The sequence below is a fragment of the Bufo bufo genome, chromosome 8, assembly GCF_905171765.1.
Source record: "Bufo bufo chromosome 8, aBufBuf1.1, whole genome shotgun sequence".
Taxonomy (NCBI): Eukaryota; Metazoa; Chordata; class Amphibia; order Anura; family Bufonidae; genus Bufo; species Bufo bufo.
Window position 1 is genome coordinate 6630718 of NC_053396.1, and position 72089 is coordinate 6702806.

General features: G+C 42.1%; 1 protein-coding gene across 1 annotated transcript; it reads right to left on the minus strand.

Moving 5' to 3' along the window:
• Positions 1-5898: 5898 nt before the first annotated feature.
• ENTPD2 (ectonucleoside triphosphate diphosphohydrolase 2) lies at positions 5899-40210 on the minus strand. The gene is made up of 9 exons (XM_040404855.1): positions 40052-40210; positions 21470-21587; positions 20245-20395; positions 17452-17611; positions 13726-13953; positions 8081-8350; positions 7474-7593; positions 7031-7168; positions 5899-6901 (listed from the first exon to the last, which is right to left on the minus strand). Exons 1-9 carry the CDS (start codon positions 40166-40168, stop codon positions 6698-6700), a joined length of 1506 nt encoding a protein of 501 aa, XP_040260789.1. The 5' UTR covers positions 40169-40210; the 3' UTR covers positions 5899-6697.
• Positions 40211-72089: the final 31879 nt, after the last annotated feature.

Sequence of the window (72089 nt, forward strand, 5' to 3'; positions counted from 1 at the left end):
CCTAAGGCCTCTTTCACACGACAGTTTTTTGTTTTTGCCGTTTACAGGCTATTTTTGGCGTTCCGTATACGGAACCATTAATTTTAATGGTTCCACAAAAAAACGGAATGTACTCCTTATGCATTCCGTTTCCGTATTTCCGTTGTTCCGTTGAAAGATAGAACATGTCCTATTTTTGCCCGCAAATCACGTTCTGTGGCTCCATTCAAGTCAATGGGTCCGGAAAAAAAAACGGAACACATACGGAATGTACTCCGTATGTCTTCCATATCCGTCCTGTTTTTACGGAACCATCTATTGAAAATGTTATGCCCAGCCCAATTTTATCTATGCAATTACTGTATACTGTATATGCCATACGGAAAAACCAAACAGAAACGGAAACAAAAAAAACCTGAAAAACGGATCCGGGAAAAATGGACCGCAAAACACTGAAAAAGCCATACGGTCATGTGAAAGAGGCCTAACCTCTATGTATCTTGCAGTGAGGTTCATAGGACTCTTTGCCAAAGGATAAATTAACACATTAAATGAATGTTGCCCCATCCCCTGGTATCTTCACATCTGGATTAAACATGAGGCTTTCTGCACATTCACATAAAATTTTAAGTAGCAGTCTGCTGTGGCAAGATGACCTCATTCAGAGAGGAAGCTCAAATCTGGAACAGCATGAGGCCTGCTGCACACAAACGTGTGCGCCCCATGGCCGTGCTGTGGCCCGCAAAATGCTAGAGAAGCGTGCCATCAGGGGATAAAGGAACGTTTTCTGAACTTAGCCGCATCAGCCTTCAGGAAGAAAATTATCGTCGGAAACACGCTGCTGGCTACTGTCAGGTACTGCTGGCGGCTTGGGATGGTTTTTGGAGGTGACGGGTTCCCTTTAACAGAGATGCACACCGGTCATACGCACACATCAATGTATATTATGCAGATTTTCAGAGTGCATTTGCATGCATATCTTGAGGCATTTCTGCAACCAATCTGCGCAAAATCTGTACGTGTTACATATGAAGATAGTTGAGCACTGTACCATCTCTTAGCAACCATCAGTAAAAAACGCATCGCATCCGCACTTGCTTGCGGGTGCGATGCGATTTTCACGCAGCCCCATTCACTTCTATGGGTCCAGCGTTGCGTGAAAATCGCAGAATATAGAACATGCTGCGATTTTCACGCAACGAACAAGTGATGCGTGAAAACCACCGCTCAGGTACACAGACCCATTGAAATGGATGGGTCCGGATTCCGTGCGGGCGCAATGCGTTCGCATCACACATTGCACCCGCGCGGAATACTCGCTTGTGTGAAAAGTCTCTTAAAGGGGTTGTTCGAGTAAGGCTCCATTCACACGTCCGCAAATGGGTCCGCATCCGTTCAGCAATTTTGCAGAACGGGTGCGGACCCATTCATTTTCTATGGGGACGGAATGGATGCGGACAGCACACAGTGTGCTGTCAGCATCCGCATTTGCGAAGCGCGGCCCCGATCTTCAGGTCCGCAGCTCCGCAAAAGATAGAACATGTCCTATTCTTGTCCGCAGCTTGCGGACAAGAATAGGCATTTCTATAGGGGTGCAGGTCGGGTGTGTTGCGGATCCGCAACACACCACGGACGTGTGAATGGAGCCTTAGGCCGAATGCACACGGCCGTGTTCCGCGGCCGAGAGCGGTCCGTGGTATGCCGGGCTGGATTCCTGTTCAGAGCAGGAGCGCATGGCGTCATTGGTTGCTATGACGCCCTGCGCTTTATGTCGCCGCTGCACTACAGTAATACACTATACGAGTGTATTACTGTAGTGCAGCGGCGGCATGAAGCGCACGGCATCATAGCAACCAATGACGCCGTGCGCTGTATTACTGTAGTGCAGCGGCGACATGAAGAGCACGATTTCATAGCAACCAATGACGCCGTGCGCTCCTGCTCTGAACAGGAATCCAGCCCGGCATACCACGGACCGCTATCGGCCGCAGAACACGGCCGTGTGCATTCGGCCTTATGGAAAAATAATAATATAGCACTGTAAATCTGATGGTCAGCAATATATAACTAAGCTAATCAAGTTTTAGGCAAAAAAATATCTATTTCCTCATTTCCCTGGTTCTCTTCTGGCCCTTTGTTTACTTGCAAAAACAACAATCTGTGCCCCTCCCCCTGCTCTGCTAACGGAGTGAAGAATACAAGTGCTGCCCTGAGTGACATGTCTGCCTGCTGGGAGACTCAGCAGCATGTTGTATGTGTAGGACTACAAGTCTTAGCTGTACAATGACACTGCTGATACACACAGGAACTTCCCCCTACCTGCAATGCTCTGCAGAACTTCTCCTTCAGCTCCTGTGCCCACCATTTGTCTCTTCACTGCCTGCAGCTACACAGTAAACACTTCAGCTCTGAGTCTGTGCAGCTGAAGGGGTTAAGAATCCTGGGGGAGAGCAATAAGCAGCAGCCGCAGTGCAGGGGGGCGTGGCCAGCCCAGTGACGTCTGGTGTACAGATCTCTCAGGCTTGTGCACCAACATTATCAGAGCAGGGAGAGAAGCTGACATCACAGGTCATGTGACCCTCAGTGAACTCTGAGAAACCAGCCACTGGAGATAACGTGAGTTAATTGGAAAGCTGTTACATTTCCCTAGTTAGAAAGAATAACTCGGACAACCCCTTTAAGCCTCATTCACACATCAGTGATTTCCATCAGTGATTGTGAACCAAAACCAGGACTGGAGCCTCAACAGACATAAGGGAAAGATCCTCACCTGGTTTTGGCTCAAAATCACTGATGGAAATCACTGACGTGTGAATGAGACATTATGCCTTAAGCCTCATGCACACGGCCGTTGTTTTGGTCTGCATCCGAGCCGCAGTTTTGGCGGCTCGTATGCGGACCCATTCACTTCAATGGGGGCCGCAAAAGATGCGGACAGCACTCCGTGTGCTGTCCGCATCCGTTGCTCCGTTCTGTGGTCCGCAAAAAAAATATAATCTGTCCTGTCCTATTCTTGTCTGCGTTTTGCGGACAAGAATCTAGGGTTGTGCCAGCGGCAAGCACATGGACTTCTGCAGGCAACATTCAGATAAATGCAAAAGTCAGTGCTATTTTTTCAACAAATCTGCCACATGTGAACCCTTTCACACTCCCTTGACAAGACCATCAGTGGGCCGCTGTTGGTCCACGTGGCGGTTTTTTGCCTGCAGTGGGTCATCCGTATACCAAGTGCCCTGCTCGGCTGAAAAGGAATTTCCAAAGCATTTCCTACTAACACCCCTTGCACACAATCAGAGTTTTATTCTGCATCCAATCTGCATTTTTTGTGGATCCGATTCAGAACCATTCATGTTCCGTCTGCATCCGGATGTCCATTCCGCTGGCCTGGAAAAGAGCTAGAACATATCCTATTCTTGTCTGCTTTGCGGACAAGGATAGGACGTTTCTATAGACGTGAAAAAAATGGCGGCATGCACATGGGGCCTTATGTGAAAACTACATGATGCCATCCGTGTTCTGTCAGCGGTTTCACATTCTTCGCAGAGCAAAGTAGTGCATGTCTCGCGGTCAGTGGATGAACAAGGATACGTGAATTAAAATCGATGGATACGTGTTCTGTCCGTGAAGAACACGGACAGTACACATCCGTGATCAACTGACGTGTGGAAGAGGCCTACAGAGCAGCCAATAGCCTGGGTGGGCGGTGTTTTGCCTGCATCCTACGCCATTAATAGCCATGCGGTTTTACGGATCAATTAGCAAGCTATCCGAATAACCGCCTGTTACATGTGGGCGGCTTTCGGTCGCATTCAGCAACTACTCCGTCTGTTCTTGCCCTCGTAATGAGCTGTGACGCAGTGCACAACTCAGCCTCAGGTACAGAAAGCAGAGATCTTGAGAACAGTAAAGAGTAGATACAAAGCTGGCAAAGTTTTCCTTTCTTTCCAATTGAAAGTGCAAATAAATAATCAGTCATTAGGATGCACTGTTTTATGAACTTTAATGACATTCATTAACAACCAGTAATTATAACACTGTTCATGCCCTTCTGTTATAAGACTAAGGCCTCATGCACATGACCGTTGTATTATTCCGTGTCCGTTGCGCCGTTTTTCGTGATTTTCTGCGGACCCATTGACTTTCAATGGGTCCGTTGAAAACTCGGCTAATGCACTGTTTGCCATCCGCATCCGTGGTTCCAGTCCGTCAAAAAAATATAACCTGTCCTATTATTTTCGCGGAAAACTGTTCGCGGACCCATTCCAGTCAATGGGACCGCTAAAAAACGCAGAGGCACACAAGATTGTCATCCGCGTCCGTTTTTTTCCTATCATTTGCATGGCAAACTTGACTTAGACTTTTTTTTACTTTCCTTTATGTCTGGTGGTCCTCCAAAAATAAAGGAAGACACACGGAAACAAAAACAGAAGCGGCTCACGGAACAACGGAACCCCGTTTTGCGGAACGGAACACAACAATGGTCGTGTGCATGAGGCCTCAGCTTGTAGGAAGACCTGAAATAAGTCCTTGTCAGCAACCCTGGTTATGTTAAGCCTCATTCACACGTCAGTGTTTGGCCAGTGATTTGTGAGCCAAAACCAGGATCGGAGCCTCCACAGACATAAGGTATAAGGGAAAGATCGGCACCGGTTCTGTGTTTGGCTCAGGATCACTGATGGAAATCACTGACCAAACACTGACGTGTGAATGAGGCATAACACTGCCCACCGCCAAAAGGAGAAGGAGTCTTGTGGGCTAAACGGAATCCACTGTTCGGCAGGTTGCGTCATTCAAAACCTATGCACAGATTGGGATGTAGTTCTGCTATATCACTGCAGGGGGCAGTGTTGCACCGGAGCGTAACTAAAACCTTCTGTGTGTATAAGTACAGCATATAATGTTATAATCCCTTAATAATAGGCAGTTAAAGGGGCTTTCCGACATTTTACTACTGATGGCCTATCCTCTGGTCATCAGCATCTGTTCGGTGGGGGTCTGAAAGCCGGGACCCCTTTGAGAAGGCTGCGGCCTTTCCTAGGCCGAGTGATGACACGTTCATTGATCTCATGGCCTAGGAGCGAATGGGGCTGAGTGCTATACCAGGCACAAAGACTAGACAATGTATGGCCGCATCCTTCTCAAACAGCTGATTGGTGGGGGTCCCGGGTGTCAGACCACCACCAATCACATACCCGAGGATAGGTCATCAGTAGTAAAATGTCGGCATACCCTTTTAACCTCTTGTTACATGAATTGCATTTATATTAAGTCCATATATAGCCTAGATTTCACAGTTACCTCCATAAATAGTCACTAAGTCTTGGGTCACTTTACATTAACTAGAATATCCATAGCTGAACAACCAGGACTGCAGAGGAGTCATCTGCCGGGGATTAGGTTCCAGGATTAACCCTTAGCATACCTCTCACCCACTTTTACGGTCAGATCCTTAATAATTATCCCTATGACTAGCTCAAGTGTACTTGACCAACAGTAAAACTATAACAGCACCTATAGACAATAAAAGGGATCGTAGACTGCTTTCACATCTGCGCCAGCGTGCACCGCTTTCTGTCCCCCCACCTTCTCTGCATGTTTCCTGGATCTCCGCCGGACCGGTGGAAATTCCGGTTGCATCCGTCAGGCTGTTCTGTCGAAATAGCTGCCGCAGGTGAGAAAGTAGCCTTAGGCCTCTTTCACACAAACGTATTTTCTTTTCGTGTCCGTTCCGTTTTTTTTTTTGAGGACCATTCATTTCAATGGGTCCGCAAAAAAAACTGAAGTTACTCCGTGTGCATTCCATTTCCGTATGTCCGTATTGCCGTTCCGCATCACGGATAAGGATAGGACTGTTCTACTAGGGGCCGGCTGTTCCGTTCCGCAAAATACGGAATGCACACGGACGTCATCCGTACGACATACGGTCGTGTGCAAGAGGCCTTAAAAAGATGTAGGGACTTGCTTTATCATCACGTCATGGCCACGGGGCGCAGGTGGTGGACTGAAGCAAGATAAGGAAAGAGTTTTTGTGTGAAGCATCTTAATTGTCCATTTACAGGTCTGTGATCGCAGCAGGTGGAAGTAGAAGCCCCCGGCTGCTGCTGCCGCCCATTCCTCCTTTTGTTTGATTCATAACCTTTTTTCTCATTTATTCCTTCCCATCCAGAGGGAACATGAACCGCAGATATAAAGAATCCCATATTGAACCTCTACATGGACAGCTATATCAGCCCTCACATGTAAGTAGCCATATAAAACACTATGGATTTATTGGTGCCACAAATTAAAAAATCACATTCCTAAGTGAATATTAGAGATTATAGGCTAGCATTTGACCAGTTGCCATCGCCAACCATATATCGGTTTTAACTTACATACATTATGGGGTACAGTGGTTTGACGCCATATAAATTTCACATTTAGCAGAGTAGAAAATGTGTGACCATTTGGGGGAAAAAAATATTTTAAAAAATAAAATATCAAGGTGTCATTTAAAAAATAAAACTTGTTTCCTTCATCAGGGATCTTCCATGTAGGCGCGGTATAGACATCCAGTCCATTGTTAGGTTTCATGCCCAAGCTTCAGCAACCATATATGAAGATGTCACAAACGTCCCCCGTCCCCCAATTAGGATTATGGGGGACCTAGATAAGTTGTACAATCCTCTCTATTGGGCAGAGGGACACTATGACTTGACCCATTCGCGGCCGTCTCGCATCATATGGTTTCAGCCTGTTTATTGGACCTAAAGGTGGTGAAGAAGATAATCAGACCCACAAGAATGATAACCACGAAGAGGAAGATGAGGGCGGCCCAGGAGCTGAAGTCAGTGGCTTTGAGAATGGAAGGTTGTTCTGCAGGTATCATGTTGGTGAGGTTCAGCATGTATCCAAGAGCCCAGCCAATGGAGGTGTCACCAGCCTGGTAGAAAAACAACATCAGTGTATGAAACTCTCCTATTAAAGGGGAACTCCAATAACATTACAGAGTAATATGGATAACGGTGCCAACCTCTGAGCCCCTGCTACCAATAACTAACAGAATACCCACCTTCTTCTGGAACACGATGTTGGGGAAGGTGTCATTGTCAAACTTGTACCCTTTGCTGGTCAGCAGGTAGATGAAGTTAGCAGTGGCGCAATAGCCGTTCAGATGTTTTTTCAGACCCGAGGGTGCTTTGCTGGAAAGCTGCAGAAAAAACAGAGGAAACCGCCAGTCATCATCAGGCAAAAATGTAGCAGAGGCACCAAAAATCTTGAATATTGGTAAGAACAGTGTGTGGCAGAGGTAGTGTGTAGTGTTCGGCATACAAGGTTTGGGTTATCTATGAATTCTATTATGGATTCCGCTACCACGGACTATAAGTTATGTTCCATGATAAGTGTAAGCAGAGAAAATAATTTCTGCAGTTACAGTGAATGCAACTTCTTGTATATCAGGATATTCCACAGGGGCATTGAATTACTGCGCTGAGCGGGTTTACAGTGACTCACCTCATCGAACCTGGAGGTGCAGATGGCATCGGTCGCCATCCGCAGATCGTCTAGTGAGTCAACTGGCATCTTCATCACAGATTTCATGAAGTCTACGGTGTAAAAATAAGCTGCAAAAGCCTGGAAAAAATAAAATAAAGACATTACCGGTTATTGCACCGACTAGTCAGTTCACAGAAAGGACTTTTAATCGTCATATTTGACATGCACCGTATTACACTCTACGGAGACCTGGACCCGGTGCCCGTGCGTTTCCATGACGACAGCAGGCAGCTCTGGCACTTGCTAATTAATAGCACGTGGGACGAGTATAAAGCATATGGTAAACTGCGGACGCAGTCTTGTAAATGCTAATTTTCTGAAACTGACATACAGTAAAAAACACATTTTGGCTTTTGCTGAATCCTGAATGGCAAAGCTGCCTCATAGAACTAATAACTAGATTTCCGTAATTTTGTACCACTGGCTTTACTTTGTACTCTGGGGCCTGGAAACGATGGGCAACGACCTCAGCGCGGTGGCACCGACATTGATTGTTACCCAGCTTTTCTATGAGCAGATATAACCAAACTGACAGAAGAGAGCGATGGCTTGTTATACAACTTACAATGAATTTTCCAGTCACTTTGGGTTGGAAGATTTTATCAAAAGAACACGAGGAGTATGGACAGTCGGTAAACTGGAAGATGCTATCTACAATTCCCCGGCACTGGACTCCGTCTCCGCTGCCACTCATCTGGATGGACTGTGAAGAGTCATAGTTAGGAGGCTTCTCACTCTGTGTGCACGGACTCTCATACACATCCCCAAGTGTTAGAGAACTGTCATAATTCTTGGGCCAGCATGGATTCTGAACATTCGAACTGTAACCTTGTTCCTGCAAGACAAAAAGGAAAAAAAACAAAAAACACAATACTGGTATTACATATTATAGTAAAGCAACCAATATAATGATATATCACTGTCCACAAGGCTATGTATAACCTATACCAGCTGTACATATATAATTATATACAGCAGATACCCAGGTTATACCAGCTGTACATATATAATTATATACAGGAGATGCCCAGGTTATACCAGCTGTACATATATAATTATATACAGGAGATGCCCAAGTTATACCAGCTGTACATATATAATTATATACAGGAGATGCCCAGGTTATACCAGCTGTACATATATAATTATATACAGGAGATGCCCAGGTTATACCAGCTGTACATATATATATATATATATATATATATATATATATATATATACATATATACATACAGGAGATGCCCAGGTTATACCAGCTGTACATATATATAATTATATATATATATATACACACACAGGAGATGCCCAGGTTATACCAGCTGTACATATATCATTTATATACAGGAGATGCCCAGGTTATACCAGCATGGTCCATATCACTATATACAAGAAGATGTATAACTTATACCAGCTGTACATATTGTGACACACTAAGGGGTTTTGTCTGGCAAGGCCGGTATTTTTCTCCCAGCATGTGTGGCTCGGCTGGTTTCCAGCCAGGTTAGGTCAAATACCGGACCGGAGTTTAAGTTCCCGCCCGGGTTTTGGCAGCACCTGGCTGTCCTTAAATAGGCAGCTGGGCTCAGCAGAGAGGTCTCTGTTTTTTTGGGTTCTGAGGCTTTGTGCCGTTCTGGAGGGCTGAGATCCGCACACTGGGGAAACAGGCCCCCTAAAGCCTGCTGGGGACTACTGGACGCAGAACTGCCAGCAAGGTGACTTGTGTTATATGAACTTCCCATTGTGTGTGATATCACTATATACAAGAGGATGTATAACTTATACCAACTGTACATATATAATTATATACAGGAGATGCCCAGGTTATACCAGCTGTACATATATAATTATATACAGGAGATACCCAGGTTATACCAGCATGGTCCATATCACTGTATACACTACTCATAAAAAGTTAGGGATATTTGGCTTTCGGGTGAAATTTATGGAAAACGTAAGAAGTTCCGGCTCCGGTGATATTATATCATGAAAAGCGGGCATTAAGTAGAAGCAGCAATGGTGATTATTGACACAAAAGCCGACCCCAGTGCTGGGTACACCGCCACAAAATGTCAGCTTCTCAGTAACTTGCCATGTGGCCTTGAGCATAAATTCCAGCTTGACAACGATGTCTCCTGCTGTTCACAAGTCGCTTTAGGCTCCATTCACACGTCCGCAATTTCGTTCCGCATTTTGCAGAACGGAATTGTGGCCCGCACTTCCGGATCCGCATTTCCGTTCCCGAAAAAAAATACACCATGTCCTATTCTTGTCCGCAATCGGACGTGTGAATGGACCCTTATTGTCTGCTGAGGCATGGCATCCCACTCTTCTTGAAGGGCGGCCTTCGGGCATCCCAATCTACTATCATTGTTTTCGGCGCACCCTATCAGAATGTTACTGAGGGGTATACAGAAAGGCTCTGCTGTCACCCGTCCTTCCCGGCAGCCATTTACGGGGAAGATGTTCAGGTCCTTATCTGATATGTTGCAAGGATATCCTTTTGGTCAATATACTAGCTTACTGATAAAGACAACCATGTATCTGGCTTTCTATGGCTTCCTCAGACCAGGCGAATTCACCTGCGCTTCAAGGTGTAAAAATTATCTGAGGAAGAGTCAGCTCTCTTGGGACGCGTCATGTTACATCCTTGCGCTAACCTCCACAAAGACGACACGCCCAGGTCAGCTGACTGAAGTTAAATACTTTCCTACGGGTAACAAATGGTGTCCAGTGAGAACCATTCGAGAGTGGTTACAGTTTATTAAGGAAACCCCGGGTGAGGCACCTCTGCTTAGGTTAGGTTCTGCTCCTTTGAGTTGCACAAACTTCCTCAAATTCATTCGTATTCTGTTGAGGAACATTGGTGTCGACCCCAGCTCGATTACTGGGCATTCTATGCGCATCGGAGCGGCCTCTGCCGCGTCTAAGCACAAGGTCCCGGTACATGTAATTAAGAAGTTAGGCAGGTGGAAGTCGGCTTGTTATGCCCGATATATACCAAACCCGCAGGTTGAAATATCTAGTTTTGTAATTGTAAATAAACATATAACATTTAAGCTATGATTGTGATTTTTGGCCCCTTTAGCCTACCCTCCGTACAGCAGTCTCGGCACACCTCTACTGCTTTAGAAGTAGGTAGGTCTCACACACATACACGACCCGAATACAAATCTTGAGTTTTGTTTGGCTGTTAACCCTTGCTTTGTTACTGGGAAAAATAGATTAAAATAGAAAATTTGCACAAAAATTTAAATTCTGAAATTTAATCTCCATTTGCCAATAACTCTTGTGGAACACCTAAAGGGTTAACGACGTTTGTAAAATCTGTTTTGAATACCTTGAGGGGTGTAGTTTATTAGATGGGGTCACTTTTTTGGAGTTTCTACTCTAGGGGTGCATCAGGGGGGCTTCAAATGGGACATGGTGTCAAAAAAAACAGTCCAGCAAAACCTGCCTTCCAAAAACCGCATGGCATTCCTTTCCTTCTGCGCCCTGCCGTGTGCCCGTACAGCGGTTTACGACCACATATGGGGTGTTTTGAAATGGTATCTCTATTTTCCATTAATTCTTGTGGAACACCTAAAGGGTTAACAAAGTTTGTAAAATCAGTTTTGAATACCTTGAGGGGTGTAGTTTCTAGAATGGGGTCATTTTTGGGTGGTTTCTATTATGTAAGCCTCGCAAAGTGACTTCAGACCTGAACAGGTCCCTAAAAATTGGGTTTTTGAAAATTTCAGAAAAATTTCAAGATTTGCTTCTAAACTTCTAAGCCTTGTAACATCCCCAAAAAATAAAATGGCATTCCCAAAATGATCCAAACATGAAGTAGACATATGGGGAATGTAAAGTAATAACTATTTTTGGAGGTATTACTATGTATTGTAGAAGCAGAGAAATTGAAACTTGAAAATTTGCAATTTTTACAAATTTTTGGTAAATTTGGTATTTTTTTATAAATAAAAATTATTTTTTTTTACTTCATTTTACCAGTGTCATGAAGTACAATATGTGACGAAAAAACAATCTCAGAATGGCCTGGATAAGTCAAAGCGTTTTAAAGTTATCAGCACTTAAAGTGACACTGGTCAGATTTGCAAAAAATGGCCAAGTCCGTAAGGTGAAATAGGGCCGAGTCCTTAAGGGGTTAAATATGCCAGTGTGGCATTCATCATCCGGTTCCTCAGGGCATTGTTCACAATAAAGCGGTCATCAGTGTGGGATGTGGCCAAAGGACGTCCACTTCTCTGCCTGTGACTCTTCCAGTCTCTGTATCTCTGATACAACCTGCTGATGACTCTCTGTGACACTCTAAGCTCAGGGGCCACTTCCGTCTGAGAACATCCTGCTTGAAGCCTCGCAATGGCGAGGTACTGTTCATCAATTTTTAGGTGTCGTCTTGGTCTCATGATGTCAGAATGTGAGCAGCATGATGAGGAGCACTGTTTAATACCAATTCTCATTGAACCTGGAAATTTATTGGGTGATTCATGGATCAAACTCCTGTTGTGAATTTTGCCGTTAAGCTCCTTGTTAGAGAACAGCAAGTTGTGCAAAAAACTCCTGAAATATTGAACAGTTGGACGTGTGCATTCAGAAGGTTAGAGAAGGTCACATTAAGTTCTCTTGTAAAGGTTAGAGGGCATTTTAGGTTTATCCTGAAATCTCACCCACAACTTAAATATCCCTGAGTAGTGTATATAATCATATACAGGAGATGCCCAGGTTATACCGGCCTGCTCTATATCACTTTATCTACAGTCTCCAGATATTTGCAGCTTGATTTGATGACATCTATGGGAAAGATTAGTGTGCTGTATTTACCACTAGTTACCACTAGATGGTGCTGTAATCTTAGAATGAGACATCATACTACTATGTGCCCTATAGGCATGCGAGCTTTATTTAGTTCTAATAATAACCCCTTTAAGGCTACTTTCACACTGGGGTTTTTGCTGGATCCAGCAGGGTTCAGCAAAAACACTTCCGTTACTGATAATACAACCATCTGCTTCCGTTTAGAACGGATCCGGTTGTATTATCTTTAACATACCCAAGACGGATCCGTCATAAACTCGGTTGAAAGTCAATGGGGGACAGATCTGTTTTATATTGTGTCAGAGAAAACGGATCCGTCCCCATTGACTTGCATTGTGGGTCATGACGCATCCCATGACGGAAAGCAAACCGCAGCACGCTGCTCTCCGGTATGAGAACGGAACGGAATGCATTTTGGAGCGTTCCGTTCTGTTCAGTTATGTTTTCTCCCTATTGACAATGAATGAAGACAAAACTGAAGCCTTTTTTTCCGGTATTGAGACCCTATGACATATCCTAATACCGGAAAATATTAACGCTAGTGTGAAAGTAGCCTTACTGGTACATGTTCGGAATCCCCCTCTGTAAGCTGAACCCCCAAAAAACGTATTTTAATTCTTAACTTTCAAGATGTTTGCTTGCTGTCAGTGAAAGGAAACATTCCTGACTGGGGCATAACTACCATAGCGGCAGACCATGCGACTGCTATGGGGCCCAGGGCAAGAGGGGGTCCATTCTTAGTTGGGATTATCCCCTCTTCTACTGGAGGTATAAACTTGGTCAGGACTCTACTCTCTAAAACTGCGACCCTCCAGCTGTTGTAAAACTACAACTCCCACAATGCTCTGCTGTAGTCTGATACCTGTAGGCTGTTCGGGCATGCTGGGAGTTGTAGTTTTGCAACAGCTGGAGGGCCGCAGTTTAAGGATGCCTGCTCTAAAGGAACAACTTTTAGCAAATGAGACCGTGGAAAATGGCCCAGGGGTCATTGAGAAGGGTTTAGGCGGAAACCCTTCTGTCCTCTGTGGGGGGCCTGGTTTGATCCTTGCTATGGGGCCCTTACTTCTCTACGTACGCCACCGATTCCTGATCATGTTCAGCTGGCACCGGTGCAGGGTTCATTATATCGTGTGAGATCGCTCTCTTTTGCAGCAAGTCCTACACCGGGGCTTTATTAGGATGGATGTTAGGGGTATATTTACAAGGGTAATTCTTTTGTGTCCCTTTTTTTTTTGTTGCAAAAAATATGAATCAGTGCTCATGTAGTGAGGCTTCTACCATGTTATCGTAAAACTGGTTGCTATATAAAACAATTGGATTGGTCTGAACCCCCCCATCCCCCGTATTATTTTGTACAGATACCCCCTTCTGTGGAGGATGCTGTCAGCTTACCTTCAGCACTTTGGACAGGACCCTCTTGAGGACCTGGTCTCGCCCGTAGCACAGGAAGCTGTGGGTGTATACCCGATAGGACTGGCCGTACAGCCGCAGGTTCATTTCATTCTCGGGGTTGTCAATCTTGTCCGAGGTTTCGAAAGTAATTTGTGTGGATGCTCCACCAAGATCCATGGCTCCCAGAGTCCCTTTCCTGGGCTGGAACCAGCGTCCCACCCAGCTGTACTGCAGGACAGAGAGGAGAAGAGACATGCATCACATTCACAGTACAGAGCCGATATAAACCAGGGGCCACACCATGATCACAGGGCCCCTTCCCTCCAGTCAACCTTCAGATTCCAAAGTCAGAATGTAGTGAAGAGGTCCGGATCTCTCAAAGATTTCTGGGGTTTGAAGGAATCGGAGATGGCTTTGGCCCACTACCAGATGGAGAAGGAGCCCAGTCTTAGGCCATTAAATTCCAGTATAAAACAGATATATGTTATGGCCAGATTACCTCTGCTGCGTCAGTGCTCACAAATCCATGCCCTATAAATCTTCTATATGGGCGTTGTGTGTGTATATATATATATGTATATACACACACACACCACCAACAGACTATCTACAGGTGTGCATAAGAGGAAACAGATAATGACAGTGTCCTGGAATCTCATTCATCGCCCATGGATCACATACACGACCTTATCCTCCGGCAGAACACCCCAGGGGTCAAACAGTCACATTCATCACCCAGAAAGGAAGCAAAACAGAGTCTGCCGTTTCAGGTCATCTTTAGTTTTTACACGCGGTTTATGTGCCAAGGGTAACATGCAGGTTCCAACTCATTGGCCAAGTTCCTTCAGTTTTTCACATTCCAGATTAGAAATTCTACACTGGCAAATAAATCGTATGAAAGAGCAGCTCAGAGGTTGCGTAAACGCCGAAAACATGTCACGTTTCCATCCACGTGCAGCATCAGTAAGGAGCCAAAATGGTAGAAAACTGCTTAAAGGGGTGGTGTTGAGTATTTAATACTGATGAGCTATTCACCGGATATGTCATCAGTATGTGATCGGTGGGGGTCCGACGCCTGGCACCCCCTCTAATCAGGTGTAATAAGAGGCTGCAGTGCACCGGTGATCCCTGCAGCCTCCTCACACCATACTCCTCCATGGCTTTGTATTATCGCTCAGTCCAATTCACTTAAATGGGACGGAACTGTGCCTAAGCCATGTGACCGATGAACGAGATGTCATTGGTCTAGAAAGTCTCTCAGACATGTGACCGATGAACGAGATGTCATTGGTCTAGAAAGTCTCTCAGACGTGTGACCGATGAACGAGATGTAATTGGTCTACTCTAGAAAGTCTCTCAGATGTTTGACCCATGAACGAGAAGTCATTGGTCTAGAAAGTCTCTCAGACGTGTGACCGATGAACGAGATGTCATTGGTCTAGAAAGTCTCTCAGACGTGTGACCCATGAACGAGATGTCATTGGTCTAGAAGTCTCTCAGACGTGTGACCCATGAACGAGATGTCATTGGTTTAGAAAGTCTCTCAGACGTGTGACCCATGAACGAGATGTCATTGGTCTAGAAAGTCTCTCAGACGTGTGACCCATGAACGAGATGTCATTGGTCTAGAAAGTCTCTCAGACGTGACCGATGAACGAGATGTCTTTGGTCTAGAAAGTCTCTCAGACATGTGACCAATGAATTTGATATCATTGGCTTAGGAAGCTGATCGGCGGGGGTGCTGGGAGTTGGATCCCGACCGATCAGATGCTGATCGCCTATCCTGAGGATAGATCATCAGTATTAAAGAAGCACTCCCCAAAAAATGTTTATTCTCTGACCTGTTAGAAAGGTACATGATGTAAACTGTAGTGTAGGTAATCTTCTTACCGGTGACTGTATTTGTCATAACCTCCCTTCTGATCCTCAGCCGTGTCATGTGACCAACACTCAGAAGTCAGTTACTTCTCTCTTCATTCCTATGAGACTGACATTGAGGCTCCCATAGGAATACATAGAGAAACTGGCTTCCTGTCCCCGCATAAGATGCTATGTTATTTGGAGAGTCACATGACACAGCTGAGGATAAGAAGGGAGGTTATAACTCACAAATACAGTCCCTGGTAAGAAGATTACCTTCACTGCATCAAGTACCTTTCTAACAGGTCAGAGAATAAACAATTTCTGTGGGAGTGCTTCTTTCAACATTTAAAGAACCCCTTTAACTAACAACTATGGGGGTGATCTGATCTGGTGGGGCTTGGAGAAATCCATCCGTTGCTCCCTTCCGTGGCAAAACATAAAATAGAACATGTCCTATTCTTGTCCGTTTTGCAGACAAGAATAGGCATATCTATCATATGGGCCGCCCTTTCTGTTCCGCAAATTGTGGTACGCACACGGACGGCATCCGTGTTTTGCGGATGTTCAGTTTGCAGACCGCAAAACACGGAGTGGTCGTGTGCATTAGCCCTGATACATATTTTGTGCTTGCAGTATTGTAATCATAATGTACCAAGTGTACCATAAGCCTTCAGCACCCACAGCTATGGAGCCACCGTTTAGTCACCCAGACTTTCATAGCACCTGCCTTACGGCTGGCCATACACTGTTCTCTCCCTGTCCTTCAGCCGAGCATGCATGTGTTGTGGAAGGAAGAAAGAAAGCCGCTGTCAGTCGCCTCTGGTGGTGGCTTAGCGTCTGTCCTCAGGGTAGAGTCAGTAGGTCCCCATACACATTAGAAGGCGAGTCAAAATTGTCTGGTTGACCAACATACAACTAATGTGTTTGGCCTACTGGTTGTCCACTGCTTTGGGCCTCATCAATATCTGATCGTCGGGGGTCCAACTCCCTGCACCCCTGACCATCAGCCGATCCGGCGCTGAAACGACACAGTTCCATCCATTGAGCAGTGCTGCACCCAGTGGACAACCCCTTTAAGGTTCATACAGTATATAGTTTTATGCCCAAGAGGAGAAAAATTGGGAGGCGGCGGTGCCTTCCTCTGGATCAGCATTGCAGGATAATAGGCAGAACTGGAAGTCACTATGTTGATAACCTACAGAAAAGTGCGCGTGTTGTATCAGAGTCCACCACTAGAGGGCACTTCTGAGTGCAGGGTTTCAGACAGAACACCGGGCTTGCCTCCTATAACCTTCCACCTGGCATTAACTCCTGACAGAACAATGAAACCCAGTGCAAACAAACCAGCTCAATGGAACGTGACCAACCCGAAGATCTTTTGGCTGGATCATCAAACCCCCCGTGGATAGACAGTTGTGCAGATGAATGGAGAGGGGGCATCTCACCCGCTCATGACTATTTACATCTTGGCGTCGCACACAAGGACTCTGCTCAGATGTCTCATCTCTTTTCATGCCCTGCTAATTCCTCCATAATGCCCAATCTTCTGTCCCACAGATCTGCACAAAGCAGAAGATCCCACATCTAGATGCCAAAAGCCCAAAGGCAACGAATTGTCAACCTTATCAAACTGGCACTGAGGCTCAGGGAAAGTTCAAAGCCACCTATGTGTAGGCGAGCTTTCAGACTAATATCCTACATCATGTGTACATCTAGATTCATGAACGGAATGCTAGTTGGACATTTAAGACTGACACATACTCAGGCACCGAGTTTGGGTTCGCACTTAAAGAAAAGCGTACCACCACTGGTGCCTCCAGAAGGTCAGATGGGCTACTATTCCGAGAGACTACCGTTTCATACCTTGATGAAGCTCTCCATGAGGTAGTTGGCCGTGACCCAGCCGAACACTCCCTCATCCTGACCGGACAGAATCTTGGCCCCTCGGAATTCAAAGGGATACGACTTCAGTGTGCTGCTCACAGCTTCGAGAACATTGTCCGAGGCTTTCTCATTAGTCCAGCTGCGGAGAGCAAAGAACAAGATGATGTACAGGGAAGTCACAGCGTTGGCTTCTGTCCACATGCGGATCCATTCATCTCAATGGGGCTGCGAAACATGTCCGTCCGCGGCACCGCAACAAAAACAGAACATGCCTTATTCTGGTCCGTTTTGCAGACAAGGATAGGACTTTTCTACAGAAGTTAAAAAATAAATGGTGGCAATGTCCTATCAGACAAAAATAGGACATGTTTTCTTTTTTTTTTTTTTTGCAGGACTGCGGAACAGACGTGCGGATGCGGAAATGAAATGGATGGGTCCGTATCTGATTCGTTAAAAAATGTGGATTGGATGCGGATGAAAACTATGGTCGTGCGCATGAGGCCTTACTCTGCTCTACATAGCCTCAAGTTATTAGGAGGCAATTAATGGATGAAGTGTGACTTATCTACAGAGGGCAGTATTATAGCAGTTATATTCCTGTACATAGGAGCAGTATTATAGTAGTTATATTCTTGTACATAGGAGCAGTATTATAGTAGTTATATTCCTGTACATAGGAGCAGTATTATAGTAGTTATATTCCTGTACATAGGAGCAGTATTATAGTAGTTATATTCTTGTACATAGGAGCGGTATTATAGTAGTTATATTCTTGTACATAGGAGCAGTATTATAGTAGTTATATTCTTGTACATAGGAGCAGTATTATAGTAGTTATATCCTTGTACATAGGAGCAGTATTATAGTAGTTATATCCTTGTACATAGGAGCAGTATTATAGTAGTTATATCCTTGTACATAGGAGCAGTATTATAGTAGTTATATCCTTGTACATAGGAGCAGTATTATAGTAGTTATATTCTTGTACATAGGAGCAGCATTATAGTAGTTATATTCCTGTACATAGGAAGCAGTATTATAGTAGTTATATTCCTGTACATAGGAAGCAGTATTATAGTAGTTATATTCTTGTACATAGGAGCAGTATTATAGTAGTTATATTCTTGTACATATGAGGCAGTATTATAGTAGTTATATCCTTGTACATAGGAGCAGTATTATAGTAGATATATCCTTGTACATAGGAGCAGTATTATAGTAGTTATATTCTTGTACATAGGAGCAGTATTATAGTAGTTATATCCTTGTACATAGGAGCAGTATTATAGTAGATATATCCTTGTACATAGGAGCAGTATTATAGTAGTTATATTCTTGTACATAGGAGCAGTATTATAGTAGTTATATTCTTGTACATAGGAGGCAGTATTATAGTAGTTATATTCTTGTACATAGGAGGCAGTATTATAGTAGTTATATTCTTGTACATAGGAGCAGTATTATAGTAGTTATATTCTTGTACATAGGAGCAGTATTATAGTAGTTATATTCTTGTACATAGGAGCAGTATTATAGTAGTTATATTCTTGTACATAGGAGGCAGTATTATAGTAGTTATATTCTTGTACATAGGAGCAGTATTATAGTAGTTATATTCTTGTATATAGGAGGCAGTATTATAGTAGTTATATTCTTGTACATAGGAGCAGTATTATAGTAGTTATATTCTTGTACATAGGAGGCAGTATTATAGTAGGTATATTATTGTACATAGCAGGCAGTATTATAGTAGTTATATTCTTGTACATAGGAGCAGTATTATAGTAGTTATATTCTTGTACATAGGAGCAGTATTATAGTAGTTATATTCTTGTACATAGGAGGGAGTATTATAGTAGTTATATTCTTGTACATAGGAGGCAGTATTATAGTAGTTATATTCTTGTACATAGGAGCAGTATTATAGTAGTTATATTCTTGTACATAGGAGCAGTATTATAGTAGTTATATTATTCGGCTGTATACACTAGCATCAGTCAGGCCTCATTCTTAAACTTAAAATAACATCATGTCCTTGCCTCTCTTCCTGCCCCGGTGATGTGAATATCCGTATATTATCAGATTTGGCCGGTGGAGCTCGAGGAGTCAGGAGAGTTATGCGATTATTTGGCATTTTCTTCCAATGTAACCTAATACTGGGCCGTGTCAGGCACAACATAGTACCCAGTATGCAGCTCGGGAGGAGGGAGAGCTTATAAAAACTTAACTTACAATCTATACAACAGAATATTTTGGGAGCGGTTGGGACATAACTCTGCATTACAGGCCTGGAGTCTCCAGGATATCAGTATGGGTGGTCTCCGCAGCAGATGTCTCCCTGCACTGAGCGGAATCTCACTAGATAGGCCATGAACCTAGTATTCAGTGTAACAGCTTATTAATGAATATTGGTGTAGTGTTCATATTAAGGGTCATTAATAAAATATCAGGATATGGGCGACTCTCCTAAACCTGCTGCAACGGAGCGTGAGAGACGCGAGCCCACTTATTAATCTGTGGGCGTAATTTCCCCCCGTAGTTCATCTTAAAGGGGCAACGTAGAAACGGGACAGTAAACAGTAATCCTTGAGTTGCTCTTTTCTGTCATTTACACATTATATCTGTTTTATGTGAAAGCTGGGGGACCGCCAATATGGCTGCCGTTAGAGCTCCCCTTCAGCTTCAAGATGATCCTGAAAACCTCAGATGATTTGCAAGGATTGGGGGGGGAAGGGGGACATATTCCTGCATTGGCTTTCACCCCGTACATACTTGAGCAGTCTCATCCCAGCGGTGGCTCCTAGGTAGAGGGGAGTGATGGAATGCCGACTGGAGGGAATGTCGCTTACAGCCTGCTGCAGACACGTCTCCAGGCTCTTCCCAGCCTCGGGTGGATTCTCCCAATAGCTGGATATCCCGGGACCTAAGGACAGATGACAGATAAATCCATGGCCACTTTACGGGGTTCACGTTCATGTTCAATGAAAGCATGACAGCAGAAAAGTGGGAAATTTATGAACCATCAACATGCGTTTCCAGTTAGAATTCCTGCAAGGCGGCGTTCACACCGCGCATTTTTCTTCTGAAAAGAACTGCATAGAAAAACTGCATGAATTTATTTATTTTTTACAAGAAATTTTTCAGATGCATTTTTTTCCCCTGGGTCTTAAAGGGGTTGTCCTCAGGATAGGTCATTAGTATCTGTTGGGGGTCCGACTCCCGCACCCCTGTTGATCAACTGTTTGAGGAGGCCGCGGTATGCCAATATTGTCCAGATGCGGAACTGCCGGACGGGGTCTGGCGGAGATCGGCCGGACAGAAACTGTTGCTTGCTTCGGTTTGTGTCCCGCCGATTCCTGGCATTCTCTGGTGGCTATATCGCACTGCCGCACATGTGAAAGTAGAGTTACCAAGCACAGCGCCGTCCATTGGATAGTGGCTATGCTTGGTATCGCAGCCCAGCTCCATTCGCATGAATGGGACTGAGCTACAACTAGATCATGTAACCGACGCGCAACGTCACCGGCCGAAGAAGAGGTCATGGCGCTCATCGGAGATCCACGGCCTCTACAAACAGCGGATCGGTGAGAGTGCCCTGAGTCAGACCATCCTGTGGATAGGTCATCAATATCACAATCCCCTTTAAAACACAAAAACGCACAGTGTGAACCCAGCCTTAGAGCTGTATACTATTTCTTATATTATGTTCATTGTGATTTTCATCCAGGCTGAAATGATTGGGCACGTGGGCCGTTATGTTGGCATTCCCACACCGTTAGGTAGCGGTGCCCTCGGGGGCACAGATATGATCTGAATATGCAGAAAACGGAGAAAAAAGGAGAAAGCGCAATCGGTCCATGTATATTTGTATGTGGGCGGATGGCCAAAAACTGTCTGACTACGGGGGCCTCTCCATGGCTGCAGCAGGATGAGCAGCTCTGGTGAACAAACTGCTGTGTAAAGTAGTCGTAGTCTGGTGGGAGGAGCTTTTACTCACCATGGACATCACACATGCTGTGCTCGCTCACAATGCCCGTGTCATTTTCTTTGTCTGCAGGCCACTTGTAGATAAACAGTGCGGTGTGAGAGGAGCCCGCGTCCAGTACTATACCATACTGTGGAAGAAAGGAAAGGTAATTACTGAGAAAATACAGGAGCGGGATTACAGCACAGGGGGCGGTATTATACTAGTTCCAGCAGGGAGAAATACCAAGTGTGTTTCAGGCAGACGTAGGGAGTCGTAGGAATATTTTTAATATAAACACTAGGGGGCGGTAAGTAGGATGACTGCGCAGTGTAATACAATTTATAACACTAGGGGGCGGTAAGTTGGATGACTGCACAGTTTCATACACTTTATACCACTAGGGGGCAGTGTGTTGGATGACTGCGCAGTGTAATATAATTTATAACACTAGGGAACAGTGTGTTAGATGACTGCGCAGTGTAATACAATTTATAACACTAGGGGGCGGTGTGTTGGATGACTGCGCAGTGTAATACAATTTATAACACTAGGGGGCTGTGTGTTGGATAACTGCGCAGTTTCATACAATTTATAACACTAGGGGGCGGTGTGTTGGATAACTGCGCAGTTTCATACAATTTATAACACTAGGGGGCGGTAAGTTGGATGACTGCGCAGTGTAATACAATTTATAACACTAGGGGGCGGTGTGTTGGATGTCTGCGCAGTGTAATACAATTTATAACACTAGGGGGCGGTGTGTTGGATGTCTGCGCAGTGTAATATAATTTATAACACTAGGGGGCGGTGTGTTGGATGAGTGCACAGTGTAATACAATTTATAACACTAGGGGGCGGTGTGTTGGATGTCTGCGCAGTGTAATACAATTTATAACACTAGGGGCGGTGTGTTAGATGTCTGCGCAGTGTAATACAGTTTATAACACTAGGGGGCAGTGTGTTAGATGTCTGCACAGTTTCATACAATTTATAACACTAGGGGGCGGTGTGTTGGATGTCTGCGCAGTGTAATACAATTTATAACACTAGGGGGCAGTGTGTTAGATGTCTGCGCAGTGTAATATAATTTATAACACTAGGGGGCGGTGTGTTCGATGACTGCACAGTGTAATACAATTTATAACACTAGGGGGCGGTGTGTTGGATGACTGCGCAGTGTAATATAATTTATAACACTAGGGGGCAGTGTTTGGGTAGATTTTACAATCATTCATAAAATATTGCCATATACATAACTGATCCGATAGTTTCTATGCATTCGTTTCTGGCATCTGGAGGATCAGTTTTACAACAGCGGATGATTTCCAGCACCAGACAGAAATATGTAGCTGGTTTCTTTAGGCTATGGATGCCGGACAGGTCTAAAAGGACCACACAGATCTCATCAGATGTGTCCAACTCCCGCATACGTTTTTTTTCCAGGACCCCTATATTGATAACCTGTCCTCAGAATAGGTCATGAGTATGTGATTGGTGGGGGTCAGACACCCAGCACCCTCGCCAATTAACTGTTTGAAGAGACCGCAGAACTCTGGTGAGCTCTTCATATTCCTCACACCAAACGCAGCGCCATACATTGTATAGTGGCGGTGCTGGGTATTGCAGCCCAGGCTAACCCACTTGAATGGGAGTGAGCTGCGCCTAGGCCATGTGGCCGATGAACGTAATGTCACTGGCCGAGGTAGAGGCTGCAGCGCTCGTCTGAGCTCCATGGCCTCTTCAAACAGCCGATGGCGCCGTGCCGGACGCCCACCTATCAGACATTGGTGACCTGTCCTGAAGATAGGTCATAAATATATGATTACTGGAAAAACGCCTGCCGGACGCACGTGGAACCAGCTGCATTCCCACCAGTTTTTGGGAAAGCTGGGTGACCATCAATATGACAGCTGTTACAGGCCCCATATTTGGTTATACCCCACTTTCCCCTGAATTATAAACCAGCTGACCTAACAGATTTAGGGCTTGTTCACACGAACGTATGGGTTTCATTGTGTGCATTGGGGACGCAATTTGCGGTCCGCAAATGCACGGAGAACGTTTGTGAGGCCTCCGGGACGGATCCAGACCCATTGAACTTGAATGGGTCTGCATCCCTCCGTTCCGCAAAAAGATAGGACATGTTCTATCATTGTGCGGAACGTAATTACGCGACGGAACACCTCAGAAGCACTCCGTAGTGCTTCCGTGGGTTTCAGTTCCGTGCTTCCGTTCCGCATCTCCGGATCCATTCAAGTGAATGTGTCCGCCTCCGTGATGCAGAATGCACACGGAACAGTGTCCGTTTATTGCGATCTGCAATTTGGCAACAGAACCCATACTTTCGTGTGAAGACTAGGAATAGTGGGGCACATTTACTAAAGTGTCTGCACCTGTTTTTAGTCTAAAAAATGCTGTTTTAGCACCTCGTTTCGCCTACTTTGATTTTTTTTTTTAGACTAATTCAGAAGTTGTCTGACTTTTTTCTGACCCATTTGTGTAGGTGAGCCTTTTTTTGGTCCTTAATTTGTTGGAAAAACAGTAAAATTTCTACTCCACTTCTGGACTGGCGTATTTTTCTTAATCTGTTTGCAGTGGTGAAGTGCAATTTTTATTTTTATTTTTTTGCATTTCCCGGAGACTGTGACTTTTCTCCCCAAAGATGCAACTTTTTTCATGTGTAAATATATTAGACCAGTTTAAGTGAATATAAACCTGTCCTTCTGAAAAACAACCACCAGAGGTCAGGCTAGGGCTGGGCGATTAATTTGTCTGAGGCATCTGATAATTCAGTTTTTTTACAGAATCGTCAAATCAGTTTTGCCCTCCTCGCGGCGTCACTCACCTAACCCGCCTACCCGCGTCGCTCTCCTTGCCTGCCCGCCCGGATCGCTCTCCTGGCCCATCCCACCGCATCACTTGCCTGGCCCGCCCGACTGTATGGCACTCCTGGCCCAACCGCCCGGATCGCTCTCCTGGCCTGCCCCGCTGCATCATTCGCCTGTCCTGCCACGTGGCTTTCCTGACCCGCCACGTCACTCGCCTGTCCTGCCCCGTATTTTGCCTTACTGCTGCCTTGGTTTTTTTTTTCAGTTTTATTAACAAAAATAAGAAAATTTTAATTGATCTTCCATAGGATTGAAATTTTTAGCCCTAGGTCAGACTAATAAAAATACGCCTACTCTATATCAACGTCTGTGCAACTTAATAAATACTCGGCAAAAGATAGACAGCTGAATAAAAGATGCTAAAAACAAATGTGGCCCAGCGAGGGAGAACCCGCCCGAGAGCTGTACGGGCCGTCGCCCTGCTTTCTCAGAATAAGAGGGAGCGAGAACCATCTGGATAGTTTAAGAGGAAAGAAAATCGTAAAAAAAATGTTTAAGTTGTTAAAATAATAATAATAATAAAATTGGTTGCAGGATATCGAATGTTCTGCTTGAACTTTCCAAAAATGTTCTGGGCCACCGGGAAAAGAACATGAGACTTGTGAGCAGCTCTTTCCATACATTTGGGATTTGTGTCCACTCCGCCCCGATTTGCTCATCCAAACAGCTGCAGGTCAGTCGTCTCTACTGCGGGGTTTCTGGCCCCACTGACATCCCCATGGAGAACGGGCCAGAGATCCAGAAATTCAGTAGATAGTGACAAAGACAAACGCGACCCTACAGAACTGGAATGTCAAGAGCCCCCCGATCCGTAAAAGACCTTGTTGTTTGGAATATGGGGTGAAAAAAAAGTCCTGGAATGTGTGAAACGAGTGATTACCACAATCACACACTGCACGGCTTATTATAAACCGCCAGAAATAGACGGCGTGGAATGGGCCAGTTATCAGAGGGTGAGGCTGAGGGGGAGAGAGCGGTGAGCGGAGAGTTCCCCATATATTCTATCCTGATCATTGCAGATGTATCATCAACATACAGCTCCCCTTACAGGATGCACATAGGGGAGCGGATTACACTAGCAGGGGTATTACAGTAAAAACAAGTTACCCCCTATCCACTGGGAATCCACCAGCAGAATAGTGAGTGCAGCTCTGGAGTATAATACAGGATGTAACTCAGGATCAGTACAGGATAAGTAATGTATGTACACAGTGTCTGCACCAGCAGAATAGTGAGTGCAGCTCTGGAGTATAATACAGGATGTAACTCATGATCAGTGCAGGATAAGGAATGTATGTACACAGTGACTGCACCAGCAGAATAGTGAGTGCAGCTCTGGGGTATAATACAGGATGTAACTGAGGATCAGTACAGGATAAGTAATGTCTGTACACAGTGACTGCACCAGCAGAATAGTGAGTGCAGCTCTGGAGTATAATACAGGATGTAACTCAGGATCAGTACAGGATAAGTAATGTCTGTACACAGTGACTGCACCAGCAGAATAGTGAGTGCAGCTCTGGAGTATAATACAGGATGTAACTCAGGATCAGTACAGGATAAGTAATGTATGTACACAGTGACTGCACCAGCAGAATAGTGAGTGCAGCTCTGGAGTATAATACAGGATGTAACTCAGGATCAGTACAGCAGAACGGTGAGTGCAGTCTTTAATTTTTTTATGTAGATTAATTATATGTAGTGATTGTAAAATGGTTGACATTTGCTTTGTAATGAAGCGAAATAAATAGGTATAATTGAGCCGACCGTGTGAATCCCGTGCCCATGCTGTCGAGTGCAAATTGCGGTCCGCAATGCACGGGCACCGACCGTGGGCCAGCCGAATGGGGATCGTGGACCCATTCATTTGAATGGCTATGCGATCCCTCCGTTCCGCAAAAAGATAGAGCATGTTCTATCTTTTTGCGGTGCGGAGGCACGGAATGGAAACCCCAGGAAGCCCTCCGTAGTGCTTCCGTAATGTTCCGTGCTTCCGTTCCGCATCTCCGTATTTGCGGACCCATTGAAGTGAATGGGTCCGCATCCGTGATGCGGAATGCACACAGAACGGTGCCTGCAAATGCGGTTTGCAATACGGCAACGGGCAGCACACGTTCGTGTGAACAAGCCCTAAGTGTGCCCGTATACATAGCGTTTTTTTGCTGCGTGTCTGAGATCTGTGTGGCAATTACAGGAGAAGCACATGTGGGGTCATTTATTAAGACCGCCGTTTTAGATGCCAGTCTTAATACCCCTGCACTGGCGCTTGATGCGCCCGGCCGCTACATAACTTAGGTGCATCCACTGCTGGCCTAACTCTACGCTAGCTACCTTTAGATCATTTTGTACAGGTGTAGGAAATGATAAATGAGATGGGCTGGCTGGTCCGCCCCCGCCACGTGAAACCCAAGTTCGCTCATCCCTAACCCGGACACGTCAGAATGGAGGCAGCAGGGGTTTGGTGACATACTGATTCTTTTAGGTTTTGGCCTAAAAGTCATATTACTGTAATCCGCAAGCTGCAGCCATCTTCAGGGCGTGATTTGTAGGATAGCAGCGAGGACAACCTTACTACACAGCCGTCCAAGCAAGACGAAGAACTGGCGGCCTGGAAACTTGGCGTCCGCCATTACAATAACAATCCGAACGTACTCCAATTATTGTGTTATTTCTGCAAAAGAACAATGCAGAGTGGAGGGGCCCGACCTGGCAATGCTGCCATCGGGGCGGAAAGTAGCGAGCATTATTACAATGCTGCGGGGCACAGACAAGAATCATTAGCGATCCTGGCACGGAACATAACGTAGAATTCCGTTGCTCAGTAACAAACATTGGAAATCGGCACAGAAACTCCAAACTTCTATAAACTTTGCATATCCTGCTCGTTGTGAACGGACTGAACGCAATGTTCTGAGGTCATGTTTCCCTCCGTAGCAGTTTTCAGTGTTCTGCTGGTTATCCTCACAGACTTTGTCCTAGCTTTAGACACTAACGGAGAACAAAACATTATTTACAAAGAGCAGTGTATTACGCGTTGGTCTGTCCCCCTCCCCCCTGGCGTCAGACACCGCACTATTACTAAGCACATGCCTCTCAATAGCTGTGCATCTATGCAGGTCCACGTGCCAAAACAGCAGGCTACACCCCCGGCTGATGGAGATTTCCACTAAAATCCATCACTGTTTCCTGGCATAGATTATAACAAACGCGAAGGGACAGGTACGCCAGCCACGCCCTGCACACTTTTTGGAAAAGTGGCGAGCGAGTCTCCAAACCCCCAAAAAGTGCAAAATTTTGTGCCCCAAACCTTATGACTTTTTTTCTGCCGGTTTTTTGGCGGTACAAGGAATAATACATCTCCCTACGTTTTTTTTAAGGGAATCTGTCAGCACATATACAGTACCTCAGTCTTAGGCCTCATGCACGCAGCCATTGCCCGGCTGTGGCCGTATTGCGGTCACGGATGCGGACCCATACTTGAATAGGTCCGCAATTCGGAGGAACGGAACGCATGGTGTTTCAGTCCGTGCTTCCGCACCGCAAAAAAAATAGAACATGTTAAATTTTTTTGCTGTGCGGACGGATCACGGACCCATTGGTCTCGATCCATCCTAGCCGCCGCATGGATGTTGCCCGTCCATTGGGGACTGCAAATTGCGGTCCCCAATGCACGGAACGGCCGTGTGCATGAGGCCTTAGGCCTCATTTACATGACCGTGGTTTGGTTTCCGCATCCGAGCTGCATTTTTTTGCGGGTCGGACCCATTCACTTCAATGGGGCCGCAAGAGATGGGGACAGCACACGGAGTGCTGTTCGCATCCGCACGTCCGTTCCGCAGCCCCACCAAAAAAAAATAGAACATGCCCTGAACATGATTGCTCTATTGATGGCTGGACGTTTCGTTCCGCAAAATGCGGCCGGCATCTGTGTTTTCGCAAATCCGCAATTTGCGGACTACAAAATGGACGCGGTCATGTGCATGAGGCCTTAAAGGGAACCTGTCATCGGGATTTTGTGTATAGAGCTGAGGACATGGGTTGCTAGATGGTCGCTAGCACATCCGCAATACCCAGTCCCCATAGCTCTGTGTGCTTTTATTGTGTATAAAACCTGATTTGATACATATGCAAATTAACCTGAGATGAGTCAGAGCTTGAAAATATGACTCTTCTCTGGTCACACAAGTGAGATATGACTCTTTTATGGTAATTTGCATATGTATCAAATACATTTTTTTTACACAATAAAAGCACACAGAGCTATGGGGACTGGGTATTGCGGATGTGCTCGCGGCCATCTAGCAACCCATGTCCTCAGCTCTATACCCAAAATCCCGGTGACAGGTTCCCTTTAAACAAAGAGCACCGTTAGATTCCTTCTGTTCTGCTGATTCAAACATTTCTGCCCCCATCCAGATCTATGCCTCAGTTGCAGCTTTGCTGTGTAGACTGGGTGAAGCTCAGCGGAGTCCTCTCAATATCCGTAGAAGCGTACACGAGGATCAGCAATCATAGGCCCCCTCCCCGTACACTAGCTCACACAGAATATGTTACGAATAGGAAAAGAGAACTAAACCACTTCTAGACATATTTAGCAGCATCTTATCTCCCCTGAGAACAAAAGGATCGGGCATGTTGAAATCAAACTGCCTACAGCCTCTCCCCACAAACATCAGGGAAGGGGGGGGGGGGGGTCAGAAGGCCCCAATACCCATTGAACGACTGATCGGTCGTTCAACCAGCATAAATATAATGTGTATGGGCAGCTTTTTAGTCTATAGACACTTAAATTCCATTTATTGCAGTTGCCATGAAGCACAGACTCTGCTGCGCTGTCTGTACCCTGCAGAGTCTGGGTAGGTATATACAGTATGTCTGAGTTTTCACACCCATCCCCAAATGGAGACAATACTAAGTAATCCTATAACTGCGCCATATTGTACTTATACACACACACAACACCGGTGAAGGCGTCTGTTAAGTGATCCCGTCTTTATGAATGGGGGAAGACTCCGGCTCCAACCCAATTAGTCACTTCTGTATGGATTTCCTGTACACTTAATGTAATTCCAGCCTGAGCTTGCGTTACTTCCAACATCAGACTCAACGTTTCCCGAAACACTTTGGAAAGGTTCAAATGGCCGAGTTATTTCCTGGATGGTCCACGGTGGAGAGGTGTGATGAGATTTTACAGTCTCACAAGGATTCCCAGGACTACTTTTGGAATCAATTATTGAACAAGGTTGATGGAAAAAAGCTATCCGTTACACTCCCCTCCATTGTACGCACCGCCACTACAATCTTCACTGGTCATGGAACTTCAGATGTATAAAAATAGCACAAAAATATCCATCTTTTAATATTTTATTCTTATTTTTGTCTATATTTTTTTTAAATTATTTTTCATGTTAAATATTTCACAAATACACTTTATATTACTGTACGCTATTATTTACATCTCCGTCACCCACTATACATCACAACAGAAAATGATGAATTTTCCTTTGCGCGGGGCCTTTGTTAATTTTTTTGAACTGTTTTTTTATTCCTTTTTTATTTTATTTCTAAAGTGTTTTTTAAACTTAAAACTAACCTGTCATTTCAGGTGACTTTCTAGGAAAGCAGCCCGCACCAGGGTCCTCCTCTGCAGACTCCATCTCCAACTGCCATTTTTCCCTTAGCTCGGCTCCAGTAGGGGCTGAGACCAGCTGCCATGTTGTCTCCCATACACAGAAGAGGAGACACTACTCTCCTGTGTCTCTTTATTACACCCTAGGAAGCAGCAGCATAGAGGACATTGTAGAGCAGTGTAGCTGTGAATCCAGCACAGGGGTGAGGAAACAGAGCTCATGCACACAGCCGTATGTATTTTGCGGTCTGCAAAACACGCATCCACAAAAAATACGGATGACGTCCGTGTGCATTCTGTATTTTGCGAAACTGCACAGCTGTCCCCCAATAGAACAGTCCTATCCTTGTCCGTAATGCGGACAATAATCGGACATGTTCTATTTTTTTGCGGAACAGACATCCGGAAAAGGAATGCACGCAGAGTCATTTCCGTTTTTTTGCGGCCCCATTGAAGTGAATGGTTCCGTATACGGGTCGCAAAAAAAAAAAAAACGTAACGGACACAGAAACAAAATATGTTTGTGTGCATGAGCCCTTAAGATCTGGCTGCAAAAAAATGGACATTTTTTAAACAGACTGCACATGGATGGCATCTGTGTCCTGTCCATTTTTTTAATGTGCCCACTTATGAACATTTTTACGCCAGTTTTCGCCATAAAAATGTTGCAGGACCCCCTTTTTGCGACTTTTTAAACAGCCGTGCAACAATATTTTGTTGCACTGGTGTTTTTGTGCCGCATTCAACACTTGGTAGGGGCCTGGCCATCACGTACATGTTGGCGAATAACTACCCCAGCCAGAGAGCGAGTCATAAGTGTCAGAGGCGGAGATGAGTCTGATAGATGGAGAAAGAGGCAGTTTCTGTAATAATCTGTATTACAAGGTTTCTTAGCACCACATATACTATTAAAGGGGTTGTCCCGGCTTTTAATATTGATGACCTCTCCTCAGGATAGGTGATCAATATCAGAACGGGGGGGGGGGGGGGGGACATGTTTGAGGAGACAGCGCGCGCAGTGCACACGTTTCGTCTCCTTTCTCTCTATAGGACAGCAGCAGCAAACAGGCACTGATGTGCCAGGTGTCGGACCCCCGCCGATCTGATATTGATAACCTATCCTGAGTATAGGTCATCAATAGAAAAAAAAAACGGACAACCCCTTTAAGGCTACAAGGCGACATGTCACGTGGCAAGAAATTTACACATCATTTGATATACCGGTAATTCTTAATGGTGCAGTAATGTGACACGTCATATACAGCGATGCAACAGTCGCAAGAAATCCAGACCTGATGGATTTTGTGCCGCAAGTCATGTGCTACTTTTACAGCATTGACTTTTATGTACGTTCGAAATGCGTCTCGCCTGTGACTTGGCCGTGTTTTCACAGCTGTAAAATAGCCGTGCGATGACAAGTTGCACATGTTTTTTTGGTTGTGCAACTTTTCTCCAAATCATGTGACATGTGTAGCCCTAGCTAAATGGGACAAAATTGAAACAGTTAAAAAAGTAGAGGAAAGGAAGAACAAAAAATAAATAAACCAAAACACAAGTTCTCGAATGAGCGTCTTGTGTGTGGTTTTTTTTTAATGACATTTTGTGTACTTTTCAACTGCAAAGATAATGGCCGTCCTTGTTGGATTTCCTTACGTTGCATTGGATTCACCTTAATCTGAACCCAACGGGAGATCAGAACATCGAGTACAAATACACAGAAGGCAGCGTTGTCGTATTAATCGCAGGCGAATGTGGGACTTGTAGAAACCGAGGGGAAAAAATAACTGTGGAGGGATTCTTGGCCCCACATATTCTAAAGACTGGAGGAAAGCCATAGAATAACACCTCGGACAGCGGGGAGGAAAGCAGCTGAATCTGGCAAAAACAGCCAGGCATGAACGTAGAGCTGTGACCTTAGGTTCCCTCAGCAGCGGTTAGAGGAGAGGGTGGGATATTAGCCCCCGTCCAATGCGTAGACAGTAGTGCAGAGGGCTGGAAGATTTCAAAACGAATAGAATGCTAGGGTTACAGTAAAAACTGTACTCAACTGTACTCCTGTGAGAAGTGTAATGGTGGTCGTTAGTGGTTTATATTGGGGGGCTGATGAAATGCTTGTAGTCAACGGCGTCTCTCGTGCTGGCGAGGAGACAATCTGAACAATCCCCAAGTGTTTATTTCCATCACATCCCGACCTTGTGTAAAGATGTCAGACCGTTTATAGAAGATCCAAACCCTGATATACGGCATGGAACCGTGCACAGTGTGCTGCCTTATTACCACTGGGGCCCCCGGTGGGGGAGCCGCCCCAAGTGCAATGTGGAGGGGGGGTGGGGGCGTGGGTGCAAAAAGCAGAGCGTGCCGGATTCTTAGGAGATGTTTAATGCGAACAGGTCACTGGAGAATATCCCCGCATACATTCAGTACACAGGGGGACTTCTACACAACATAGCCCAAGTGTCTTAGAAAAAGGGATCACAGGCAACAAGCAAAGTACCCCCCCCCCTTCCCTTTTCATAATATTTCAGCCAGCATTCAAATTACAGTCCCACATAACACCGCCATATAGGGACCGTGCGGCTACACAAAGACAATATTTTTGGTAATGAGAGTCAATGGTGTCGCAGTGCGACGTGCAACATCCAGGTTGGGTTTTTGTGTGACTGTCGTGTTGCAGTCGCAGCAGGTTTTATGTCGTACTGCGACACCATTGACTCTCATTACAAAAAATATTGCGCGACAAAAGTCATCGTGTAGCCCTATCCTAACAATAGTTTTGTACCCAAGTAACACCACCATGTACCTCTAAATAATAACACTTACTAGTTTAAGTTTGCTCCTGGGGTCCTGACCTCATTCCCCACTAAGAAATGGGCCCAGTTTTCCAACCCCCTAAGGCTACATTCACACAAACGTATTTTGTTTCCTTGTCCGTTCCGTTTTTTTTTTTGTTTTTTTTGCGGATTGGACGAGGACCCATTCATTTAAACGGGTCCTCAAAAAATGCGGACAGCACACCGTGTTCTGTCCGCATCAGTATGTCTGTTCCGTAGCCCTGCAATAAATATAGAGCATGTCCAATTATTGTCGGTTTTGCAGACAAGGATAGGCATTGTTACAATGTATCCGCAAAATAAACGGATGCAACACGGATCGTCATCCGTATTTTTTGAGGATCCGCATTTTGCGGACCGCAAAATACATACAGTAGTGTGAATGTAGCCTAAAACCGGGTGACTCGTGGGAAAACGGAAGAGCCTCCTGCTCACTTTTTAAAGGGCATCTGTCAGCAGTTTTGTACATATGACCTGTTACATGTGCGCTTGGCAGCTGAAGGCATCTGTGTTGGTCCCATGTTTATATGTGCCCGCACTGCTGAGAAAAATGATGCTTTAATATATGCAAATGAGCCTCTAGGAGCAACAGGGGCGTTACCGTTACACCGATACACTCTGCTCTCTCTGCAACTGCCGCGCCCTCTGCACTTCGATTAACAAGACCAGGCGTGATGACATTTTTTACTGTCTGGTCCTGTCAAAGTGCAGAGGACGCGGCATTTGCACAGAGAGCAGAGTCTCTCGGTGTAACGGTAACGCCCCCGTTGCTCCTAGAGGCTCATTTGCATATATTAAAAAATCATTTTTCTCAGCAATGCAGGCACATATGAACACGGGACTAACACAGACGCCTCCAGCTGCCGAGCGCACATGTAACAGGTCAGCCGATGTCATAGGGAAAAAACTGCTGACAGACGCCCTTTAAAAAAGTGTGCACCAGTTGGAACCTTTGACAGCAGGAATCTACAACTGTTCTGAGCCCCATTTAAAAACCCCAAAAATAAAAAATAAATCTAGAATTATCTTCTGCCCCGATGGATAGTTCCCATGTATGACAGATCCTATTTCAAAAATAACATTACCCTTAGGGAATTATGTAATTCTCCAAACTCTTCAGCCTCCAAATACACAGCGCTAGCAAGGCGCCATGTAGAGAGCTTCATCCTATGTGGCGGAATACCACTCAAGCCTTTAAGAAGTTGGAAGTGGACCAACAGGGGGTTGCACAACTTGTTAGTATGGAGGAATCTCATGCACATTGCTGCACCAGCTAAGAATGGCTACTATCAAATGTCCGTCATCCTACCAGTGTCTCAAGTGGTGGGATCTCTGTACATAGTGTTCTTCTGACATCGTGGTGCTTATGTCAGCAGAAGGGTACTCCGGAGAGCGCTGCACTAAAGGGACTATTTATTTGATAGTAAAGCTAAAAATTACATATTTATTTTATGCACTGATATAGTGCTACTATATTCCGCAGCGCTTTACAGACATTAGCATCACACTGTCCCCAATGGGGCTCACAATCTAAGGTGTCAGCCCAAAACGCGTTACAGCCTGATCAACATTTCCCATAGTTTTATCATTTTATATGTCATTTTTAGCTTTACTATTGCATAAATAGTCCCCTGTTGTGCAGCGCTCGTTTGAGTGCCCTTCTTCTCCTGACATGAGCAGCATCTCTACAGACGTCCTTTGGTTTGAGCAGCCGTTCAGTGTCACGGCGTTGGGCACGTTCCTGCACAACCACCTATGGTAAGCCCCTCCAATCTGTGGAGATTATGCACTAGGGGAGCGCCCCCTCTTCTCTACGTCTGACATATCGGGGCAGATATACTACAACAGGTGCTTCCTACGCCGCTGGAGCGATATGTACACGGGTGCATTTCTGGCACCGTGTGCTGGTAGAGATTTGTGCTATCATTTAGGCTAGCTTCTGTCATAAACAATAAATCTCTTGGTCCGTGGTCAGCCTTGTCCTTCCCGCTACGCTCCTGCCCCCCTTTGTGGAGTAAAGTCTTTAATAAATTGATGCTGGGTGTGTGGTGGTTGGCTGGTACTGCGCGTGTGGTGCCAGTAATATATCGTTGACTTGTTACATACCGCATTTATTGAGTGACCCATGCGGAGGGGAGGCCTCTTCAGACGGCAATTATTGTTTCCTAATATTTGCCCTAGATTGCCCCTAAAACTCCACCCCTATGGAGAACTACCCCGACTCCGTCTATACCTCACCCTAGTACTCCCTGTCCTTAATACATGGTCTTTGCTGATTCATTATGTATTCAGGACAGGGTGTTGCAGGGCTAGGTTCCTGTGGGGCCACCTGTTCCCAGAGTTCTGTGGGAAAGCGAATCCCTTTCTGCCCTACACCCATATATGTTGTTTCGTACTAGAAGGGAGTTGCCCCGATTTCTGCCTATATAATATCCGCCCACCAAACATATTGGTTGCCTGGGGCAGGGGCACTTGTGGTTTTACCCGAATATATTTGCAAATATAATATGCTTTAAAGGATAGCCTTTTCTGACTTCTTTTAGGCGGGTTTGATATTCTGTAGATTCCCTTGGGTGCAGGATTGGATGAATATTCCTATATTTAGCTGACTTGACTGATGTTCACCTCTACATCCTGGGCAGCCACTATTGTAGACCCTGATGACCACGGCCCCAGATGTTGAATTGCTAAGCAGTCTGTGAATAGATTGCCAGCCTCCATTTCCTGCCATTGTGAGAGGTTAATAAAATGTAGTCTTCAGGGGTCCCTAGGACAAAGGAGACTTATAAAGGGACTCCGTGGTGCAGCGATCCAGCACTTCTCCTCCTCCTCCAGTTCACTGTTGACTCAGATTTCCCTCGTTCATGGCATTCCAGCAGAAATAAACCACTACAAGCGAGATCATGTTTACCGTGCACTCAACATCCAAGGGCTTTCACCAAGACCTTAGGCCCTTGTCCTCAAGAACTCCTGATCCACAAACGTCAATTTTTCAACGTTTTTTGCTGGTGCAGGCTTTAGTACAACAGGATCGTACAGCTCTAGAAGTATTGTAGATAAAAGGGGGATAGGCAGGAAACAACTTATGGGAGATCCCAGAAACTGAGGAAGTACCTTCAAGATTCAAAATCATCTTCCAAGGAATTTATTTATTTTATGCACTTATATAGCGCAACTATATTCCGCAGCGCATTACAGACATTGGCATCCAACTGTGGCTCTCAATCTATGGTCCCTATCAGTCTGTCTTCGGAGTGTGGGAGGAAACCGGAGAACCCGGAAGAAACCCACGCAAACACGGGGAGAACATACAAACTCCATGCAGATGTAGGACCCCCAGCGCTGCTAGGCACCTGTGCTAACCACAGAGCCACCGTGCTGCCCAAGGAAGGGAAGTAACCAGGTCACAGAGGGCACCCGATGCCACCTAATACTAGCATTAGCTAACCAGCAGCAACCAACTGGGATTCCTCCAATGCCAGAAGAAGCAGCTTATAGGGGGTCTCCAACAACTAGAAGTAAACTAGCTTATAATGGTCATAAAGCACCAAAAAACAACTGTATCATAAATATCTCGCATGGAGTTATTCGTATTATCACCTACACAGCTCAAAGAGCAATTCTAATTAATTATTCTTTATTGGATATCCAAAACATTAGATGGTATATCAGTTAAAACATATACAAAAACAGCACATACTGGGAACACAACGGTGTTACAATAAATGTATAAAAACAGAGTAAGCTCCAAACCAATAAGGGACTAGTATCCCCCCATACACAATGAAGCAGTATCAACTTGGTGGGGCGCATATAGCGATAATAGCATCCAGAGCATACATACACAAACACTCCAAACATTTAAGGGAGTGTAAGCCTGGGTGCCGCCCACACCAAGCAGGGACTGCAAGGGAAGAGGGGGGGAGAAAACACAGTTTAAAGTGCAAGTGCAATGAATACCTACTGACCCTGGTCTGAAACAGCCGCCCGACGATCGTTTCGTAAAATGCTTCCTCTTGGGGCCTCAAGAGGAAGCATTTTGCAAAACGATCGTCGGGCGGCTGTTTCAGACCAGGGTCAGTAGGTATTCATTGCACTTGCACTTGCACTTTAAACTGTGTTTTCTCCCCCCCTCTTCCCTTGCAGTCCCTGCTTGGTGTGGGCGGCACCCAGGCTTACACTCCCTTAAATGTTTGGAGTGTTTGTGTATGTATGCTCTGGATGCTATTATCGCTATATGCGCCCCACCAAGTTGATACTGCTTCATTGTGTATGGGGGGATACTAGTCCCTTATTGGTTTGGAGCTTACTCTGTTTTTATACATTTATTGTAACACCGTTGTGTTCCCAGTATGTGCTGTTTTTGTATATGTTTTAACTGATATACCATCTAATGTTTTGGATATCCAATAAAGAATAATTAATTAGAATTGCTCTTTGAGCTGTGTAGGTGATAATACGAATAACGGTCATCCAATTTCTAGAGAATTCGTTTGAGAACCAGCAATGTTTACGATCAACCAAAGTACAAGGGATCTTCAATATCTAGAGCATAAGTATAACAAAAAACTACAAATATATGACGGAGCTGTGAGGCTGAGCAATGGGGCAGCCAGGATCCAAGTAATCAACTCGAGAAGAACATCATCTAACTAGTGAATGGTGGACCTGGTAAATGATTCACTCAATGGGAGACCTTTATTAACCAGCCGACCTTATACTAACCTACGAGGGATATGCCCTTCATGAGGAATCTTTAATGACTAGGGGACCACCAAGTAGAGTTTCCAGTCTTATCAGTGACCTCATATGACTGGAAGTAAACAGTTTAAGACAGTAAGGGGAGCCTTCAGCGCAGGACCTGGCAGAAAAGGAAGAAATACTGATGCATGCAGCAGTGCCCATATTTACTCCAGACACCCAACGGACCCGGTTATAGTTAATGGGATCCATCATCAGGCGTTGACGTGAGCTGGATCCGCAGTTCCAGTATTCTGTTCCTCTGTCTAAGCCAGGGTGGCCACCCTGTCAGATAAAATGTGGTCTGTTGGTCATATAGGATAACGTGGTCACCACAGAAGTAGAGATTATCAACACCCTGGTTATCAGTCTTATTGGCTGCATTCTCCATGGCCACCTATAAAACTGCACAGGTCAGATAAAGGCAGCTAACCGACGACCCTGATAACGGAGGGGGTCCTGTAGGCTTCACGTTGCCCATACATATGGGATAAAAGTTGGACATACGCTGCTAAACTACTTCTGCTAAGAATGACGTGGACCAGGTTGGAAAGCTTCACCCATGGTCTTCTGAGATCTTCCTGTCTACGGCATGATCGTCCTACTTTGGCCAATCATTTGCTCCCGCCGCAGTTTTATTTTTTTAAACTGACTCCCTGATCGTCCAGTTTTGTCTCTGGCGAGATTGTTCTTACAATTGACCACATTTCGGTCAATCATTATCTTATAGGTTTGGCTGACTTTAGGACTTTTAAGGACCAGGAGGGAACTCCTGTTGTTATGAATGTTATGTTTACAGGATAGCCTCCATCCCGGAGCCGTGTCCCGTTGTATGCAAATGAGGAGCTTAAAGTCAAGGGGGCAGCGGCCTTGATACTTGAAGTCAAGCTTGCCACGCCCCTTTACTGCACGTTCATGTTTGATGGCCTGCGCCATACGGGTCTAGTCTTCGGCGCCTGCGCCGTGAGCCCCGCTGTGGTGTACTTGGCTTGGCTCGGCTCACGTCCATCAGTTGGTGCCTGCTGAAGCCAAAAACACGACAGCGGGGCTCACTGTGCAGGCGCTGAAAGCAAGATTTTATAGCGCAGGATCTCCTGGGGAATGGTGCATGAAAAATAAAAAAGTCCATCGATCACACGCCAAGGACATCGTTAGAAGTCAGATGACATCAGCTGTGAGGTATTGCTGGGGGTTTAGAGGGGATTTTGACAAGTTCCCTTTAAATTTCGTCACATGACAGTTCCCCCTGAAGGGCATTTATTAATCATTTAGGATGTCCTGTCAAGACTTGCCCAGACTCGGTGCATCGATGGACACTTTTGTCTGTCTTTTTATACCAACTATTGGTTGGTTCCATTTGCAACATAATTTCACAGAATCGAGGTACAATTTTAGTGCAAAATGTTACATTGTAGGCCACACCCTTTTCCAATTAAGCCACCCCCATTTCTAGTGTACCACGCCCCACGAGCAGTGGATTTCTCTAAAATGATATGCGCCAAATTGTGAGGCAAAGTCCACGTGCGCTAACGTTAGTAAACGTGGGACATTAACCCTTAGGAGGTAAACAGTAGCAGCCCAAACCGCTTTCCTGTTCTGATGGTTTGATATACAATGTATCAGTGCAAATTAAATTGTATCAGTCTGGAGTCCAAAGGCGGCTGGGTCTTCATGTAGCGGCTGCTGCACATGGCTGAAACCGCGCCCACGTGCGTCAGCCAATGCCTGCACAAATTCGCAGGTTGGCGGAAGTGTTACAGCATCGTTGGACGGGCGAGGTTTTGGCCGCATCACACCCGTTATGTGAAAGTCCAGCCAAACTGTTCAGCTCACAGGGGATGGTCTAGACTGGATACAACTGTAACAAACCCTCAGCTGTGGGATGTAAACCATATAGATGGGCGGTGGGGGATCTGAATGAATTTCTACACCCAATGGAAGAAAGCTGAAGTTACACAACTGGCGGATCAGATCTGCTCTCCTCCAAGTCATACATAGGTTGTTGGTTGCTGTTAGGGATGAGCGAATTTCATATTTTGAAATTCGTTTTCGGTTCTGTTGTGGTATTTACTGAATTGCATTATGGATTCCAGCATAACGAAAAACCGGACAGATCCGTTTTGCAGGCCATAGACTCTAAAGGCATTCCGTTATGGTCCGTGGTAACGGAATCCATAACGCAATTCAGTAAATACCACAAAACGAACCGAAAAAAAAAAAATCGAAATATGAAATTCGCTTATCCTTAGTTGCTGTATATCAGTTACAACTAAATGCATTCCTACAGTATGACGGCATGCTATTATTTCCTGATTGCAGCTCATTATCAGCACATGCTGGACTCTGTAGTCCCCATGAGCTTGGTTTGGACACCTGACCACAGTCCGGACATACGCTGTCACATAGGCGAGTATAGCTGTGGTGAAACCTCCCATATGTTGTGCTGTGTGTCACATGCTGCCTCCTGAAAATCAGCACCAAGAAGGTACATGTAATGCCAAGTCCATGCATGCAGTGCACTCACCTTATATTTGGGGGGCTCATGGACGTCCCTTGCAGGCAGAGCCAGCAGCAGGATCCCTATCACCCCGATGAGGCAGAGGAGAATGGGCAGGAGCACAGCTAGCAGCTTCTTGGCCATCTCTAGCAGCTGTGAGCTCTGGCTGGTCCCTGCAGCTCTTACAAGGAGCAGAAGGTGGGAGGAGGAGGCGGCAGCAGCAGCAGATGGGCTGGAGCTCACAGGCTATTGGGTAGGAAGGTGAACAAAGGTGGAAGGAGACTAAGAGCAGGGTGTAACGCAAGACAATGCATAACAATGAAACATGAAAAATGTACGAACAGCATGCACAAAATAGTGCACAAAACCAATACAGTATACACAGTGCACACGTCACGTGCAACATGTTAACCAACCCTGCTAAGCCCAGTGCCCCCTAATCACAGACACTTCAACCAAGAACCCCCAAAGCTTCCGTCCATTGCAAACTTAGGCCTCATGCACACGGCCGTATGTATTTTGAGGTCCGCAAAAAATATGGATGACGTCCGTGTGCATTCCATTTTTTGCAGAACGGAACAGCTGGCCCTTCATAGAAGAGTACAATCCTTGTCCGTAATGCGGACAATAATAGGACATGTTCTATTTTTTTTTGGAACGGAAACACGGACATACGGAAATGGGAATGCACACGGAGTAACTTCAGGTTTTTTTTGCAGACCCATTGAAGTGACTGGTTCTGCATACGGTCTGCCAAAAAAACGGAACGGACGCGGAAAGAAAATAAGTTTGTGTGCATGAGCCCTTACGCAGATGTACTCAGCCGGCAGCGTATTACTCTGCGAGGATTGCAAATTAATTAATAACGCAATCAAACAACGAAATGCAATAGGCGTAAAAAGCAGCACAAGAGAAAGTTAAACATCCCTCATGGTTGGCTTGGTTCCATGACCGCTGCAGCCAGTCACTGGCCTCAGCTGTCAGATATGCTCTGCTAGTGTTTTTAATAAGGCACAGGTTCAGAGGACTGGGTGGGTCGGCTCTTGGGCAGGACGGCCCCTTTAATGCTGCCGTTTAGTGTCCAACTAAGGGCTCATTCAGACGACCGTATTTCTGGGTCCGCATCCGTTCTGCAATTTTTGCAGAATGGGTGCGGACCCGTTAATTTCAATGGGGCTGCAAAAGATGCAGACAGCACACCGTGTGCTGTCCGCATCTGTAGTTCTATTCTGCGGCCCTGTTAAAAAGATAGAGCATGTCATATTCTCGTCTGCAGTCGCGGAAAAAGATAGAGCATGTCGTATTCTTGTCTGCAGTCGCGGAAAAAGATAGAGCATGTCGTATTCTTGTCTGCAGTCGCGGAAAAAGATAGCGCATGTCGTATTCTTGTCTGCAGTCGCGGAAAAAGATAGCGCATGTCGTATTCTTGTCTGCAGTCGCGGAAAAAGATAGCGCATGTCGTATTCTTGTCTGCAGTCGCTGAAAAAGATAGAGCATGTCGTATTCTTGTCTGCAGTCGCGGAAAAAGATAGATTATGTTGTATTCTTGTCTGCAGTCGCGGAAAAAGATAGAGCACGTTGTATTCTTGTCTGCAGTCGCGGAAAAAGATAGAGCATGTTGTATTCTTGTCTGCAGTCGCGGAAAAAGATAGAGCATGTTGTATTCTTGTCTGCAGTCGCGGAAAAAGATAGCACATGTCGTATTCTTGTCTGCAGTCGCGGAAAAAGATAGAGCATGTTGTATTCTTGTCTGCAGTCGCGGAAAAAGATAGCACATGTCGTATTCTTGTCTGCAGTCGCTGAAAAAGATAGAGCACGTTGTATTCTTGTCTGCAGTCGCGGAAAAAGATAGAGCACGTTGTATTCTTGTCTGCAGTCGCGGAAAAAGATAGAGCACGTTGTATTCTTGTCTGCAGTCGCGGAAAAAGATAGAGCATGTTGTATTCTTGTCTGCAGTCGCGGAAAAAGATAGAGCATGTCGTATTCTTGTCTGCACTCGACGAAAAAGATAGAGCACGTCGTATTCTTGTCTGCAGTCGCGAAAAAAGATAGAGCATGTCGTATTCTTGTCTGCAGTCGCGGAAAAAGATAGAATATGTCGTATTCTTGTCTGCAGTCGCGGAAAAAGATAGCGCACGTCGTATTCTTGTCTGCAGTCGCGGAAAAAGATAGCGCACGTTGTATTCTTGTCTGCAGTCGCGGAAAAAGATAGAGCACGTTGTATTCTTGTCTGCAGTCGCGAAAAAAGATAGAGCACGTCGTATTCTTGTCTGCAGTCGCGGAAAAAGATAGAGCACGTCGTATTCTTGTCTGCAGTCGCGGAAAAAGATAGAGCACGTCGTATTCTTGTCTGCAGTCGCGAAAAAAGATAGAGCATGTCGTATTCTTGTCTGCAGTCGCGAAAAAAGATAGAGCATGTCGTATTCTTGTCTGCAGTCGCGAAAAAAGATAGAGCATGTCGTATTCTTGTCTGCAGTCGCGGAAAAAGATAGAGCATGTCGTATTCTTGTCTGCAGTCGCGGAAAAAGATAGAGCACGTCGTATTCTTGTCTGCAGTCGCGAAAAAAGATAGAGCACGTCGTATTCTTGTCTGCAGTCGCGAAAAAAGATAGAGCATGTCGTATTCTTGTCTGCAGTCGCGAAAAAAGATAGAGCACGTCGTATTCTTGTCTGCAGTCGCGGAAAAAGATAGAGCATGTCGTATTCTTGTCTGCAGTCGCGAAAAAAGATAGAGCACGTCGTATTCTTGTCTGCAGTCGCGGAAAAAGATAGAGCACGTCGTATTCTTGTCTGCAGTCGCGGAAAAAGATAGAGCACGTCGTATTCTTGTCTGCAGTCGCGGAAAAGGATAGAGCATGTCGTATTCTCGTCTGCAGTCGCGGACAAGAATAGGCATTTTGTGGACCGCAAAACACTTGCGGTCGTGTAATACTGCATGCTGCCAGGTTATGCCACTGTCCACAGTACAGTTGTGACTATTTACTTGTCTATTAACCCATAGGATACCATGTACGGCGCTGGGAACAGGGTCTGAAATCAGGAGCCGCGCCCGCCCGATCAGCTGCAGGGGTCCGGCAGTCACTGGTAGCCGGACCCCTGCTCTATGTGCCGGCATCAATGTTTTCATTAACATTCACCATTAACCCTTGCACTTCCGCGGTCGGCGCTGATCGCGGCACATGCAGTATCCTGACGGGTCCCGATGTCCAACGGGTCCCCGCGCTGCTGTGACGGGGACCCGAATCCTTGGACGGCAGCCGGATGCCTTCCTTAGCCATCGTGGCTGCCATCCGTGACAGCCTGTGAGATCCAGCCCCCTGTATCACAGTGTGTAGGACACGTACAGCCAATGCTTTACAATACAGAAGTACTGTAGTGCATTGTAAAGGGCATCCGACCCCCAAAAGTTGAATTCCCAGAGTGTGACAAAAAAAAAGAGTAAAAAAAAAAAGTTTGGGGAAAATTTGGAATTTTTTCTTAAATAAAAGGTGAAATATATTGACTCAGATTTAAGGGATAAAAGGTATAGACGGTAGAGGAGTTTAAACATTCCCCCATGATCTGTTATAAGCGAGCGGGGAATATACGAATGATAAGGGCAGACATTGGCAGCAATAAAACGACATCTAGACAAACATATCTTTCTACAGTCAAGAAAGGCGCTTTCCCCGTCTCAGTTGCATACATTGTTCCAGCGTGATAAAGGGTCCATATATGTCTCATCCACACACAGGTGAACGGATCCCAATACGTGGCCATTTTACATGTGATAGCAAGTTTGTTTTCTATATCCTCAAGTGGCCGTGTGGCCTTTCCTACGTGGGAGAAACATCTATGCGCATGAAAGATCGCTTTAGCAAGCACAAATCCACTCTGCGAAAGGGTAATACACTTCTACCTATTCTATACCATTTTCACGTACAGAAACACAATATTGCACAATTACGGAAATACCATTGCCCCGCCGTGGAGGAAACAGGATTAAAATGTTGAAGAAAAGTGAAGCATACTGGATTTACCGTCTCCAGACCCCGGAACCTAGTATGCGCTCAATAGCTTCTTCTTGCTCATTATGCTCTCATGTCTTTACAGTGCAATTGAAGTGCGGCGAACAATTTCCAAGATCCTTACTTTTGGCAACAGCTGATCCTTACTTTGCATAACCCGCCCCGTGGGTTCTCTGGTGTATGCATAGTCAAACATGACGTCGTCAGAACCACGTGATACCGGGCGGGCTATTTAAATGCGTTTGTTACTTTGTATGTTGTTGCCACTTGTTCAGAGTTTGAGAGAGGCACTACAGGTGCCGAAGCGCGTCACTGACTGATGTTTGAAAAGTGACTAATAAAGTTCAACCCACCAGCAACTTGGGAGTGCCGGTCCTCTACTTTCTTCAGATTTATGACGGTCATGAAGTACAATGTGTCAGGAGAAAACATTCTCAAAATGGCTTGGATAAGTACAAGCGTTCCAAAGTTATTACCACCTAAAGTGACACACGTCGGCCTGGAATTTGAGGTGAACAGTGGTTCAGTACTGAAGGGGTTAATGCCACAAACCAACGTATAGCTATCACAATATTATCGTGGAGTTTTACCAAAGCTCTGCCTTTTCGTCCAGCGACGTGGGCCGGGCGCCAGGAGCAGGAATCGCCTTCTGTACCGAGATCCGGGTCCTGCTGTGTAGGGTTAGTAAGTCTGTGCATGCACGTGTGTGTCTTTAGGGGCGGCGCGGCTGCGTCATGGCTGTGCCGCAGTCAAGTACCACACTGCCGAACGGACTCTGACTAACCTAAGGAAGTCTGCACTGTCTAGTCGGTCTGCATTTTGCAAAAATGTGGTAAAAGCCATGGTAAAACAGCAGCATGTGAATAGGCCCTGACACTGATATGTAGGAGCCAGATGGGAAACTGTCAGAAGGGGGATCCATTATGTCACTTGCATGAATGGGGAGTGACAAAAACAGCTGAGCGAGAGTTTCTATCACTTCTCACTGACTTCAATGCAGGTGTCTGACAAAAGGGTCAGTGACAATGATGGGGATCCCAGTGTCCGACTGATGCCATTCCCTGTAGCTTTATTGTTTTTTCAGTTGCACTGTGTACTGAGAGTAGATGATTGAACTCTATGTAGATTTCGGCATTTTATGGCATTTTATACTATGGGTGGCATTGGGAATTGTGATAGGTCAGTAAATTAATTTGACAACATTAAAGGAGTAAAACACCAAAAAAGGACGGGGCTAGCACAAATAATAATAGATATAAACTTTATTATAGTCTCCACACGAGACAGAATGCAATAAAATACAAATGAAGGACAATACTATGGTAAATGGAGAACACACTGGAAAAGATGGGACACCACTAGTACATCAACATATCCAGGCTGGTACAATGATATAAATACAACATAGTATACATATAACCAGCTTGTCTGAGCTGCTCCTCTGATAACGTCCCCGCCCTACAATGTCTGCACTATCCCTGTGTCAAATATTCAGCGGTACTGAGGTGTGAAGTGCCTGATCGGTGACATCTGCTTGGGAGTCGGGTGACTCATGAGAATGGTTTATTGGGGGTCGGAAAATGGGCAACGTTAACAGCGTGTCCAGATCAGCAGGTAATGGCATTATGAGCTTATTCACACAGTGCTTCTTTTTTTTTGTATATATCATATATATATATATATATATATATATTATATGCAAAAACTAAGACCAGTGAGCGTGGTTTACTGGGAGGACCGTGGTCTAACCTTTTTATCCAGGGATTGTCCAGGATTAGAAAAACATGGCTGCTTTCTTCCAAAAACAGCACCACCCCTGTCAGCAGGTTGTGTGCGGTATTACAGCCGTGCCAGAAAATAGTACACATTTTGACACAAAACTATGCCGACTCACAACAGGCGTCAGTATTGGGGCATATTTATTAAGTCTGGCCAGTTTAAAAAAAAAAAGAAGATCATTAGTGTGAGTGAATTGCACCAATCTTTTTAAAGGGCCCACGCCACTTAGTAAATGTAGGGCATTTTGGACAGTGATAAAGTCATATAACAAAATCTTATATTTTTACTACAATGGGCGCCATTTTCTGGCTTTTCTATAGTATACGTAGTCACAGAGCACCTGCACCAGTGTAAAACATAACCTTTACTGATAGGATTTAAAATTAACCCAAAAAGTGCCAATATATTTTTTTTTATCTAGTAGGCTGGGAATACTGATCGTTTGCTAACTGTAATACCGAGGGTATGGTATATTTATGTAAATGTACGTGTAATCTGATGTATGTAGGCAAAACATGTCGTGAGAAATAAACGTGATAAACCCATCTCCAGGTGACATCTAAACATGGTGGCGATATTCGGGTTCTGTCCTTTTCCGTGATTAACACAATTAAGATAAGGCATAAGAGGTGGAGATTTTGACATAATTTTGAAACAAAAGAGGCGAGATGGATATATAGGTTAAATTCCATAACCCCTTTTGGTTTAAATGACTATCTAGATTTGCATGTTTTATATGATGAAAAATTAGGCGTTAGCTGTTCTATTCTATATTTCATCTGTGGGTGAGGAGTATAGGCGTCGCTACAGGATGGCAAGGTGGGCAATTGCCCCCCCTAGGTTATTCCTTGTACCCCCCCCGCCCCCGCTGATTCCCCTGTAAAAAAAAACGTTGGCCGGTGGCTGCCCAGGCGCCCACAGAGTACGGCGGGGCACGGCAGTGCATAGTTCCCTGCCCCGCCGATCAGCGCTATAGGCTTCAGGCCAACTAGGCCTGAAGCCTATGCAGTAGTAAAATCCCGGCGCAGGCAGGCGTGATGACGTCATTGCGCGCCTGTGCGGAGACGTGCGCGCCTGTCTAGTACCCAGTCGAGTGAGCACCAGGAGTCTGGGACAAAAGGTAAGTTTTAGCTTTATTTTTTTGTGTGCCACTGCCAAGTGCTAACTTTGGGGGACATTACTGGGGGGCACAGGAGTATCATATTACTGAAGGGACAGTGGGGGGGGGGGAATTTCTACATGTGGAGCAAACTAGTCATGGGGGCAGTGTGGGGGAAAATTAATACATTACTGTGGGGGCAGCAGTGTGGGGGACAATTTCTACTGTGGGGCAGTGTGGGGGACAATTACTACTGTGGGGGCAGTGTGGGGGACAATTACTACTGTGGGGGCAGTGTGGGGGACAATTACTACTGTGGGGGCAGTGTGGGGGACAATTGCTACTGTGGGGGCAGTGTGGGGGACAATTACTACTGTGGGAGCAGTGTGGGGGACAATTGCTACAGTGTCATCCACAGATCCCCCATAACAGTGTCATCCACAGACCCCTCATAACAGTGACATCCACAGATGCCCCATAATAGTGTCATCCACCCATCCCCCATAACAGTGTCATCCACAGATCCCCCATAACAGTGTCATCCACAGATCCCCCATAACAGTGTCCTCCACATATCCCCCATAACAGTGTGTCCTCCACAGATCCCCCATAACGGTGTCATCCACAGATCCCTCATAACAGTGTCCTCCACAGATCCCCATAACAGTGTCATCCACAGATCCCCATAACAGTGTCATCCACAGATCCCCATAACAGTGTCATCCACAGATCCCCATAACAGTGTCATCCACAGATCCCCATAACAGTGTCATCCACAGATCCCTCATAACAGTGTCCTCCACAGATCCCCATAACAGTGTCATCCACAGATCCCCATAACAGTGTCATCCACAGATCCCTCATAACAGTGTCCTCCACAGATCCCCATAACGGTGTCATCCACAGATCCCTCATAACAGTGTCCTCCACAGATCCCCATAACAGTGTCATCCACAGATCCCCATAACAGTGTCATCCACAGATCCCCATAACAGTGTCATCCACAGATCCCCATAACAGTGTCATCCACAGATCCCCATAACAGTGTCATCCACAGATCCCTCATAACAGTGTCCTCCACAGATCCCCATAACAGTGTCATCCACAGATCCCCATAACAGTGTCATCCACAGATCCCTCATAACAGTGTCCTCCACAGATCCCCATAACAGTGTCATCCACAGATCCCCATAACAGTGTCCTCCACAGATCCCCATAACAGTGTCATCCACAGATCCCTCATAACTGTGTCATCCACAGATCCCTCATAACAGTGTCATCCACAGATCCCCATAACAGTGTCATCCACAGATCCCTCATAACAGTGTCCTCCACAGATCCCCATAACAGTGTCATCCACAGATCCCCATAACAGTGTCATCCACAGATCCCTCATAACAGTGTCCTCCACAGATCCCCATAACAGTGTCATCCACAGATCCCCATAACAGTGTCCTCCACAGATCCCCATAACAGTGTCATCCACAGATCCCTCATAACTGTGTCATCCACAGATCCCTCATAACAGTGTCCTCCACAGATCCCCCATAACAGTGTCATCCACAGATCCCTCATAACTGTGTCATCCACAGATCCCTCATAACTGTATCATCCACAGATCCCTCATAACTGTGTCATCCACAGATCCTCCATAACAGTGTCATCCACAGATCCCCATAACAGTGTCATCCACAGATCCCCATAACAGTGTCATCCACAGATCCTCCATAACTGTGTCATCCACAGATCCCCATAACAGTGTCATCCACAGATCCTCCATAACTGTGTCATCCACAGATCCCTCATAACTGTGTCATCCACAGATCCTCCATAACAGTGTCATCCACAGATCCCCATAACAGTGTCATCCACAGATCCCCATAACAGTGTCATCCACAGATCCTCCATAACTGTGTCATCCACAGATCCTCCATAACAGTGTCATCCACAGATCCCTCATAACAGTGCGCCTGCGCACTGAGGAGAGACAGAAAGGAGGGGAAAGAATCCGCAGAAGCAAGCAGAGGACGGCACAGCAGACGACTCAATAGCTTCTTTGGTAAGGAAATTGTTTTATTATAAATGTAGTTTAGTTTAATGTCTAATTTTAACTTTTAAGTAGGTAGGAAGTGGGCGACTGTGTAAGATTGCTACATGGTAAGTAGTATTAGCCGCACACACGAACAGCACCCACAGGGTTATTTCACAGAAGGGTGAAGAGTTTGGAGAAGTGAACAATATAGGAGAACGTGGCTGATTGGAAAGAAACTCTCCGATTCAGCTCACCTTCCGATTCAGTTCTGTTCTCCTAGATTGTTCCCTTCTCCAAACTCTTCACCCTTCTGTGAATAAGCCTGTAAGCGTCTGTTAATTGCTCTTCTTCGGTGACATGTTTAACATATGGGATTATTTACACAGCCCTGGTGTTTGCTGAAACTGCTTTAAACTCTAAAGAAAAGTTTTCAAGAGAGTTTCTCTCTTTCTCAGGTCTGAAGCAAAACTGAGGAAGAAAGGAAAACTCTTGAAAGCTTGACTTAGGTTAGTACAATAAAAAGGTATCCCTGCAGACCGCAATAATCTCGGATTTTGTAATCTTATTTATATATACTTTCGGTTTTTTTCAGTGGTGAAAATTATTAGTGCCCCCCCATTTTTGACTATGGTATCTTATGTGCCCCCCCTATATATTGTTCCTAGAGTCGCCACTGGTGAGGAGTGATGCAGTTAACAAGTTACTGCACCAATTAAATCAACTTAGATAGATGGGATAGTAACCTTCCCTGACATTAAAGAGGACCTCTCCCCGCTCCTGACATGTCTGTTTTAATTGCTCCATGCATTCCCCACATACTAATAATTCTGGAACCTCTATTCTTATGTCTGTATGTTGTCCCATTCCTCTGTTATTTCTACTAGAAGTTATGAATAATTGCTAGCAGTCTGCAGTACGGGTACGGAGGGGTGGTAACAAGTTGGGGGGGGGGTGTGTACCTGCACAGTGACACCTGCAGCACTGATTGGATAGAGTCAGACTGTGCAGGTACACCCCCCCAACTGGTTACCACCCCTCCGTACCCTTACTGCAGACTGCTAGCAATTATTCATAACTTCTAGTAGAAATAACAGAGGAATGGGACAACATACAGACATAAGAATAGAGGCTCCAAAATTATTAGTATGTGGGGAATGCATGGAGCAATTAAAACAGACATGTCAGGAGCGGTGAGAGGTTCTCTTTAAGTTCCCACTTACCTATGTGAGCCGATAATAGTTTATATCTATGACTGATAAATGTGGCTTGATTAGCATTTAAATATTCATCTAATACTCTTATGAGACAGTGGTCAACTAATTTTATAATTGGTTATATGCCCAGTTATTTTTCTGTCCTTTCCCGTATCAATCAGTAACCACCAATGCTGATACTGTAATCTGCAACCATTACTGGACCCTGTCTAAGCCTGGACCTGGCATATACAGTCAGGTCCATAAATATTGGGACATGGACACAATTCTAACATTTCTGGCTCTATACACCACCACAATGGATTATAAATGAAACAAACAAGATGTGCTTTACCTGCAGACTGTCAGCTGTAATTTGAGGGGATTTACATCCAAATCAGGTGAACGGTGCAGGAATTACAGCAGTTTGCATATGTGCCTCCCACTTGTTAAGGGACCAAAAGTAATGGGACAGAATAATAATCATAAATCAAACTTTCACTTTTTAATACTTTTCAATTGCAGTCAATTACAGCCTGAAGTCTGGAACGCATAGACATCACCAGACGCTGGGTCTCATCCCTGGTGCTGCTCTGCCAGGCCTCTACTGCCACTGTCTGCAGTTCCTGCTTGTTCTTGGGGCATTTTCCCTTCAGTTTTGTCTTCAGCCAGTGAAATGCTCAATCGGATTCAGGTCCGGTGATTGACTCGGCCATTGCATAACATTCCACTTCTTTCCCTTAAACTCTTTGGTTGCTTTTGCAGTATGCTTTGGGTCATTGTCCATCTGCACTGTGAAGCGCCGTCCAATGAGTTCTGAAGTATTTGGCTGAATATGAGCAGATAATATTGCCCCAAACACTTCAGAATTCATCCTGCTGCTTTTGTCAGCAGTCACATCATCAATAAATACAAGAGAAGCAGTTCCATTGGCAGCCATACATGCCCACGCCATGACACTACCACCACCATGCTTCACTGATGAGGTGGTATGCTTAGGCTCATGAGCAGCTCCTTTCCTTCTCCATACTCTTCTCTTCCCATCGCTCTGGTACAAGTTGATCTTGGTCTCCTCTGTCCATAGGATGTTGTTCCAGAACTGTGAAGGCTTTTTTAGATGTCATTTGGCAAACTCTAATCTGGCCTTCCTGTTTTTGAGGCTCACCAATGGTTTACATCTTGTGGTGAACCCTCTGTATTCACTCTGGTGAAGTCTTCTCCTGATTGTTGACTTTGACACACATACACCTACCTCCTGGAGAGTGTTCTTGATCTGGCCAACTGTTGTGAAGGGTGTTTTCTTCACCAGGGAAAGAATTCTTCGGTCATCCACCGCAGTTGTTTTCCGTGGTCTTCTGGGTCTTTTGGTGTTGCTGAGCTACCCGGTGCGTTCCTTCTTTATAAGAATGTTCCAAACAGTTGTTTTCCGTGGTCTTCCGGGTCTTTTGGTGTTGCTGAGCTCACCGGTGCGTTCCCTCTTTTTAAGAATGTTCCAAACAGTTGTTTTGGCCTAATGTTTTTGCTATCTCTCTGATGGGTTTGTTGTGTTTTTTCACCCTAATGATGGCTTCACTGATAGTGACAGCTCTTTGGATCTCATCTTGACAGTTGACAGCAACAGATTCCAAATGCAATTAGCAGACTGGAAATGACCTCTGGACCTTCTATCTGCTCATTGTAATTGGGATAATGAGGGAATAACACACACCTGGCCATGGAACAGCCGAGAAGCCAATTGTCCCATTACTTTTGGTCCCTTAACAAGTGGGAGGCACATATGGAAACTGTTGTAATTCCTACACCGTTCACCTGATCTGGATGTAAATACCCTCAAATTACAGCTGACAGTCTGCAGGTAAAGCACATCTTGTTCGTTTCATTTCACCATTGTGGTGGTGTATAGAGCCAAAAATGTTAGACTTGTGTCCATGTCCCAATATTTATGGACCTGACTGTAAACTACAAGGGAAGTTTTCTCCCTGGGTATATTATACAGATATGCTTTTTCGATCATTAACTGGTCTGTATGCAATTTTCATCACCAGTATTGATGTCTATACAATTTGTTATATATTTAACCTGTATATGGGTCTGACTACAGGTAATGGTTTTTAGGTTGTGGGCCAAAATGTGGTATAATCATTCTTGGGCATTATTTGGGCATTATCGCACATATATCCTTCTTCCGTTTTATTTTTGAGGCTGAGGTGATTTATGTTAATGTGGTCCCCTGATTAACTAATTCTATTAAACGGATCGGAGGAACGCGTCGGGACGAAGTTTATTATCTGGGTGTGCTCCTATTCCCTATTGGTAATCATAATACCTTGATGCTATTGGAGGTTCAGCTGCATACAGAATGTGTGTGAGTTCACCAGTGATTTCTTTAGTTCTTTGGGTGGTGGTATCCATCCCTTGTCGGGGACATATAAGGCTATTAGGAGGTTCCTGACACGGGATCGCCCCTATCGGGGCGGCCATTCCGTTTTTGTAGGCAGGGACATCAGTCTATAGGGCAAGCGTGAGGGTTAAGTCATTTCTCTTATCCTCAGTATTCCCAGCCTACTAGATAAAGAAATTTTATTGGCACTTTTTGGGTTAATTTTAAATATTATCAGTAAAGGTTACGTTTTGCACTGGTGAAGGTGCTCTGTGACTACGTATATTATTAAATTTACACTAGTGACTGACTTGGTTTTCTGATGTCATTAATTTTGTATTAATAAATCTGTTGAAAAGTTTTAGGCCACACCCTCCCGGTAAACCACGCCCTTTTTTTTTTTACAATTTTCTAAAAGTGAGATGCAAAAAAAGTGTTTGCTTTTTTTAAAATTATTTCTTTAGTTTTGCAACTTTTTTTTTGTTCTTGTTGCATTATTTTGGGGCCCAAGTAGTGCCAAGAATTGATGTGAACTAACAATGTAAGAAGTTCTGGAGAAAGCCTTGCCACCTATGCTCCTCCCCTCTGTGAGCCTTCCTAGCCATTCAGCTGCGCTGACAGGTGTCACATGACTCACTTCCCTGCAGTTCTGAGTAGTCTCTGAGATGACGTCTGCTTCTTTCGATTCTCTGATCACAACTTCAAGAGGCCATTTGGGTTGAAACAACTGTGCCGACTATCTCAGCTATGAGAACACATCGCACAGATGGCGGATGAAGAGGAGGTCGGCATGGGTGGTCCGCTCCTTTTAATTTTATAAAGTGAACATTTTAACTTTGATCTAAATATACGATTAATTATGAATTTTTCATCATTTTAAAATGCTCATTTCGGTTAATTGTCCTGTGTGAGTTTGCGTCCAGTATTGTCGGCACTTATCTGGCTCTAGTCTTTCTAGTGGTTTGTAATAAGTGCAGTTGCACAGTAAAGGAAAGTCATTGTAGCTAATAGAGGAGATTAATACAAGACGCGTCTTGTTCTGTTATACAGAGAGCGGCTTTGTGATGGAGATGAGGCAGACCTTTTATCTCGAAGTCTCGGAGTATGATTGTACATAGCGCCAGGATCACTCCAAGGAGTCTCAGGGCCCAAAGCGGACTGAGTGTTCTACTGTAATAATATGTATGTGTATATATATCTACAACAATTAAGAGATTCACTTAAAGGGTTTCTGTCATCAGAAAGAACGTTATGTAGCTGACTGACATTAGCGATGTGCTGATCTCAGCAGTACATAACCGTATGCTTTATAACTCCCTGTCGGCCGCCGTTCTCTTAAAATAAAGACTTTGAGCCTCTAGGTGCTACTGGGTCATTGCTTCAGCACCTGGAGACTCGGTCTAAGCACCCTTTTGCACGCCCAGGTCCAGTTTATTGACTTTTGAGTTCTCCTAATTATCCCGTAAATCCCGCACATGCGCCGTCCTGTTTAGTATTCGGCGCAGGCGCAATGAGTGAAGGACACGCTCCTGCTGCCGGCTTCCTCACTGCGCCTGTAGCTGACTGAATGGCAGTCAGCTACATAACGTTATTTCTCATGACAGAAACCCTTTAATGTTATCTGAGCATCTGCCACATTTTACTTTTTACTGCACCACATTGTAAAAAAATCTTAGCTGTGCTTTAAAACACATACATAAAAATACGATAATGCAGCTTCCTAAGTACAAGAATATAACTACTATAATACTGCTCCTATGTACAAGAATATATCTACTATAATACTGCTCCTATGTACAAGAATATAACTACTATAATACTGCTCCTATGTACAAGAATATATCTACTATAATACTGCTCCTATGTACAAGAATATAACTACTATAATACTGCTCCTATGTACAAGAATATAACTACTATAATACTGCTCCTATGTACAGGAATATAGCTACTATAATACTGCTCCTATGTACAAGAATATAACAACTATAATACTGCCTCCTATGTACAAGAATATAACAACTATAATACTGCCTCCTATGTACAAGAATATAACTACTATAATACTGCCTCCTATGTACAAGAATATAACTACTATAATACTGCCTCCTGTGTACAAGAATATAACTACTATAATACTGCCTTCTATGTACAAGAATATAACTACTATAATACTCCTCCTATGTACAAGAATATAACTACTATAATACTGCTCCTATGTACAAGAATATAACTACAATAATACTGCCTCCTATGTACAAGAATATAACTACTATAATACTGCCTCCTATGTACAAGAATATATCTACTATAATACTGCCTCCTATGTACAAGAATATAACTACTATAATACTGCCTCCTATATACAAGAATATAACTACTATAATACTGCCTCCTATGTACAAGAATATAACTACTATAATACTGCCTCCTATGTACAGGAATATAACTACTATAATACTGCCTCCTATGTACAAGAATATAACTACTATAATACTGCTCCTATGTACAAGAATATAACTACTATAATACTGCACCTATGTACAAGAATATAACTACTATAATACTGCTCTTATGTACAAGAATATAACTACTATAATACTGCCTCCTATATACAAGAATATAACTACTATAATACTGCTCTTATGTACAAGAATATAACTACTATAATACTGCTCCTATGTATAAGAATATAACTACTATAATACTGCTCCTATATACAATAATATAACTACTATAATACTGCCTCCTATGTACAAGAATATATCTACTATAATACTGCCTCCTATATACAAGAATATAACTACTATAATACTGCCTCCTATGTACAGGAATAAAACTACTATAATACTGCTCCCTATGTACAAGAATATAACTACTATAATACTGCTCCTATGTACACGAATATAACTACTATAATACTGCTCCTATGTACAAGAATATAACTACTATAATACTGCTTATATGTACAAGAATATAACTACTATAATACCGCGTCCTATGTGCAAGAATATAACTACTATAATACTGCTCCTATGTACAGGTATACAACTACTATAATACTACCTCCTATGTACAGGACTATAACTACTATAATACTGCCTCCTATGTACAGGAATATAACTACTGTAATACTGCTCCTATGTACAAGACTATAACTACTATAATACTGCTCCTATGTACAAGAATACAACTACTATAATACTGCTCCTATGTACAGGAATACAACTACTATAATACTGCTCCTATGTACAAGAATATAACTACTATAATACTAATCCTATGTACAAGAATATAACTACTATAATACTGCTCCTATGTACAGGAATATAACTACTATAATACTGCCTCCTATGTACAAGAATATAACTACTATAATACTGCCTCCTATGTACAAGAATATAACTACTATAATACTGCCTCCTATGTACAAGAATATAACTACTATAATACCGCTCCTATGTACAAGAATATAACTACTATAATACCGCTCCTATGTACAAGAATATAACTACTATAATACTTCTCCTATATACAAGAATATAAGTACTATAATACTGCTCCTATGTACAAGAATATAACTACTATAATACTGCCTCCTATGTACAAGAATATAACTACTATAATACTGCTCCTATGTACAAGAATATAACTACTATGATACTGCTCCTATGTACAAGAATATAACTACTATAATACTGCCCCCTATGTACAAGAATATAACTACTATAATACTGCCCTATGTACAGGGATATAACCACTATAATACTGCTCCTATGTACAAGAATATAACTACTATAATACTGCTCCTATGTACAAGAATATAACTACTATAATACTGCTCCTATGTACAAGAATATAACTACTATAATACTGCCTCCTATGTACAAGAATATAACTACTATAATACTGCTCCTATGTACAAGAATATAACTACTATAATACTGCTCCTATGTACAAGAATATAACTACTATAATACTGCTCCTATGTACAAGAATATATCTACTATAATACTGCTCCTATGTACAAGAATATAACTACTATAATACTGCTCCTATGTACAAGAATATAACTACTATAATACTGCTCCTATGTACAAGAATATAACTACTATAATACTGCTCCTATGTACAAGAATATAACTACTATAATACTGCCTCCTATATACAAGAATATAACTACTATAATACTGCTCCTATGTACAAGAATATAACTACTATAATACTTCCCCCTATGTACAAGAATATAACTACTATAATACTGCTCCTATGTACAGTAATATAACTACTATAATACTGCTCCTATGTACAAGAATATAACTACTATAATACTGCTTATATGTACAAGAATATAACTACTATAATACCGCGTCCTATGTGCAAGAATATAACTACTATAATACTGCTCCTATGTACAGGTATACAACTACTATAATACTACCTCCTATGTACAGGACTATAACTACTATAATACTGCCTCCTATGTACAGGAATATAACTACTGTAATACTGCTCCTATGTACAAGACTATAACTACTATAATACTGCTCCTATGTACAAGAATACAACTACTATAATACTGCTCCTATGTACAGGAATACAACTACTATAATACTGCTCCTATGTACAAGAATATAACTACTACAATACTAATCCTATGTACAAGAATATAACTACTATAATACTGCTCCTATGTACAGGAATATAACTACTATAATACTGCCTTCTATGTACAAGAATATAACTACTATAATACTGCCTCCTATGTACAAGAATATAACTACTATAATACTGCCTCCTATGTACAAGAATATAACTACTATAATACTGCTCCTATGTACAAGAATATAACTACTATAATACCGCTCCTATGTACAAGAATATAACTACTATAATACTTCTCCTATGTACAAGAATATAAGTACTATAATACTGCTCCTATGTACAAGAATATAACTACTATAATACCGCTCCTATGTACAAGAATATAACTACTATAATACTGCTCCTATGTACAAGAATATAACTACTATAATACTGCTCCTATGTACAAGAATTAACTACTATAATACTGCCCCCTATGTACAAGAATATAACTACTATAATACTGCCCTATGTACAGGGATATAACCACTATAATACTGCTCCTATGTACAAGAATATAACTACTATAATACTGCTCCTATGTACAAGAATATAACTACTATAATACTGCTCCTATGTACAAGAATATAACTACTATAATACTGCCTCCTATGTACAAGAATATAACTACTATAATACTGCTCCTATGTACAAGAATATAACTACTATAATACTGCTTCCTATGTACTAGAATATAACTACTATAATACTGCTCCTATGTACAAGAATATAACTACTATAATACTGCCTCCTATGTACAAGAATATAACTACTATAATACTGCTCCTATGTACAAGAATATAACTACTATAATACTGCTTCCTATGTACTAGAATATAACTACTATAATACTGCTCCTATGTACAAGAATATAACTACTATAATACTGCTCCTATGTACAAGAATATAACTACTATAATACTGCTCCTATGTACAAGAATATAACTACTATAATACTGCTCCTATGTACAAGAATATAACTACTATAATACTGCCTCCTATATACAAGAATATAACTACTATAATACTGCTCCTATGTACAAGAATATAACTACTATAATACTTCCCCCTATGTACAAGAATATAACTACTATAATACTGCTCCTATGTACAAGAATATAACTACTATAATACTGCCTTCTATGTACAAGAATATAACTACTATAATACTGCTCCTATGTACAAGAATATACCTACTATAATACTGCCTCTTATGTACAAGAATATAACTACTATAATACTGCTTCTATGTACAAGACTATAACTACTATAATACTGCCTCCCTTGTACAAGAATATACCTACTATAATACTGCCTCTTATGTACAAGAATATAACTACTATAATACTGCTCCTATGTACAAGAATATAACTACTATAATACCGCTCCTATGTACAAGAATATAACTACTATAATACAGCTCCTATGTACAAGAATATAACTACTATAATACTGCTCCTATGTACAAGAATATAACTACTATAATACTGCCTCCTATGTACAAGACTATAACTACTATAATACTGCTCCTGTGTACAAGAATATAACTACTATAATACTGCTCCTATGTACAAGAATATAACTACTATAATACTGCCTCCTATGTACAAGAATATAACTACTATAATACTGCTCCTATGTACAAGAATATAACTACTATATTACTACCTCCTATGTACAAGAATATAACTACTATAATACTGCCTCCTATGTACAAGAATATAACTACTATAATACTGCTCCTATGTACAAGAATATAACTACTATAATACTGCCTCCTATGTACAAGAATATAACTACTATAATACTGCTCCTATGTACCAGAATATAACTACTATAATACTGCTCCTATGTACAAGGATATAACTACTATAATACTGCTCCTATGTACAAGAATATAACTACTATAATACTGCCTCCTATGTACAAGAATATAACTACTATAATACTGCTCCTATGTACAAGAATATAACTACTATATTACTACCTCCTATGTACAAGAATATAACTACTATAATACTGCCTCCTATGTACAAGAATATAACTACTATAATACTGCTCCTATGTACAAGAATATAACTACTATAATACTGCCTCCTATGTACAAGAATATAACTACTATAATACTGCTCCTATGTACCAGAATATAACTACTATAATACTGCTCCTATGTACAAGGATATAACTACTATAATACTGCTCCTATGTACAAGAATATAACTACTATAATACTGCTCCTATGTACAATTATATAACTACTATAATACTGCTCCTATGTACAAGAATATAACTACTATAATACTGCTCCTATGTACAAGAATATAACTACTATAATACTGCTCCTATGTACAATTATATAACTACTATAATACTGCTCCTATGTACAATTATATAACTACTATAATACTGCTCCTATGTACAAGAATATAACTACTATAATACTGCTCCTATGTACAAGAATATAACTACTATAATACTGCTCCTATGTACAATTATATAACTACTATAATACTGCTCCTATGTACAGGGATATAACTACTATAATACTGCCTCCTATGTACAAGAATATAACTACTATAATACTGCTCCTATGTACCAGAATATAACTACTATAATACTGCTCCTATGTACAAGGATATAACTACTATAATACTGCTCCTATGTACAAGAATATAACTACTATAATACTGCCTCCTATGTACAAGAATATAACTACTATAATACTGCTCCTATGTACAAGAATATAACTACTATATTACTACCTCCTATGTACAAGAATATAACTACTATAATACTGCCTCCTATGTACAAGAATATAACTACTATAATACTGCTCCTATGTACAAGAATATAACTACTATAATACTGCCTCCTATGTACAAGAATATAACTACTATAATACTGCTCCTATGTACCAGAATATAACTACTATAATACTGCTCCTATGTACAAGGATATAACTACTATAATACTGCTCCTATGTACAAGGATATAACTACTATAATACTGCTCCTATGTACAAGAATATAACTACTATAATACTGCTCCTATGTACAATTATATAACTACTATAATACTGCTCCTATGTACAAGAATATAACTACTATAATACTGCTCCTATGTACAAGAATATAACTACTATAATACTGCTCCTATGTACAATTATATAACTACTATAATACTGCTCCTATGTACAATTATATAACTACTATAATACTGCTCCTATGTACAAGAATATAACTACTATAATACTGCTCCTATGTACAAGAATATAACTACTATAATACTGCTCCTATGTACAATTATATAACTACTATAATACTGCTCCTATGTACAGGGATATAACTACTATAATACTGCCTCCTATGTACAAGAATATAACTACTATAATACTGCTCCTATGTACCAGAATATAACTACTATAATACTGCTCCTATGTACAAGGATATAACTACTATAATACTGCTCCTATGTACAAGAATATAACTACTATAATACTGCCTCCTATGTACAAGAATATAACTACTATAATACTGCTCCTATGTACAAGAATATAACTACTATATTACTACCTCCTATGTACAAGAATATAACTACTATAATACTGCCTCCTATGTACAAGAATATAACTACTATAATACTGCTCCTATGTACAAGAATATAACTACTATAATACTGCCTCCTATGTACAAGAATATAACTACTATAATACTGCTCCTATGTACCAGAATATAACTACTATAATACTGCTCCTATGTACAAGGATATAACTACTATAATACTGCTCCTATGTACAAGAATATAACTACTATAATACTGCTCCTATGTACAATTATATAACTACTATAATACTGCTCCTATGTACAAGAATATAACTACTATAATACTGCTCCTATGTACAAGAATATAACTACTATAATACTGCTCCTATGTACAATTATATAACTACTATAATACTGCTCCTATGTACAGGGATATAACTACTATAATACTGCTCCTATGTACAAGAATATAACTACTATAATACTGCCCCCTATGTACAAGAATATAACTACTATAATACTGCCCTATGTACAGGGATATAACCACTATAATACTGCTCCTATGTACAAGAATATAACTACTATAATACTGCTCCTATGTACAAGAATATAACTACTATAATACTGCTCCTATGTACAAGAATATAACTACTATAATACTGCCTCCTATGTACAAGAATATAACTACTATAATACTGCTCCTATGTACAAGAATATAACTACTATAATACTGCTTCCTATGTACTAGAATATAACTACTATAATACTGCTCCTATGTACAAGAATATAACTACTATAATACTGCCTCCTATGTACAAGAATATAACTACTATAATACTGCTCCTATGTACAAGAATATAACTACTATAATACTGCTTCCTATGTACTAGAATATAACTACTATAATACTGCTCCTATGTACAAGAATATAACTACTATAATACTGCTCCTATGTACAAGAATATAACTACTATAATACTGCTCCTATGTACAAGAATATAACTACTATAATACTGCTCCTATGTACAAGAATATAACTACTATAATACTGCCTCCTATATACAAGAATATAACTACTATAATACTGCTCCTATGTACAAGAATATAACTACTATAATACTTCCCCCTATGTACAAGAATATAACTACTATAATACTGCTCCTATGTACAAGAATATAACTACTATAATACTGCCTTCTATGTACAAGAATATAACTACTATAATACTGCTCCTATGTACAAGAATATACCTACTATAATACTGCCTCTTATGTACAAGAATATAACTACTATAATACTGCTTCTATGTACAAGACTATAACTACTATAATACTGCCTCCCTTGTACAAGAATATACCTACTATAATACTGCCTCTTATGTACAAGAATATAACTACTATAATACTGCTCCTATGTACAAGAATATAACTACTATAATACCGCTCCTATGTACAAGAATATAACTACTATAATACAGCTCCTATGTACAAGAATATAACTACTATAATACTGCTCCTATGTACAAGAATATAACTACTATAATACTGCCTCCTATGTACAAGACTATAACTACTATAATACTGCTCCTGTGTACAAGAATATAACTACTATAATACTGCTCCTATGTACAAGAATATAACTACTATAATACTGCCTCCTATGTACAAGAATATAACTACTATAATACTGCTCCTATGTACAAGAATATAACTACTATATTACTACCTCCTATGTACAAGAATATAACTACTATAATACTGCCTCCTATGTACAAGAATATAACTACTATAATACTGCTCCTATGTACAAGAATATAACTACTATAATACTGCCTCCTATGTACAAGAATATAACTACTATAATACTGCTCCTATGTACCAGAATATAACTACTATAATACTGCTCCTATGTACAAGGATATAACTACTATAATACTGCTCCTATGTACAAGAATATAACTACTATAATACTGCCTCCTATGTACAAGAATATAACTACTATAATACTGCTCCTATGTACAAGAATATAACTACTATATTACTACCTCCTATGTACAAGAATATAACTACTATAATACTGCCTCCTATGTACAAGAATATAACTACTATAATACTGCTCCTATGTACAAGAATATAACTACTATAATACTGCCTCCTATGTACAAGAATATAACTACTATAATACTGCTCCTACGTACCAGAATATAACTACTATAATACTGCTCCTATGTACAAGGATATAACTACTATAATACTGCTCCTATGTACAAGAATATAACTACTATAATACTGCTCCTATGTACAATTATATAACTACTATAATACTGCTCCTATGTACAAGAATATAACTACTATAATACTGCTCCTATGTACAAGAATATAACTACTATAATACTGCTCCTATGTACAATTATATAACTACTATAATACTGCTCCTATGTACAGGGATATAACTACTATAATACTGCTCCTATGTACAAGAATATAACTACTATAATACTGCTCCTATGTACAAGAATATAACTACTGTGTCCAAATAGCACGCTCACCCCCTCAAAGTATAACCTACAAACCATGCTTATTATAGCAGCTCGGCTGCTGATTCCTCTATTATGGAAAAATGAATCAGCTCCCTCGTTCTTGATGTGGACCGAAAAAATTGACCAACTATATCGGTTTGAAGAATTAGCCCACTGGGAAAATCACTCTAGAGTAGTTTTTGTTAAACTATGGTCTCCTTGGAAGCTATATCACAAATTCTAGGCTTAGATATGTCTTGACTTAAGATTTTGTTTGACATCCAACTCTCCCCCTCCCCCCTCTCTCACCTAACCCACCTCCCTTTGTCTTGTTATACCCCCCCCCCATCAGATATTTGTTTACATATTTCACTCCATTATCTGAAGTCGTGTATGCAATCATCTTGAATACATTGTGTTTGATGACTATGCACTTATCCAGCTGCGTCTGGACACAAGATGTATGACTTTCTACATGACTGTGTATTTTTCTCAAATAAAAAGAAATTTGATAAAGAATATAACTACTATAATACTGCTCCTGTGTACAAGAATATAACTACTATAATACTGCTCCTGTGTACAAGAATATAACTACTAAGATGTATGACTTTCTACATGACTGTGTATTTTTCTCAAATAAAAAGAAATTTGATAAAGAATATAACTACTATAATACTGCTCCTGTGTACAAGAATATAACTACTATAATACTGCTCCTGTGTACAAGAATATAACTACTATAATACTGCCTCCTATGTACAAGAATATAACTACTATAATACTGCTCCTATGTACAAGAATATAACTACTATAATACTGCTCCTATGTACAAGAATATAACTACTATAATACTGCCTCCTATGTACAAGAATATAACTGGTATAATACTGCCTCCTATGTACAAGAATATAACTGCTATAATACTGCTCCTATGTACAGGAATATAACTACTATAATACTGCCTCCTATGTACAAGAATATAACTACTATAATACTGCTCCTATATACAAGAATATAACTACTATAATACTGCTCCTATGTACAAGAATATAACTACTATAATACTGCTCCTATGTACAAGAATATAACTACTATAATACTGCCTCCTATGTACAAGAATATAACTGGTATAATACTGCCTCCTATGTACAAGAATATAACTGCTATAATACTGCTCCTATGTACAGGAATATAACTACTATAATACTGCCTCCTATGTACAAGAATATAACTACTATAATACTGCTCCTATGTACAAGAATATAACTACTATAATACTGCTCCTATGTACAAGAATATAACTACTATAATACTGCTCCTATGTACAAGAATATAACTACTATAATACTGCCTCCTATGTACAAGAATATAACTGGTATAATACTGCCTCCTATGTACAAGAATATAACTGCTATAATACTGCTCCTATGTACAGGAATATAACTACTATAATACTGCCTCCTATGTACAAGAATATAACTACTATAATACTGCTCCTATATACAAGAATATAACTACTATAATACTGCTCCTATGTACAAGAATATAACTACTATAATACTGCTCCTATGTACAAGAATATAACTACTATAATACTGCTCCTATGTACAAGGATATAACTACTATAATACTGCCTCCTATGTACAAGAATATAACTACTATAATACTGCCTCCTATGTACCAGAATATAACTACTATAATACTGCTCCTATGTACAAGAATATAACTACTATAATACTGCCTCCTATGTACAAGAATATAACTACTATAATACTGCTCCTATGTACAAGAATATAACTACTATATTACTGCTCCTATGTACAAGAATATAACTACTATAATACTGCTCCTATGTACAGGAATATAACTACTATAATACTGCTCCTATGTACAAGAATATAACTACTATAATACTGCTCCTATGTACAAGAATATAACTACTATAATACTGCCTCCTATGTACAAGAATATAACTACTATAATACTGCCTCCTATGTACAAGAATATAACTACTATAATACTGCCTCCTATGTACAAGAATATAACTACTATAATACTGCTCCTATGTACAAGAATATAACTACTATAATACTGCTCCTATATACAAGAATATAACTACTATATTACTGCCTCCTATGTACAAGAATATAACTACTATAATACTGCTCCTATATACAAGAATATAACTACTATAATACTGCTCCTATGTACAAGAATATAACTACTATAATACTGCTCCTATGTACAAGAATATAACTACTATAATACTGCTCCTATGTACAAGAATATAACTACTATAATACTGCTCCTATGTACAAGAATATAACTACTATAATACTGCTCCTATGTACAAGAATATAACTACTATAATACTGCCTCCTATGTACAAGAATATAACTACTATAATGCTGCTCCTATGTACAAGAATATAACTACTATAATACTGCTCCTATGTACAAGAATATAACTACTATAATACTGCTCCTATGTACAGGTATATAACTACTATAATACTGCTCCTATGTACAAGAATATAACTACTATAATACTGCTCCTATGTACAGGTATATAACTACTATAATACTGCCTCCTATGTACAAGAATATAACTACTATAATACTGCCTCCTATGTACAAGAATATAACTACTATAATACTGCCTCCTATGTACAAGAATATAACTACTATAATACTGCTCCTATGTACAAGAATATAACTACTATAATACTGCCTCCTATGTACAAGAATATAACTACTATAATACTGCTCCTATGTACAAGAATATAACTACTATAATACTGCTGTTTTTCAACACGCCAGGCTACATGTGTCTCATGCTATTGTGAGCAGTTATGCCAGCATGGCCTGAAACTTCTCTGGACTCGTTTCCCATCGAGCAGATGTGAGACGTCATTGGTTGGCAATTGAAAAGGGAGCTGCCAGCAGCAGATCTTTATGATTGGCGTGCCCACGTGCATTCAGTGCGGCAGAACATTCTTCATACAACCATTAATAACCTCACTGATCTCATGCCAAGTGCGTGGATTTCCCCATATTGAATAAATCGAGATGTTTTTGAATATTTTGTTTCCAGTTTTTCATCATTTGCATATCATTACCGCGTCTATCGATCCTGTAATTTCCAGAATCCCACTACTTTTCCTTCTTGGCGGTGCACTTTCGATGTTGGGGAGTGTATCTTCCTGGATTCGCTCTATAATCTGCACGTATATTGAGTTTCACGGCTTGAGAACTGATCTGCCGTATTATTTGGACCATCTGTCTCCTCCGGGGACGTTCCATCATCTTCTATACATATATCTAAAAATACTACGTTATTCAGCACCTCCGGAACAAAGTGAGGTCAATGGACAGCTGCACATCCGCTGAAAAGCAAAAACAACAAAACACAAAGCGACCGCAGCACTGTGCAGGCGCTAACGTGCACACTGCTATAATGTAGTTCATTTTATTTACAGTTCTATTTATCTCCTCCTAGGTGAAGTACTGTAGATTTCTGTCTTAATACCCGCTAGAAAACTGGCATGAATAAAGATAAATGTGTTTGACCGGCTGTAACGCCCTCTCCCCACCCAAAAAAGTGTCGTGAAGGGGGAAATATGATGCAAATCTTTAACTTACATTTTTTTGTAAATTCACTTTTATTCAAGTTTTCATAACATACAAAGAACGCAATACAGTGTGAGATATGAAAATATGAAGCATAGAATTACGCTACACACATCGACCCCAAAAAATGTTTAATATTGCCCATAATATGGTCCCAATTTAAAGGCGATCTGTGCAGGCGCCGGCCCAAGAGGCCATTTGCCTACTTCCTAATCAATAAAGACATACAAGACACATTAATACAGTATACGACCACTGGATAAACATAGTCACACAAAGGGCAAACAGGAATAGGGGGAAGGGGGGAGCAAACTCTATGCCAGTCCACAAACCATAACCTATAGCGATGAGCATGTATGAAAAATGCATCAAGAAAAATGGGTAAAAAAATGATATAAAGACAATAAACCACAGAGTAAAGAAATCACAAGTCACACATACCAGTACTGCACCCTAAAAGCTCTGCCTATCTCTCGTGTTATAACCTCATAATCTCAGAGTATCAGAAGAACAAAGAGTACCGAGAGTACCACGAGTATCAGGGCTCCAGTTATGGCTGCCTCCTGAAGGCTCTCCATGGACTCCAGATCTTCATGAAGTTATCATGGTTCCTCTCTGTCCAGCTGGGGAGTTCCTCAAAGTTTTATATCTAGTCAACCTTAGTGCACCGCTCTTCTAGAGTTGGAGGTAGTGGTGGAAACTAGAGATGAGCGAAGCGACTTTAGATGCTACATCCAAAATCGCTTTGCTAAAAAATTCGTTATGATGCTGTACAGAGATCCTTCTCCATACAGCATTAGAATGTACTGCCTCCGATGAGGCAAAGTCCATTATGAATAACTTCGGAAATTGATTATTACGGTGAAAAACCTTGGAACCAAACTCTGCTTCGGTTCCACGGTACCACTCAGGCCCAAAGCCGAGTTCGGTTCCAAGTTTTAAAGTGGTTTTCACTGTAATAATCAATTACCGAAGTCTCGTGAAGAACGTACTTCGGCTCATCACAGCCCATGCAAATCTCCGTACTGTATTATGCCGAAGTTTTGAACTAAGCGACTTCGGATCAAGCATCCGAAACTCGCTTCGCTCAACGGAAAGGCACCAGCGCTCTTGCTGTCGCTATGAGCTGCTCAAAGATCGTAAGGTCTCTCTCAGGGGAGTGTAGAGCCAAAAAGTGTACATCATAAAAAGGTCAAGGTCATATTGGGTATAGATGTAGGGAGATGCCCACCAAAGTCCTCCAAGGTGGGGTTGACCTTATTAATGAAAGCCATAAGCCTTCCTTGGGACAGAATGAAGGGCACAAATCTGCAACTTTTTAATAACGCCTTTATTGTGGCCTAAAAGTTCCCCTTTGAGTTATTTAATATCTTCTCCAGTCACTTTCACATTTCTTCTGGTTGCCCCTGGAAACAGACAACAAACAACCCCTCTGCCAGTCATGTGACCTCATAGCGCACCTATAACTATGAAGCTTCACGGCTCAGCTCTAACTGAATCTGTCACCTGGGCTCCCACAATGCAATGCGGTCTGGCAAATGGAAACCAACTGTTCTTCTGTAGCTTTGGATGTAAATGGAGAGGAAAACATCATATAACTCGAGAAGAATATTCAAGCAAAGGATTAACAGAGTTACTAGGTTTTAAGTCTTAGGTTTTACTTGAAATCTCCCCTTTACATTTATAATGAAGCTGAGATACAATGTGCATGTTCTCTCTAGTTTTTGTCTAAGGATCCACAGGGTTTTTGAGCCCCCGCAGTCCCCCTCCCTCCCCCTTATTGTGGCACTCTCACTGGGCCCCGTGCCCGGAGACTGGTTCACTTCATGCGTTACCATGACACAAAATACCTTGTTAGGCAGCGAATGGGACAGGGCAAGAATGTCAAAGCAATAAGAAATTCCAGGACCTACCGCTTCATCTGGTGCACAACCCTGAGATCCACGGATTATAGTAAAACGTGTGCATCGTACAGCACTATTATATATCACACCGATACTAGGCGGTGTAAGACGATGAAATACAACTACATATCCATATCACTAGAAGAATACCGATAACACTCAGGCTGCTCTTGTAACCGAAGCTGCAGCTGATTCTCCTACAGGACTAAGAATGGGGTTTCCACTCAAAACGCGTCACAGGCAAACTATACTGTCACTGTGTGTACTATTTGGATCCCTTCAAGATGAAATAAAGTTACTCCATGTGTTATACCCCCTGCCAGGATTCTGCTTTTTCCTGCTGTTACTTGTACTAGTAGTTATATTCTCGTACATAGGAGCAGTATTATAGTAGATATATTCTTGTACATAGGAGCAGTATTATAGTAGTTATATTCTTGTACATAGGAGCAGTATTATAGTAGTTATATTCTTGTACATAGGAGCAGTATTATAGTAGTTATATTCTTGTACATAGGAGCAGTATTATAGTAGTTATAGTCTTGTACATAGGAGCAGTATTATAGTAGTTATATTCTTGTACATAGGAGCAGTATTATAGTAGTTATATTCTTGTACATAGGAGGCAGTATTATAGTAGTTATATTCTTGTACATAGGATCAGTATTATAGTAGTTATATTCTTGTACATAGGAGCAGTATTATAGTAGTTATATTCTCGTACATGGGAGGCAGTATTATAGCAGTTATATCCTTGTACATAGGAGCAGTATTATAGTAGTTATATTCTTGTACATAGGAGCAGTATTATAGTAGTTATATTCTTGTACATAGAAGGCAGTATTATAGTAGTTATATTCTTGTACGTAGAAGCAGTATTATAGTAGTTATATTCTTATACATAGGAGGCAGTATTATAGTAGTTATATTCTTGTACGTAGAAGCAGTATTACAGTAGTTATATTCATGTACATAGGAGCAGTATTATAGTAGTTATATTCTTGTACATAGAAGGCAGTATTATAGTAGTTATATTCATGTACATAGGAGCAGTATTATAGTAGTTATATTCTTGTACATAGGAGGCAGTATTATAGTAGTTATATCCTTGTACATAGGAGGCAGTATTATAGTAGTTATATTCTTATACATAGGAGGCAGTATTATAGTAGTTATATTCTTGTACGTAGAAGCAGTATTATAGTAGTTATATTCATGTACATAGGAGCAGTATTATAGTAGTTATATTCTTGTACATAGAAGGCAGTATTATAGTAGTTATATTCATGTACATAGGAGCAGTATTATAGTAGTTATATTCCTGTACATGGGAGGCAGTATTATAGTAGTTATATTCATGTACATAGGAGCAGTATTATAGTAGTTATATTCTTGTACATAGTAGCAGTATTATAGTAGTTATATTCTTGTACATAGGAGGCAGTATTATAGTGGTTATATTCTTGTACATAGGAGCAGTATTATAGTAGTTATATTCTTGTACATAGGAGCAGTATTATAGTAGTTATATTCTTGTACATAGGAGGTAGTATTATAGTAGTTATATTCTTGTACATAGGAGCAGTATTATAGTAGTTATATTCTTGTACATAGGAGCAATATTATAGTAGTTATATTCTTGTACATAGGAGGCAGTATTATAGTAGTTATATTCTTGTACATAGGAGCAGTATTATAGTAGTTATATTCTTGTACATAGTAGCAGTATTATAGTAGTTATATTCTTGTACATAGGAGGCAGTATTATAGTGGTTATATTCTTGTACATAGGAGCAGTATTATAGTAGTTATATTCTTGTACATAGGAGCAGTATTATAGTAGTTATATTCTTGTACATAGGAGGTAGTATTATAGTAGTTCTATTCTTGTACGTAAGAGCAGTATTATAGCAGTTATATTCTTGTACATAGGAGGCAGTATTATAGTAGTTATATTCCTGTACATAGGAGCAGTATTATAGTAGTTATATTCCTGTACATAGAAGCAGTATTATAGCAGTTATATTCTTGTACATAGGAGGTAGTATTATAGTAGTTATATTCTTGTACATAGGAGCAGTATTATAGTAGTTATATTCTTGTACATAGGGGCAGTATTATAGTAGTTATATTCTTGTACATAGGAGGCAGTATTATAGTAGTTATACTCTTGTACATAGGAGCAGTATTATAGTAGTTATATTCTTGTACATAGGAGGCAGTATTATAGTAGTTATATTCTTGTACATAGGAGGCAGTATTATAGTAGTTATATTCTTGTACATAGGAGGCAGTATTATAGCAGTTATATTCTTGTACATAGGAGCAGTATTATAGTAGTTATATTCTTGTACATAGGAGCAGTATTATAGTAGTTATATTCCTGTACATAGGAGCAGTATTATAGCAGTTATATTATTGTACATAGAAGCAGTATTATAGTAATTATATTCATGTACATAGGAGCAGTATTATAGTAGTTATATTCCTGTACATAGGAGCAGTATTATAGTAGTTATAGTCTTGTACATAGGAGCAGTATTATAGTAGTTATATTCTTGTACATAGGAGGCAGTATTATAGTAGTTATATTCTTGTACATAGGAGCAGTATTATAGTAGTTATATTCTTGTACATAGGAGCAGTATTATAGTAGTTATATTCTTCTGACAATTTGCACTTATGTGCCCGACCTCACCGCACAGGTTGCACTTGACCACAGAGCACACACTTGCGACATGACCGGCTCTGCCACATTTAAAACACTTCCTGGGCTGACCTGGGTAGAAGCAGACGCCTTTCTCTCTCCCAATGAAGAAGGAGTTTGGTAGATGCCACGTGACATTATTATGCTGGCGCAGCTTCACCAAAACCTTCCACCCTCCAGTCCAGATACCATCATCATCTCGGTTCTTGGTGAGATCAGACACCATGTCACAGTGCCTCCTGAGCCACACCACTATATCCTGGGGAGGGACGGCTTCATTCCAGAAGATGATATTAACCGTGACGGTATCTGGCCTGGATATTGGAATAAAAATACATTTACTCCAGTCGTCAGTGTTTCTGAACCTGGGGAAATTAGCCCAAAATCTATCCATATTAGACATGACCTTGAAGCTGACGTCATAGCCCTGTCTATCTGGTAGATTAATGACTGCCAAGATGTCAGCTGGCATGAACCCCATCTGGCAACACAGGAGTTCCCGGACCACAAGCCTCCGATCTGGGAGGTCTTCTTTGGCGCCTCGATATTTGAATATCGCTACATTCCTCCTTTTAAAGGCCTGACCTGTATAGTGAACGCCAGAGGAAAAAGATGGAGCGCCACGGCT

Coding starts and splice junctions, on each gene's coding strand:
- ENTPD2 (XM_040404855.1), bottom strand. CDS start 40,168: ATGGCCAAGAAGCTGCTAGCTGTGCTCCTGCCCATTCTCCTCTGCCTC. Junction 20,396..21,469: donor CAGCATGTGTGATGTCCATG/GTGAGTAAAAGC, acceptor ATCTGTCCTTAG/GTCCCGGGATATCCAGCTAT. Junction 6,902..7,030: donor ACATCGTGTTCCAGAAGAAG/GTGGGTATTCTG, acceptor TTTTTCTACCAG/GCTGGTGACACCTCCATTGG.